This window comes from Babylonia areolata, chromosome 14, assembly GCF_041734735.1.
Source record: "Babylonia areolata isolate BAREFJ2019XMU chromosome 14, ASM4173473v1, whole genome shotgun sequence".
Lineage (NCBI taxonomy): Eukaryota > Metazoa > Mollusca > Gastropoda > Neogastropoda > Buccinidae > Babylonia > Babylonia areolata.
The window spans coordinates 15,460,211-15,531,210 of NC_134889.1; the positions used below are offsets into that span (position 1 = coordinate 15,460,211).

A 71,000-nucleotide genomic window follows, 5' to 3' on the forward strand; every position below is an offset into this window, starting at 1 on the left:
TATACTACTACTACTACTACTACTACTGATGATGATAACAGTAATGATAATTGTTATCATTGTTATTATTATTGTTATAGTCATCATTATCATTATATCATTATTGTTATTATTATTATTGTCGTAAACTGATCTTTCTCATCTTAAACATTACATTTTGAAATTATACTAAATAAATAAAAAAGCTTGTGTGTTTTACTCTCAGTGTACAGGGCTTTCACTATGTTTATTCGCCCAAGTGGTCTTTTTCGGAAAATACTAAAATCAATATGATGAGTGGACTTTACAGATCTATTGGCTGAGCCCTGAAGGTCATGGGCAAAAATCAATTGCGTACACATATTTATACATATTCAAAGCGCGTGCTCATATTCTTCGCGAACGCGAACGACGCCATTTTGTTTCAAGTTGTTGACCTGCCCGTTCAGTCCTATATTCAATCGACAATACATGATAACATGTGATGGAAAGTTGGAGAAGGAGACCGTTAAATATTTATTCAGAAAAAGATTTGTGAACGTCTCATCACTTACTGGGTTATGCCCCAAACTGCCATGAGAATATCAACAAAATCAGTTGGAATTCACAGTTTAAAATAATACCCTTGATGACACGTACAAATTTCCTGTATTGACTTTTCTCAAAATTAAGTCCTTTTCACTTCACACAACGTTTGGAAGTAATTGTACTTGGCTCTACATGTTATTAGTTTAACAAAATACTCAATTTTCATATGAACTTTAAAACTATAAAACTAGAATGAACATGTAACAGGGTGAAATTGTTCTCTTTGCCCCGCTGAGAGAGAGAAAGAGAGAGAGAGAGAGAGAGAGAGAGAGAGAGAGAGAGTGCACGTTCATGACCTGTGTTTGCTTTAGCATCATTACTTCACGTGCAAAATGATATTCATGTAGGGTGGATGTGCGGCATCTTGAGATGTTTTTACGAAGTGAGTTCTCCTACCCTTTCCTTGTAGAACCAATAATTTCGTCAGTTCTCAGTTAGCTTTCAACAGCAGTGTGTGTGCAGGCCTCTGTCAACCTGATAGGGTGAGTGAAATATATCATACTTTACAGTAAGCATTTCTAGCATTGAGAAATTGATACCAAAATGTAAATGCTATTTGTATTTCCTTATTAATATTATTCTATCAGTTTACTTTGAGTTTAGATGTTATGCATTTGAACGGATTTGCAATTATTTCGAATAACCGAGTTAATCTTAACTGAAATTTAACCTCAACTTACGTTTTGAAGTTTCTAGGATTTATATAAATATCTTTAAGAAATTAGACAATTTCGAATTGGGAAGCAATTGCTCATTTCAATTAATAGGATAGTTTAGTCTTATCACACGTTTGTAACAATTGTAGATTCATGTGAAATATTTGGTAAAGTGATGTTTGGAGTGAGTGAATGAACGTAGACATTATTGTACGCTTGCTTACGAGGACTTTTTGTCCACAGGGTAGTCATTTACTTATTTCCCTCCTTTCACGAGGACAGTCCCTTGCCCTTTAACCCCCCGCTCTCCTGTTCCCTTTACCCAAGTCCCGATACGTTCCCCGTCGCGTCCTCAATAAAGCCTTGAAGAAAACTGGTGCTGACGTGGTGAGAGAACCCTGCCCAACCAGCTACAAACATAAAAGAAATTGAATCGACCGTGTCGTACATTCCCGCGGGTGTAACTAAATTCGTACATCTATCTAGATCCAGAGAAAACGGCTAAATGTTGCAGTGTGATTGCGGCGATAACCACGTCTCCTTTACCGCGGACTTAAAAAGAATTCTTAATTGCCCTTAAAGAATTTTTGAATGCCCAACATACACCAGAATATGGTTTAAACAGCGTTCTCACTGCGAATACCGCAATCGATTTATCGCCCTTAAATATCAAATTTTTGAACGTCAGTTACGGAGCCACGATAGTGTATTGAGTAAGACCGTTTCTTCTCACCCGAACACGCAGGGTTCGAATCTGCCTTCAGGGCTTTTTTTTCTTTTCTTTTTTTTCTTTTCTTTTAACCCGAAGCTTTAAAATGAATACAGAACACATTTTAACGATTAGATGTTTTTTAAAATGTATCACAAGTGAGTCTTGAAGGCCTTCCCTCTCTTGCTCTACTTGAAATGCATGCTGATCCTCTCTCATAAACAACGTTTAATCGCTTTAGTTTGTTTGCTCTCTCTCTCTCTCTCTTTCTCTTTCTCCTTAACGTCTTAGAGTGATTGACAAAGAATGTGCAATTTATGATGTATTGTGTATAACTTGGCTTGTGTAAATTGACTGAGTGTGGTATACTCTGCATGTGTTATTTACGTCTATTGTGTATTGTGTAACTGAGTGTATATCAATGGACTTCTTCTTCTGCATTCGTGGGCTGCAACTCCCACGTTCACTCGTATGTACACGAGTGGGCATTTTCGTGTACGACCATTTTCGGGGATGTGCATGCTGGGTATTATTTCCATAACCCACCGAACACTGACATGGATTACAGGACCTTTAACGTGCGTATTGATCCTCTCCTTGCGTATACACACGAAGGGGGGTCAGGCACTAGCAGGTCTGCACATATGGACAAAATATGTCTATAATATGATTTATTTCTGTTTTTAAATTTCGTCCATTTGAACAATTTTCACCTTTCACTAGGGGAGATGTGTGAGCATAAGGTAGTTTATAGTAACAGTATTTTTCTTTTCTTTATGACTGGTTACCGAGATATGTCACAGTCCACTCATTTTGTTCATTCGCTTCTATATATATATATATATATATATATATATATATATATATATATATATATATATATATATACACACATATATAAGAGAAAAAGAAAATATCTAGTTTTGAATTGAGAAAATCGTCTTATTCTTCCATGTGGAACGAAGTTCGTTTTAACGTAATACGAGTCTTCTGTATTTTCTACAAATGATATACGATCGTTTGGCGATGATTTTTTTTTTTTTTTTGTTCTATTTGTTTTTCTTTTCCTCTCTTTCTTTTCTATCTTTTCTTTGTCTTTATTTGTTCTATCCCTATTCTGTTTTCGTTCTATCTTACTTTTTACCAATTCTTTCCTTCGCACCTTATTTTTCTTCTATATTTCGTTATTTTCTTTTTTCTTTCTTCCTTTCTTCACTTACTGTCTTTCTCCCAACCCATTCTTTACGTTATATCATTTTTCTTTTCACTGTGTGTCGTTTGTTTCCTTCCTTTCATTTTCTCCCTTGCTTTCTGTTCCTTCTGTGGAGTGGTGGCCTAGAGGTAACGCGTCCGCCTTGGAAGCGAGAGAATCTGAGCGCGCTGGTTCGAATCACGGCTCAGCAGCCGATATTTTCTCCCCCTCCACTAGACCTTGAGTGGTGGTCTGGATGCAAGTCATTCGGATGAGACGATAAACTGAGGTCCCGTGTGCAGCATGCACTTAGCGCACGTAAAAGAACCCACGGCAACAAAAGGGTTGTTTCTAGCAAAATTATATGGAAAAATCCAATTCGATAGAAAAAAAGAAAAAGAAAAAAAAAAGAGGCAACGCCTTCAAGACTCACCTGTGATACACTTTAAAAAAATCTAATCGTTAAAATGTGTTCTGTATTTATTATAAAGCTTCGCGTTTAAAAAAAAAGAAGAAAAAAAAGTCCTAACCAGATTCGAACCCCACGTGTTCGGGTGAGAAGAAACTGCCTTATCCATTACACTATCATGGCTCCTTAACTGACATTCTAAAATTTAACATTTGAACATACTTTTTTAAAGGGCGATAAATCAATTGCGGTATTCGCAGTGAGAACGCTGTTTAAATCATATTATTCTGGTGTATCTTGGGTATTCAAAAAATTATTTAAGGGCAATAACAAATTCTTTTCAATGGCTATCGCCATTGATGAATCACGGCTCAGCCGCCGATATTTTATCCTCCTCCACTAGCGGTGAGTGGTGGTCTGGACGCTAGTCATTCGGATGAGATGATAAACTGAGGTCCCGTGTGCAGCATGCACATAGCGCACGTAAAAGAACCCACGGCAACAAAAGGGTTGTTCCTGGCAAAATTCTGTAGAAGAATCCACTTCGATAGGAAAAACAAATAAAACTGCACACAAGAAAAAATACAAAAACATGGGTGGCGCTGTCAGTGTAGCGACGCGCTCTCCCTGGGGAGAGCAGCCCGAATTTTACACAGAAGTCTGTTGTGATAAAAAGAAATACAAATACAAATACAAATGTATCTGCATAATGAATGTCGAGCGGTAGTCCGTCAGTGGTAATGCTCGCATGCACCTGGCGCAACGAAACAAAAAGAACCCACGGCAGCAAAAGGGTTGTAAATGACAAAATTGTTCGGAAACATTCAGTTTGATAGTAAAACACTCTTGCCGTAATGACAAACACTCACCAAAAAACAACCAAAAACAAAAACAACAAAACAAAAAACGAAGAAGAAGAAAGAAGGAAGGAAAGAAAGAAAGAAAGAAAGAAAAAACAAAAACACCCAAAATAACAATGGTGAGGTTGCACTATGTCAACGTGCTCATCCCGCTGAGAGCATCCCGAATTTCACACAAAGCATCTCAATCTGTGGCGATACGCCCGTATAGTATGTATTGTGACAAAAATTAACACAGCACAATTACAACAACATAACGCAACATATCTGCAATTCCTTTTGAACGTCATTTAAAAAAAACAAAAACTTTTTTCTTTTTCTTTCTGTTTAAAGTGTTATTAGTGTGGCGCATATGGATGAATGAGTGCGCACATTTTAACGCCTCCTTGGAATTGAAACTAAAACTTGTTTTCGTAAACCCCTGACAATATTTCGTTCGCAGATCGTCCTTCAATTAGGCATACATTGTGTGTGTGTGTGTGTGTGGCAGGTGAACGATGGTGGTTTTCGCCATGCTGAAGGTCATGTCCTTGACCTTGCTGGTGACCTTAATCCGGGGTGAAGGCCAAGACGCTGGTGTTATTCCAGGTTCCCGAGGTGCCGCAATCGTCAACTCTGTCGTGAAAAGGATTCAGTCCAAGTAGGATTCCCCCCCTTCCTCACCCCCACCCCCTCCAATCCTCTGTCTCTCTCTCCCTTTGTGTCACTCTCTCTCAACGTTTCATAGACCGCAGAGAGAGAGAGAGAGAGAGAGAGAGAGAGAGTGTTATATTGTATTTCTCAGATTGTTCTTCCCATTCTACAAGTTAAGTTTTATGAATGATGTGGTGCTTGATATGTACAGGCATTTGCGGTATATATTAACTAGATTTAGAATCCACATTTATCAAACCAGAAACTACCTCTGGTTTCGCCCTTTGTACAGGGAATCAAATGAACACGGAGTTCATTTTGTTAAGATATGTTCTATGCGGAATGTTCTTCGCCATAAATGTATTCCAAAGAATGTTACGAATAATGTCAGTGCAAGAAAAAGTTAATCTGATAATAAATGATTTTATTCAATATTACGAACGTCCATTTGCATCAGCTGAAGATGGCGTTATACGGAATCTAGCATTGTTTTTACTGAAAGGTATGGTAACTTACGGAAATTTTGTTGTCGCCACTTTCTAATATAGAGCTATGGCCCGAAATGCGTTTTCATGGGAAAGGCATTGTCAACTTTCAACTTGAAAAGAGCTTTCTTTGCTTGGTACCGAAATAGTTTATGAACGATGGTCGTGTTTTATCGAACGTTAATATTTATGTCCGCCTTCACCTCGACAGTTGCATCTTCAGTAACGATCGTCTGTTCCTCCGACGAACCGCTTACGTCATGTCACGTGACGGCCACGACACCGACACCTACCGGGCTGGTTTTGATGGTGGCATCTGGCAGGTGAGGAGCTCGTGACATGAGTTAAACAGAAACAGAGGGGGTGGCTGGCAAGAGGGGTGGGGGAAGGAGGGGTGGGGGTGGGGGGGTGTGTTGGGGTAGGGTGCTGAGAGTCAGAGATCTAGATATTTTGTATTATGTGTGTGCCTCGTGTCTTATACTGACAAATGAAATTTCTTTTTTTTCTTATTTTGTGGGCTGTAACTCCCTACGTTCACTCGCATGCACCCGTGGTCTTCTACGTGCATGACCGTGTTTACACCCCCTATAGGCAGCCATACTCCGTTTTCGTGGGTATTATTCTATTTCTCCTGTCCACCACCCCTCAATGCAGGTGTCAGAAGCCATGTTTCTCAGCACCAAGAACTGCAGCCAGCCAGCCCTCGTGAAAGCCTGCAAAAACATCTCGTCCAGTCTGCAGATCCACTGGCCTTCCGTCACGTGGTCAGACCTGCGGAAACCTCTGTACTCGGGAATTGCGGCAGCGCTGTACACTCTGGTGACTCTGGGCACCTCGGACATGCCTGGGTACATCAGTTCTCAGGCCCCCATCTGGGCCCAGATGTACAACCGGTCGGCATCGGTGTATATAACCAAGGCCGCCCAGACTCCGGACTTTGGTGAGTGATGGTTGGAGGAGGGGGATAGGAAGACAGGATTGTTTTGAAATTTTATTTTGGGGAGCCGGTAGAGGGACGGCAGTCGGGAGGGGGCGGGGGTGATAGGAGGGCGTGGGGTATTGGGAAAGTGTCTGTCTGTCTGTCTGTCTGTCTGTCTGTCTGTCTGTCTGTCTCTCTCTCTCTCTCTCTCTCTCTCTCTCTCTCTCTCTCTCTCTCGTTTTCATCTGTTTCATCCAAACCAGTCCGGTTTTAGGAAGTACCATTCTTGCTATACTGCTCTAACCAGCCTAGTGGATAAATTCTAACTGCCTTGTGGATAAATGGCTCAGTAATATATACATAAAAATGAATTCACTGGCGTGCTTATTGTAGACTTCGCCAAAGCATTTGACATGATTCACCACAGGCTCCTGAGAAAGCTAAGAATTTATGGACTGTGTAACAGCACTTTAGATCTGATGTCGTCATTTGTATCTAACAAAAAAAAAAAAGTGGTATTAGTCAACGATTCCAAGTCTGCTCTTTTGCCTGTTAAGCATGGTGTAACTCAAGGCTCTGTCCTTGGACCCATTCTATTTTCAAAATACATTGATTTACCACTGTACCTAACAATTTGTCGTGAAATGATACAGCCCTACATGCCAGTCAATGTAATACAAAAGAAGTGCCTCTAGTATAACAAGAGAATATTGATAAGCTAGTTATGTGGTCAGAACTAAACCATATGTGGCTTCATCCACAGGAAACCAGTCATATGATGATCACCACTCGACAGAAGCGTCAAAGCATTTTCGATGAACTTGTCCCTCTTTATACAAACACTGTTGTTATCAAAGAAGTTGACAATAATAAAAAATTCTTGGAGTTGTGGTGGACAATAATCTATCATGGTCCAATCACATTTCTATGTTTTGTAAAATCATAACAAAAAAAGTGCAACATCTGAACAAAATAAAGCATTTCTTAAATGTTCATTCTAGAAAAAACGTTCTTTCATGCATATGTTGAGTCTCATATAAAGTATGCATCCACTCTATTGGATTCTGCAAGTGAAAACATTCTAAAGCCACTGTTTAGTCTTCACAGACGCAATAAAATCAGTTCACCCGAAATCGTCCACATTGTCGAAAGACGACCATATTTTATTGGATATTCTCCAATGGAAATGGAAATTAAAAGACAACAAAGCAGTTTTTATATTCAAAATCTTTCTGGTTGTGCCCCACCCTCAACTGTCAGTAGATTTCGAATAAACGAAAATCGCCACGTCCATAAGATTATGTTAACCAGTCCGAGAATTGAGCTGTTTAAATCTAGTCTGTCACACTCAGGCGGTTTATTGTGGAATGATATATCGACCATTCTCAATGTTCAAACTAGTCTTAATGTATCAAAAATAAGTACCAGTCAGAACTCATGAAAGAATTTGCGAATGCAATGTACCTTTCCCATTCTCACACTCTCTGTATCTGCCTGTCTCTGTGTCTGTTTCTCACTCTCTCTGTCCCTCTCTGTCTCTATCTGTCGGTCTGACTCTGTCTGTCTATCTTTCTGTCTGTCTGTCTGTCTCTCTTTATCTCTTCCTTCTTTCTTTTCTTTCTGTTCTAAGTATCATTTGTGCATGCACTTATGTTATCTTTTTTGTGACATAATAGAAATTCATGAATGCAATGTTATGCTTTCGTATTGAGTATGTATTGTACTTTCTCTTTTCATGAGGGCAGGATGAAAACAAGCCATTTATGCTTATTCCTTTTTCCCTCAATAAAAAAAAGATTCGTTCGTTCCTTCGTTTGTTCGTTCATTCGTTCGATTATCTGCGTTGCTGTTGTTGTTGTTGTTGTTATTTATATGTGCATGTGGGTTTTTTTTTTTTTTAATTAATCTAATTTCATTATCATCAGGGTAGCAGTAGTAGTAGTAGTATAAAAACTATACTGTTGTCACTATCATTTTTGGGTTGGCTGGCTGGATCTGTCTCACTTTACATCTGTTTCTCTCTGCCTCTCTGTTGTTGTTATTTCAATGTTCATTTCTTGGGGCAGGTAGGATGGTTGCTACATAGAGCTCGCGACCTTGCGTGGGTGTGAGCGTGCGTGAAAGAAGTCGCCTGTTGTGTGTGTGTGCGTGTGTGTGTGTGTGCAATTCAAATGATCGTGCAAAGTACTTGGGATGTGTTCACAAGTATGTCTTGTTTTGTTCTGACTGAAAGGTGTTATAACACTGAGCGGACAACAATTAGAACGAACACTTTGTCGTTGTGATTGTCATTCTGATTGTCATTGTCTCTTCCTCCAACCAGACTGCAAAGACAAACTGGACGTCGCTTTCATCCTGGACAGTTCTGGGAGCGTCAGTTACTTTGACTTCGGGCTGATGAAGCAGTTTGCTGCCTCCGTGGTGGACGTGATGAACGCGTCTGTGGACGCCGTCAGAGTGGCTGACGTCGTCTATTCCAGTGCTGTGTCGGTCCACTTTGACTTTGACGACTACAACAGCACGGATGACGTGAAGACTGCCTTCAACAACACGCCAAAAAGTGGGTTTTGTGTATGTGTGGGTGCAAGAGGAAGGGATTTACGGATTGGATGGGGTTGGAGAGCACACGCACGCGTTCCTGTGTGTGTGGGAGGAGGGTGGAAGGGGGTTTGATCGTGTATGTGTACGTGTGTGCATGTATGTGTATATATGTATGTATGATTGTGTATGAATGTGTATATGTGAGAAAACATATGTATAGAGGCGCCGAAAAGAAGCAGCTCTCGGTCGGTTCTAAGCTTTCCCAGGTAGACAGCATGTTATGCAAATGACTCCGTCTTTGACCGAGGATAGTCGCTATAGAAGTATCGTCATAAGTAAATCATTCAATATGAATATATGTGCGTGTGTGTGTGTGTGTGTGTGTGTTCTCAAACGGAACAGTCGGCGGGGGAACCAACACGGCCTTAGCTCTGAACAAGACCAGAGAGATCCTGTATGACGCTGGAAGAGGGGCCAGACAGAACGTGAAGAAAGTGGCCGTGCTGGTGACGGACGGTAGGTCCGACTCCTTCACCATGACCAGAGACACTGCCAAACTTCTCAAGGTTAGGTGATTGGTTGCTTCAATGCCAGTCATGTCTGTTCTTCCCGATTCTGCCTTGTCTTGATTCCTGTATCTTCAATTCGTCAGTTCTTCTCGATTCACCTTTTCACGATCACCTGTTCCTGGTTTGTCCTTTGACTCAGTGTGATGAATGAAGTATACGGATACTTCTACAGTATGATACAGTATTCTTTCTGATGCGCCTATTCCCGATTCGCAGGGGTGGAGTGGGGCAATTCTCTATTCTTTTCTGTTATATTCAGGATGAAGGCACGACAGTGTTTGCCATAGGGGTGGGAGGCTACTACCTGGCAGAACTGCAAGCCGTGGCCAGTGACCCCATCTGCTCGCACGTCTTCACCCTGGATGCCTTCGACAAGATCGACTCCATCATCACGGAGATCCAGAAGAGCACGTGTGAAGGTCAGTTGTTCAAAGGGGTGTCTGGAGCAAAGTTGTGAAAATCAGGGTCAGGTTCAAGGTCATGGTCAAGGTCTTGGGGGGTGGGGGAGGAGGGAGCGGGGTGGGGAGTGGGTGGAGTTCAGGGGACTGGGTGGCTAGTCAGGACAAACGAACTAACGAACTAACTAGAAACAGAACACGTGTTGGTTGAGAAATAAGTAGTAGGTAGAGTAGGGAAAGAAGAGGGGGAGAGGGAGAGGTTTGGGTAAAAGAAGGCAGAGAAAGGCAAGGGAGTGGGGGGGGGGAGAGAGAGAGAGAGAGAGAGAGAGAGAGAGAAAGGCGGAGGGAGAGGACAACGAGAGAGAGGGTGTGGGGAAGGAGGGGAGGGAGACAAGAGAGAGACAGACAGATACAGAGGGAGAGAGACAGAAATAGAGAGACAGACAGACAGAAGAGAACTTTTCTTTTCGGATTATGACAGAGATACAAATGTTCTCCTCCACTTCCTCCTCCTCCTCATTCTCCTCCTCCTCATTCTCCTCCCCATCTTCCTCTCCCACTGGTTCTTTTGTTATACTGTTTTCATTTAACATGCATCCTGCCTCCAACGAATACTGTAGTTGTGGTGCTTTTCAAATTAAACATTGCACAGATAGATGGGGAGATTGACGGATACACAGACACACAGACAGAGCAACGGACAGACATACAGACAGATGACAGGATGACTGATTCGAACTGACTGACAGTCGGACTGACTAATTGATTGATTTGTTGATTGGTTTCAGCCAATTTCAAGGTCGCTCAAGACGAGGGCGTTTCAGGCAACGTCACTGATGAAACTCCCCCTATTGATATTCCAGTCCCAGGAGACAACAAAACTATCGTAAGAGGGAGAGAGAGAGAGAGAGAGAGAGAGAGAGAGATGTGTGTGAGCTAGAGAGAGAGAGAGAGAGAGAATGAGTGATGTGTGAGAGCTATAGAGGGGGGCGGGTAGTGTGTGAGCTGGAGAGAGAGAGAGAGAGAGAGAGAGAGAGAGATGTAAACACAAAAAAAGTAAACAAGACAACGCACACGCACACGCACACGCACGCACACACACACACACACACACACACACACACACACACACACACACTCTCTCTCAACTTATCATGTCTTGTGAATCTCGATGCGATACGGGATAAACTAGAGGCTAAATGGAATTTCGATCAGGAAATCCGGTTTGACCCGGAGCATAAAGCACAATGTAAATGATGGGAGTCTCCCGTCGGATCGACGGATGAGTAGGCAGGCAGGCTTATTGGTCGGTGTGTGTCATATGGTAGAAGAGGAGCAGACATTATGCGGGTGAGCACGGGCAAGCATTTCTGTGTGTGTGATCGGAAGTAATTTTTAAATATTTTCTTATTTTACTTGGATTTCATGTATCTTAATGTTAATGTTCTAATTTTATTGGCGTGGCATATGTTATGTGCATGCATACGTTGTGTGTGTGTGTGTGTGTGTGTGTGTGTGTGTGTGTGTGTGTGTGTGTGTGTGTGTGTGTGTGTGCATTTTACTTATATATACGATTTATTCCCTTGATGTTTTTATTTATGTATTGTTGTACAATACCTTATAGTCTTAACGTATGTGTGCGTGCGTGCGTGCGTGCGCGCATGTCATTTCTAGTAACCCTTTTTTGTTGGATGTTTTCATTTAATATTGTTGTGCAATACCCTATTGTCTTAACATGAATATGTGTGTGTGTGGGGGGGGGGGGGAGGGGGGGGGTAGTATATCGTCAGCTATTGGGAATTCTTATTTGACTAGTTTTAATCTCTTATGTTGCGCATGATTTTATGCCAGTGTTTACAATGAGCCTGTGATTGCACAACTTAATTTCCATGTGGATTAATAAAGTGTTTTTTATTTTATTTAATTTTATTTTGGATGCGCAGCACTTCCCTCAGGTGTTGCAAGGGATAACGTCTCCAGAAGCTGAGCCCTGCTTCCTTCGCTCACACTTCTCCTTAATGGCCAGCATTCTCTTGTTTTTGAACGTCTTTATACCACTAGAGCCAGCGTCCTCCAACGACAGCGGTCAAGGGCATCAGTTTCCCAGGAAGCGATGTCTATGTCACAGGCTTTGAAGTTTGTCTTCAAGGTGTCCTTGAAACGCTTGCAGGGTCTTCCAAGTTCGCGGTGGCTTTCCTTCAGCTGTCCATACAGTAGCATCTTCAGGATCCTGCTGTCTGTCATGCGGACAACGTGTCCTGTCCAGCGTAGCTGGCACTGGATCAGCAGGCTTTCGATGCTGAGCAGGCCGCTCCTCTCTAGGATATGGAGGTTGGAGACCCTGTCTTGCCACTTTATGCCGATGATCTTTCGTAGGCATCTCTGTTGAAACTGCTGTTGAATGTGACGGCGATACATCGTCCATGTTTCACAGCAGTAGAACAAGGTGGTCAGCACAACAGCTGTAAGTTTTGATTTTGGTGTTGAGCCTGATGCCTTTGTTGTTCCACAGCCTGTTGAGTCTGCCAAAGGCGGAGCTGGCCTTGGCGATGTGCAGCGTCACTTCTGCATCAAGGGCTCCGTTGCTGCATAGAGTGCTGTCCAGGTAGCAAAACTTGTCGACTGACTTGATCTGTGTCATCGATCTTGATTGCAGGTGGGGGTAGGGGGACATGGGGGGGCGGGGGGGGGGGGGGGGGGAGGCACTGGCGTTCTGTGAGCTAGCTGGTTGGTACATGGACTCAGACTTGCTGAGGCTGATGGTGAGTCCAAAGCGCCTGCAGGAGGTTGAGAACCTGTCCATAATGTCCTCATGGGTGTGTGCAGCAAGCGCGCAGTCATCACCGAAGAGGAACTCTCAACAGTGCCTCAAACACCTTGGACTTGGCGTGGAGTCGCCGCAGATTGAAAAGTTTGCTATATCTGTGCGAAACTGAATGTAGATGCCCCGGTCACAGTCTTGGAAGGCGTCAATCATGGCAGAGAAGAGAATGGAGAACTGTGTGGGTGCCAGGACGCAGCCCTGCTTCACTCCTTTTACCACAGGGAAACGGATCCGACATGTCAGTATTTTCCTGTACTCTCGCCTGCATGCCATCGTGGAACGACGCAATCAGCTGGATTTAGGCTGTCTGGGCAGCCGAACTTTTGGAGGATCTTCCACAGACCACGGCGGTTCACCGTGTCGAAGGCCTTAGTCAGGTCTACAAAGACCATGTGGAGCTCCTCGTTCTGCTCACGGCACTTCTCTTGCATCTGGCGTACGGCAAACACCATGTCACATGTTCCCCTGCCTGAGCGGTAGCCGCACTGTACTTCACGGATGACTGTGTTGGAGACATGGTCAACCAGTCTGTTCAGTATGATGCAGGCGAAGATCTTGCCGGCGATGCAGAGAATAGATTCCACAGTGGTTATCGCAGGATGTTTTGTCCCCCTTCTGTTTGTAAATGTGGACAATTGAAGCATCCTTGATATCCTGGGGGAACCTCCCCTCTCTCCCAGATAGACTGGAACAGGGTGGTCATCTTGTCGTCTGCACCTCGCCTCCATACTTGTAGATGTCAGCCTGGATTCCATCCGCTCCTGGTGCTTTTCTTGACGTTGTCAGCTTCATGGCCTTCTGGGTCTCAGCCTTGGTGGGAGGGGCAGCTAGCGAGTCATTGACTGGTAGCTGTGGGAGGGCTGCAATTACCTCGTCAGATACGGATGAGTCCCTGTTGAGGAGGGTGTTGAAGTGCTCTGCCCAGCGGGCAAGGATGTCTTGTTTGTCAGGAGGGTGGTCTGGTTCAAGGCTCGGACAGGGGTTGATCCTGTGACTCTCGGCCCATACACAGCTTGGATACCATCATGGAAGGTCTTCATGTCGTGATCATCAGTAGCAGACTGAAGCTCTTCGAACTTTCTCTCCCACCAGGTGTTCATCATCTCACGCAGCCTCTTCTGTACGAGTTGCTTGGTTTGCAAGAACTGGTTCTTCTTCCTCTGGCAGTCTTTATCGGAAATGTGATCCTGATGCCGTATATGCAGTGTGTTCAGGAGCTCGGGGATTCCAGAATCGTTCTCGTCAAACCAGTCTTTGTGGCTCCTCTGTACAAAGCCGAGTGTGTCAGCTGCTGCTGTGTATACAGCATCTCTAAAGGTGCTCCATACCTCTTCTATATCAGTCGATGCAGGAATTTCTTAGAGCTGCTTGGATTTGCTGCTGCAGCACGTCCTTGGTGATAGGGAAGTGGTGGATGTTCAGCTTCCTAGGGGGTTTCTGCCTGGCTGGTTGGAGCCTGCGTGCAAGTCTGATCATCTTGCTGCATACCAGACGATGGTCCAACCAACAGACTGTTCCTCTCATGCAGCGTGTAATGGAAACATCACCTCTGTCCCTCTGCCGGACAGTCATAGTCCAGCATACGCCATTGCTTGGAGCGGGGGCGCATCCATGTGTTCTTGTACTTGTCCGCTTGTTGGAAGAGGGTGTTGGTGATGGTCAGTCCATGCTGCACGCAGAGCGAGAGCATAAGCAGGCCGTTCGAGTTGCACATGCTAGTGCCGTGCTGTCCTAGGACTTTTGGCCATGAGAAGTCCACGCCGATGCGGGCATTGAAATCCCCAAGGATAATCGGCCTGTCCTTTCTGTCTACCGCTGAAATGGTGCGGCTGAGCTCCTTGTAGAAAGCTTCTTTGATGTCATCAGGGTTGGTCATCGTCGGGGCATAGCAGCTGATGACTGTGGAGAAGCGATCCTCGGACAGCTTCAGACAGTCATCAGCCTATCGTTTATCCTATGTGGAAGACTGTCAAGCTGTGCAAGTTTGGTTCGTATGGCAAAGCCCATGCCTGAGGTTCTTGGGGTGCCATCTGGCTTCCCAATGCCGTAGAAGGTGTAGCCCCCTCAAACTTCCTCCAGCTGGGTTTCACCGGCAAACCTGGTTTCACTCAGGGCTGCTATGTCCACCTGGTAGCGATCAAGCATTCTAGCAATGAACGCTGTGTGCTTTTCTGGTCTGTCGTCTGTTTAAAAGGGTGCGAACATTCCAGGCACCCAGAGTCAGGGCATGACTCCTGTTTTTTTTTTCTTCTGTTGTTTTCGACCGCTAGTGTTGGATGTCCAAGTAGGTGCGGTTTCCTACAAGGTACAAGGCGAGGCAGGCTTTGTTTAGGGATCTCTTCCCCATGTGGGAGAGCAGTGCTGTCCCTAAAAATGGCTGCTCTGACACTGGGAGGATACGGGCGCCGCATCTGCCCCAGTCTACGGCGGACAACCATCACCCCACAGCCACCTGCGTGCAGAGTCGTGACTAGGAACTGCCAGCAGCGTCCTCTGCCTGTCCCCGTTACCACTTCTCCATCGCCGCAGGGCTTGGGAAATCTGGGTGTTGAAGGGCTAGCTCGTTGTTCCTATCAGAATGGACCCAGTTTTAATAAAGCATAATACTGTAATGATAAAACTTCCAAAAGGAATTAGTATTTCTATCATGTACTAATTTGAAAACCAGAACTACCAAATGCCTGTAAAAACTTGGACTTGATTTTTGAAAACATGCTTGAATGGAAGACTATATTTTTGATACAAGAAAAAATTCAGAGATAAGATTGAAATTGTTCCAGATAAAAATCAGTTATCAAATTCCTGTGACAGGTTCTTTTCTGACGGACATGGAAGCACTCCCAGGTAGCAAGTCTATTTTCTGCAACGATAAAAAGACACAATTTTGCATTATTTATGGGAGTGTAGTCATGTACAACTGACGTATTGGACATAATTTGAAAGAGGTCTAAAACAAGAAAGCAAAGGCCTTCAAGACTCACTTGTGATACACTTAAAAAAAATCTAATCGTTAAAGTATGTTCTGTATTTGTTATAAAGCTTCGAGTTAAAAAAGGCCTGAACGCAGATTCGAACCCAGAATGATCGGATGGGAAGAAATTGTCTTAGTCACTGCACAATTGCGGATCCAAGAATGACGTTCAAAAAATATTTAAGCGTGGTTTTTAAAGGGCGATAAATCGATTGTGTTATTCGAAGTGATAACGATGTTTAAATCACATCATTTTGGTGTATCTCGGGCATTTAAGATTTCTTTAAAGTCCGCGGTAAATGAGACATCGCCATCGCCGCAACCATACTACAACATTTAGCCGTTTTCTCTGGATCTAGACAGATGTACAAGTTTAGTTACACTCGCCGGGAAAGTACGACACGGTCGATTCAATTTGTCATTTGTTCCCATTCTAGTTAATTGAGTATGAACTTTAAAGATTAATATCCAGTAAACTCGTTGATGATGTAGTCTGTGTCACTGTATGTGTTCTGTCCAGAATTTGTATTTCTTTCCACTTAATTGCGAACAAGAAAAATGAGGTTGCGCCATCTTCTCACTGAGCATCGCCAACGCTACTGCAACCGAGATGCGGTTATATGGCTTTTTCGGAACCCCGGAAATGGCCTCAACGAAATAAACCGTTAATGATACGGGAAACACGGCTTAATTCGGGAGACTTGCAATCCGTTATCGGTATGACTGAAGATTTTTGTTCCTACTATCTTAAGCCAACTTTGGTAATGACGGACAAAGTATTTCCAGAAAAAATGGCAACACACACACACACACACACACACGGACACACAGACACACAGACAATCCCCCCACACACACACACGTGGGCCACAGAAATCACTACCGGAAAAGACAACACAACACAGCACGACATGGCACAGTTCAACACAGCACATTACAGCACAGTACAGCACGGCGCAGCAAAGCACAGCACAGCATGACACAGCACAGCAGAGCACAACACAGCACAACACAACACAACCACTCAACTCACGCTTCACTCGCTCACCTTTCAATGTCCAGGTGGCCGAAGTGTCCTGCGGAATTCTGCACGTCTACGTGTCCACCACGGACCCTAAGCCCGGCCCTCAGGTGTTTGACGGACTCTACACTGCAACCCCGGGGCATCCCGCAGTCCTGCGGATCGTGGAAACCCTGCCCCAGGAAACCTCTGTCTACGTCACGGTGGTAGGAACCCGCCTGCCGGCCTCAGCAGAAGCCCTGAGCAACTGCACTGACTACAGCTGGACTGTGGGCCCCGGAGTCAAGACAGGTGTGAATCAGAATCAGATTTATCTGTCAATTAAACCTGAACAGGGTTTTAAGACTCACGAACGCAGTCACACATACCATACAGAAAAAAGTAAGTTAATTAACAAAAAATAGAATACAGAACAAATTGAATTAGTTCTCCTTGCCATGACGCTTTTGGCAGCAGTTATAGACACATTTTTCAAACATTCCTGCAAGTTTGTTCGGGTATCAGCTGACTAGGTTTAATCGTATTTTGAAATGTGTTTTTGCTGAATGTTGTGTATAAATTCTTTAATTTTCTTTGTATACCCCGCAGTCATTTATGAAATGATATTCATCCTCAATTGTTTGACATTGTAGGCATAGTCATTTCGTTTTGTATGTCAAATATATACCCTTTTCCATTACAAGATTATGACAGGATATTATTAATTTGCACAGCGACCATTTTATATTATATAAATGTATTCTTCAAGTAAATAAGGTTCGATTCTGTATTCATCAATACAAAATAGTAATTTTCATTTGTTTTCAGAATTCTCTTCCAATATAAAGCACGGTCGTATTCTAGTTAATTCATGACATAACGAAGACTGAATATTGGATGTGGGCTGATTACTCCAAACGTGTACTAAACCAAGATGTTGTAATATAATTCTAACAGCAGGTGCTATATACGGCTTTGCATGTACCCGTGTTATTTGAAACCAAAAGTTTATCATTTGACTGATCACTTAAAAAGTTACTTACTTCACCGAGTATTACTAAATTTTTGGCTTTTTCTGGACACGCAGTGTTTGTTTGGTGGGGAACTATATCTTTATCTATACGTTAGGACATGTGAAACGAGACGATCAAATAATTCTGAGATTATACGTATGCTTGTGTTTTCATTCTTGAACTTAGACTTTTAGATCCTTATTCCCTTGTTTTACTAGGTGTTCTGAAACCTTTTCAGAAATGCATAATGAAGGAATAGTATTCCTAGATATTTATACTGTTCAGTTGCTTCTATGACTGTCGTTCCGTATTAAAAAAAAAAGAAAAAAAAAGAAAAAAAAGAAAGAAACTTAGATCGTGGTCTGATTTCGACTACTTTTGTCTTGTCCCTGTTGGTTTGAATACCCAGTTTTTCACAACTGGTTTAGTTTTAGCTAAAGATTAAGTCAACATTTTGAAAGTAGTATTAAGTCATCAGTATATAAAGACAAGAGATGCCACTGTTTTCAAACTGTTGGTAAATCGGTATACGGGAAACGGTTGACAATATCACTTTATGAATATATTGAAAAATGTGGGGCTCAGTGCATTTCCCTGCAATACTCATATTCGAATATATACTGAAGTGGCGAATCCATTTTCATTACGAGTACAGACTTTTGTGTTTGTATATCCTTTTTTTTTCAAATTGAAACACCTACATCGTATATTTACTTTTGTAGTCTTGTGAACATATCTGCATGCGATATGTTATCAAAAGCTTTTTTCAAATCTACAAAAAATGCATATAATCTATTCTTTCGTCTTAACTGAATAAACTTCTTTTTTTTTACACAAAAATGGTCCGTAGATCTGAAATCTTATCTAAAACCTGCTTATTCTTTTGCAAATATATTCTAAATTATTATTCAATCTGCTGATGATGATCAGACAAAGCAGACTACTTAAAGAGCAATTGATAGTAATTCCTCTGAAGTTATTTCATTTGATTTATCGCCCTCTTTTTTTCTTTTTTTTACATGGGATTGATATACCCTTTTTCCATAAATCTGGATAACACCCAGTTTCCAGAACATATTTAAACATGGCTTTGATTGTGGGAAGTAAGTCTTTTTTTCTTTTTTCTTTTTTTGTTTTCTTTTTTTGTTTTTTGTTGTTTTTTTTGTTTTTTTGTTTGATTGGAGACTACTTGATGTACGCTGTAGTACTCTCATAATAAGTATATTCATCTCGGCGTCAACCAGACACTGGGTCAGGAAGTTTGGGTAACATTTTCAAAGACTGCGGGTCTTCCTGTTCAAGTCTTCCCATCTCAGCCCACAGCACACTCGACTGTGTGTGGTGATTTATCTATTGAAATTACAGATTGGTTCATCGATGAAAAAAATGATCGATCAAAAAATAACGATCGATCAAAATAAATGAACAGTTGATAAAAAAACAACAAAAAACGATTGGTTGGTCGTCAGAATTGATGAGTCATTGGTCAATCAAAATTAACGATTGTTCTATTTGAAAAAAAATATATCGATTGAGCGATCAAAATTAACAAGGGATCGATCAATTAAAGTAAATGGTTGGTTCATCGATTTTTATTAACGAGTGATTGTTCAGTAATGGTTGATCAGTGGACTGACTGACTGATGACTTGATTGACCGATCGATCTGACAGGTGTCCAGGTGAGTTGTGTAGAGAACGGAGTGACAAGGGACTGCACTGAGGACGATGTAAGGGATGCCGGATTCTGCTCTCAGAGTGAGTTCCCTTGGATATTTCCTGTTCTCAGCTTCTGTCACTCATTCACCACCACCCTCTCCCCCCCCACCCCTCCCGCCTCCGCCCCCGCCCCCACCCCCACATCCACATGCATACATACATACATATATAGACACACGTACACTCACACATTGACACACACACTATCTCTGTCCTTTGCATCCTTCTGTCTGTCTGTCTGCGCTTCTCTCTCTCTCTCTCATTCTATTTCTAACCGACTCTCCTTTTTCAGATTCAGCTCCATATCGTCTTGTATTCATCATCATCTTCTTTTTCTCCTCCTCCTCCTCCTCATTATTATTATTATTATTATTATTATTATTGTTATTGTCATCATTATCATCAGTAGTAGTATTGTTATTGTTATTATTATCATCATTATTATACCAGGCTTTGATTGGACCTTACCACTGGACAACCCCTGCACTGAGGACAACATCAACAATGGGAAACTGCGACACAGCTACCCGTATGACCCCACCAAGTTCCTGATGGTGTGTATCTGTACACGGTGTCTGTCCATCACTCTGTTAGACTCCAGACCCGTGTATTTACCGAAATGCAACCAAACCAAACCAGACCGAACCAAACCAAATCAGATCTCTCTCTCTCTCTCTCTCTCTGTATGTATGTATGTATGTATGTATGTATATATATATATATATATATATATATATATATATATATATATATATATATATATATATTTCTGACACTCTCTAATCTCTTTCTCCTTTGGTTCCTAGGCTTGTAAATTTCAATTTCAGTTCAGCCAGTATATCAGTATGAAACAGAAATATCTGGACTGGAAAACAGAGTGGTAACAGAAAATGTGCATTCCTTTATTTGTAAGGAAACGTTTTCTGAATGTAGAAAACCGAACTCCAAATGGTCATGTTTATGTTGAACTTGGGAGATACCCGACTTATCTAAAATTCATACACTGAGTGCATCAAATATTGGCACAAACTGACAAGAATGAATGAAAACAGATTCTCGTTCAAAGGTTATATGATGTTGTATTTATATGATAATGGAAGACGTGGACAACGAGTGTTAGTGTTTAAGTTCTTATGGCTTTGTATTTGTTTGGGATCATCAGGGACATGAAGATATATCAAGGTTTTGTAAAGTTTTTCCGACAACGAATTATTGATTGCAGGTGGCAAGACTGGCATGACCACATGTAAACTAGTGATAGATTTGCACAGTTCAGACTTTCTAAAACATCACATGTAGCTGAACCATACAATCAGGTGGAATTGAACAGATGTATAAAATATGCACTGACAAAATTAAGATCTGTATCTCTAATAGTACTACTCATAGTTTCAGAAACTGTATGTTACATGAATATTTGCATACATGTCGTTTATACAATATGGGCTAGGAAGATATGATTTTTTGTTATGTTGCCCTGCTTTGAGTGACGAAAGACAAAAAGTAATTCAACCAAAGAGATGGCTTGGAGGTAACGCGTCCGCCTAGGAAGCGAGAGAATCTGAGCGCGCTGGTTCAAATCACGGCTCAGCCTCCGATATCCCCCCCCCCTCCACTAGACCTTGAGTGGTGGTCTGGACGCTAGTCATTCGGATGAGACGATAAACCGAGGTCCCGTGTGCAGCATGCATTTAGCGCATGTAAAAGAACCCACGGCAACAAAAGTGTTGTTCCTGGCAAAATAGAAAAATCCACTTGGATAGGAAGAACAAATAAAACTGCACATTGGGAAAAAAATACAAAAAAATATGGGTCGCGCTGTAGTGTAGCGACGCGCTCTCCCTGGGGAGCGCAGCCCGAATTTCACTGAGAAATCTGTTGAGATAAAAAATACGAATACGAATATTGAGATCCGCCTAATTTCAATTTCAGTTTTGTTCATATCGTCAAGACATGAGTGTACTCTGTATTATCATAACCAAATATCACGTACTGTTTCGTCACGAATGTTGCTGAATATTTGTGTTACCTACTTTTAGCTGATTTGTTATTGATTGATTGTGTCGTGTTTTATTTTCTCTTTATCTTTTTTCAGTGCAACCACCCTCAGTAAGGGGCTTTGGCATTTCATCTGAATTTTTAAAAAATCCTATCATTATCTCCCCTCCTCCTCCCCCCTCTCTCTTTCACCCCACCCTAAACACCCCCTCCTACACCCTTCCCCCCACCCTCCACCCCCATGTTCTGAATTATGTTTTATGTCTGATACTCATTTAAAATATATTGATTCGATAGAGTCGATATGATTTTCTGTGCCTTAAAAAAAAAAAAAAAAAAAAAAAAAAAAATTTTTATTTTTATCTTTTTCTTTTTTAAATTACAGTGTGACAACCAGGGCCGATACTACATCACGCTCTGCCCAGGGGGAGTCATCTTCAACACCCAGACGGGAGACTGCGGTTTTACCTCCCCTGTCCATCAAGCTAGCAACACGGGCAACCCAGGGAACGGACAGAACGCCAGCGATTACGCTCCCTTGGACCCATGCAAGACCACTTTCAACATCAGCAGTGTCTGTACCCCACAAGCTCTGGCCAACCACCAGTACTACCACACCTACCCATCCGATCCCACAAAGTAATTAGTTTGTATGAGGAGGGTGGGTCTCTTTGGCTGTGGGGGTGAGGGTGAGCGTGTGGGTGTGGGTGTAATGGTTGGGGGGGGCAGGGGGGGGGGGTGAGGGCTGGGCGGAGGGAGTGCGGTATGGTGTGGGAACTGATGGTGGATTGTGGTGTGCGGTGTGTATGTTTGTATAAGGGAAGGAGTGTGTGTGTGTTCTGAGGGGGGGGGGGGGGGGTCAGGGGAATAGTTTTGATGGGCTTGTTGAGATTCGTTCATGCACGCACGCACGCACACACACACACACACACACAAACATCAAAAGAAAACAATGCTTAAAAAGAGTCGTGTTTGAACCTTTACTTTTTTTTTTAATGCCAGGTTCATCCAGTGTGACGCCTGGGGCAAAGCCTATCTAATGCCCTGCGGTCAGAGCACCGTCTGGTCCCAGACCGACTGTACCTGCGGCCACACTTCCGCCCCAGGCCCCAATCTCACGCCCGCCCCCGCCCCCACCAAAGCTTCCTCCCAGACAGGCACCTGCACCCACGGCCATCTGTATGCCAACCCAGCCAACGCCAACTCTTTCTTCCAATGCGTTCATGGGAATCTCGTGCAAATGCCATGCTACACTGGTCTCGTTTTCAATGTGACCACACAAAAGTGCGTCTGGCCTTGAAGAAAAGATGAGGATGATGATGGTGGAGGAGGAGGAGGAAGAGGAGGAGGAGGAGAACAAGAACAAGAACAAAAACAAGAGAAACAACAACAACAACAAGAGAAACAATAACAAGTGGCCATCGTTAACCCTTTCACCGCTAATCTCGCATTTATGCAGAGGCATGGTAGAGGACCCATGTCACTGAAATGTGACCATTCGTTGGTCTGTTATCCATGAACCTACTGCTCTTAATGCTCGGTGGTAGGATAGGCCATATTTTCTATACATCGCAGGGGGTATCCCCAGCTATATTTAGCCACTGTCTTTTCTGTGTTTATACCACAAGGGAATTTTGTACTCTAACTTGACTGGCGGTGAAAGGATTAAGTTTTGTGTCCAAGACCATGCAGCATACTATTAGACTGATGTTATTCTGCCAGTTAAAGACGCCAGCTTTTTTATATAGATATATACATAATCTTTTGTAAAGATTGTTCAAAAGTCATGAAAAAAACCCCGATGTTATACTCCCATATCAGTTTGTGTACTTATGGGCAGCATAATTGATTTTTTTTTAGTCTAATTTGATTTGATTTGTTGACAAAAGCTGTGCTGCTATTCGGCGAAAATGATCAAAAACAAAGGAATATGTCTTGTCTGCAGATGTCTCACTATTCCATTGAAAAGTTATCCATGCTACATATAGGACCACTATAGGAACGGTTTGTTGTTGTTGTTGTTTTTTAAATGTATCCATTGAATACAATCAATCGCTTTGCCGTATATCCCTGGAAGAAAAAAAAGTGCTTTGCCGTGTATCCTTGTTAGAGCGTCAAACGCTTTGCTCGTAACAGTTGAAGACAGTGAAGGATTTTGCTGTGTATCCAAGTAAGACGGTCAAGCGCTTTGCCCTGCATCTCTGGAAAGATCCGAGCTTTTTGCTAAGAACCCATGGAAACAGTGAAACATGGAAAAAAGTGTTTTGTCGTGTAGCCTTGGAAACGGGAACATTATTTCATCTTTTACATCAAGGTTGCAAATTGATATTCTGCATCTCTCTCTCCCCCCCCTCTCTCTCTCTCTCCCTCTCTCTCGTTGTTTATCTATCTGTATGTACATGTTGTATGCTTTAGGCCCTTTGCTTAATAATAAAACCGTGTGAGTAGTTGTATTCATTAAGTGGTATTTGCGTTTTTTTACAGCCATGTAAAACATTCAACAACTTATCATTCCTAATGAAACACACACACACTCTCTCCCTGTATCTCTCTCTCTCTCTCTTTCTCCCGCCCTCTCTCCCTCCCCCCTCCCCCTCTCTCTCCCTCCCTCTCTCTCCTCTTTCTCTCTCTCCCCCCTTCTCCCTCTCTTTCTCTCTCTCCCTCTCTCCCCCCTCTCTTTCGTTCTCCCCCCCTCTCTCTCCCCCCTCTCCCACCATCTCTCTCACCCGTCTCCCTCTCTCTCCCCCCCTCTCTCTCCCCCGCCTCTCTCTCAGTGATCTGTTCCTGTCTTTTCTTTCTCTGCTGGATTTCACTTTCCAGCCTGTTTCTGCATCTGTTCCACCAAGGAAAATCACCTTCACTGCACGTCTTATGTCTAGATTAATTCAACAAACGAAATATAATATACTTCCTTTTAAAGTGTACAGTTTAAATGTATCGGCTGTGGTGATGCTTGGGAACTTGTATCCTTCTTGGCAGTTCATTCAGTGAATCCTATATACGTGTGTCATTTATGCTCCCCCCCCCCCTCCCCCCTCACGTTCATTGCTTATATTCAAATGGATGCTACGCTGCAAATGTAATTTTCTGTGCTACTTAGTAAATAAAAAACAAAACAAAAACATACTGCATGTTTTTTTTTAATGTGGACGGCTCTCTCCCTCTCTCTTGCTTGGTTTTGGATTTTTTTTTCTTCTCCTTTTGAAAGAAAGAGGAAGAAAGGTATTCAATATTTCTTTAATAAATTGAACAGAGGTTGGGGTACTGCTTTAACTTAAAGTGGGGGGGGGGGGGCGGGGGGGGACACGGCAGAACAAAAGAGACCAAAATGATGATTTTTCATGATTTGGGTTTTTGATGGATTTCGAATCTTGAACATCTCTTCCATCATATGCATAAGTTTTTCCACTGAAAAGATGCCTTTAACAATGAAAAAATTGCCAATAAAGATTGCTTGCTAAATCACGAAAGTGTTTATTAATATTTTTTTGTTCAATTTCGACGCAAGTCGTCAAATTTCTGGCCTTGACAACATACCTTGGACTTGCTCAACGATGGGTAGACCTACAACCATGAGACTTTGCATGATTGTTTCATGACATGTTATTGAAGTTTTGTCACGAGTGTATATGAAAATATTCTCTGGGTTTTAATTCATAGCAGTTCCAATCTCTTTACTCATTGTAAATTTTGAGGATTTTGCAATACCCAAAATTTCAAAAATTCATAAAAAAGTACAGTAATTGAAGAACCAACACACTCTCACGTGAAAATGAAGTTACTGTCATTGTGTATCAAGTCCACATAACAAAAAGTATCTGCATGCACCACATGGACCACAAACCCGATTTCTCTGATACATTGTTTGGTGGCCATTTTGATTTGTTTCCATAGCAACGGGTATTCACAGAAATCTAAGAACACTTTTTTGTGATCCACAAGTGATGATACACCTAGTAGACCAAAAAAGAGAGATATAGTCAGAGAGAAAAAAAAAGTCGTTATTTGACTGTAGCGTCTGGCTTTAAAGAAAACAACAATATGAGAAAAAAAAGAGAAAAAAAAAACTTGAAATATACCTCTCTCTCTCTCTCTCTCTCTCTCTCTCTGTGGACATGGAGCTCACAGGAGTCAGACTTGTAAAAGTGATCCTCCACAATTTGATTTCACAAGTCTACAGCGTGGCAATGAGCATGACTTTTGGCAGACACACATGTTTGTGAGAAACTGCATGGATCGGTGTTTTTGGTACAGGAAAAAAACAAACAAAAAAAACAACAAAAAGTAAATGGTCAGGGTAGAATGGGGGTTTGTTACTTGTAGTTATTTTCAAACTGCAACAGAAAATGTGTCCTGTCATGTTGTCACAGCTTACCCCTTTTGCTTGGGTCAGCGTGACCTTTCGTGCTATGGGCACGTGCATTGTATGGGAAGCAGGGAGGGTGCGAACTACGGACACCATGTGTAGATGTCAGAACTTGTGGCAACTGAAGCAGAAAAAAAACAATCTCAGCCCTGTGGATTTTCTTGCAAGAAGCACGTGCAAAAGTGACGACAGGGTTCGTTGTTCTCATGCGAAGAAACACAGGCGCTTGAAATAATGTCACAAGATTTCTCCCGTCCCCATACCAGTATCATGCAGCCGACTGGAGATTTGTGCAAATCAGATATGAAATGCATTTTTTCACGAACTGTATTAAAAACACGATTGAAGAAAAGTTGACAGTTCTTGACAATAACGTATTACGTATTTTCAGTGATGTTACACACACACACACACACACATACACACACACACACACACACACACACACACACACACACATACACACACACTTATGTAAGCACACTCACAACAGCCCATACCCCCACCCCCACCCCACCCCACCCCCTCAACATACACACATACACAAATATATATATATATATATATATATATATATATATATATATATGCACACCCAACAACAGTGCTGAAGATGAAGACAACAAGACTGATGACAGGACATGTGTTGCTGATGCCCTGAGCAACTGTACTGACTTCAGCTGGACTCTGTGTGCACAGGATTGTGGTGGTGTGGGGAGGAGGGTGGCAGGGTGAGGGGTGTATTGTGTGTGTGTGTGTGTGTGTGTGTGTGTGCGTTGTGGGGTGCGCGCGCACGCACACACACACACACACAAGTTTGTGACATTTTGTCATTTCGTTTGAATTTTCCAATCATGATGAATGATGATAAGTGGAAGGAGGGCGATTGACGATGCTGCTAAAATGGTTTGATCAGGGACTACTGTACTTGATAAACGCTGTAGTCCTCTCAAAATAGGTATGTCTATCCCCACGTCAACCAGACCCAAGAGATACAGACACCTGCAGTGTTGGCTAGGAAGTTTGTGCAACACTCTCAAAGACTGATCCATGATGTGGACGGACCAAGTCTTCCCATCTGAGCCCATAGCACACTCAACTCTTTGGTTGTAATTGATTTTTCGATTAAAATTACTGATTGTTTGATCAATGAAATTTGATAATTGATTGATCTATCAAAATCAATGAGTGGTCGATCGATAAAAAAAGACGATTGTTTGATCATAAAAATTAACGAGTGTTCAGTCAATTCAAAATCAGTGATTGATCAATCAGAATTAATGATCGTTCGAAGTTAATGATTGGTTCATCAATGGTTATAAACTAGGGATATTTCAGTTGAGAGTATTTATTGATGAATCGACTGATTGATTGATGACTCGATTGGTTGACCGATCGAGCTGACAGGTGTCCAGGTGAGGTGTGTAGAGAACCGCGTAACAAGGGACTGCACTGAGGGTGATGTCAGCGATGCCGGATTCTGCTCTCACAGTGAGTTCCCTTGGATACTTACCGCTATCTGTCTCTCGCTCCCCCACCTCTGCCCCCTGCCACCCCCCTCCTCCCGCCCCCCTGCAACTCCTTCCCCCTCTCTATATACATACATACACATACATACATACATACAAACGCGTGCACTGACACATTCACACTCACTATCTCTTTTTCCTTTGCCTCCTTCTGTCTGTCTGACTCCTTCTTCAACTTCAGTTCCACAGTGTCTTTATACTACTACTACTACTACAACTACTACTACTACTGATGATAACAGTAATGATAATTGTTATCATTGTTATTATTATTGTTATAATCATCATTATCATTATATCATTATTGTTATTATTATTATTGTTATAAACTGATCTTTCTCATCTTAAACATTACATTTTGAAATTATACTCAATAAATAAAAAAGCTTGTGTGTTTTACTCTCAGTGTACAGGGCTTTCACTATGTTTGTTCGCCCAAGTGGTCTTTTTCGGAAAATACTAAAATCAATATAACGAGTGGACTTTACAGATCTATTGGCTGAGCCCTGAAGGTCATGGGCAAAAATCAATTGCGTACACATATTTATACATATTCAAAGCACGTGCTCATATTCTTCGCGAACGCGAACGACGCCATTTTGTTTCAAGTTGTTGACCTGCCCGTTCAGTCCTATATTCAATCGACAATACATGATAACATGTGATGGAAAGTTGGAGAAGGAGACCGTTAAATATTTATTCCGAGAAAGATTTGTGAACGTCTCATCACTTACTGGGTTATGCCCCAAACTGCCATGAGAATATCAACAAAATCAGTTGGAATTCACAGTTTAAAATAATACCCTTGATGAAACGTACAAATTTCCTGTATTGACTTTTCTCAAAATTAAGTCCTTTTCACTTCACACAACGTTTGGAAGTACTTGTACTTGGCTCTACATGTTATTAGTTTAACAAAATACTCAATTTTCATATGAACTTTAAAACTAGAATGAACATGTAACAGGGTGAAATTGTTCTCTTTGCCCCGCTGAGAGAGAGAAAGAGAGAGAGAGAGAGAGAGAGAGAGAGAGAGAGAGAGAGAGAGTGCACGTTCATGACCTGTGTTTGCTTTAGCATCATTACTTCACGTGCAAAATGATATTCATGTAGGGTGGATGTGCGGCATCTTGAGATGTTTTTACGAAGTGAGTTCTCCTACCCTTTCCTTGTAGAACCAATAATTTCGTCAGTTCTCAGTTAGCTTTCAACAGCAGTGTGTGTGCAGGCCTCTGTCAACCTGATAGGGTGAGTGAAATATATCATACTTTACAGTAAGCATTTCTAGCATTGAGAAATTGATACCAAAATGTAAATGCTATTTGTATTTCCTTATTAATATTATTCTATCAGTTTACTTTGAGTTTAGATGTTATGCATTTGAACGGATTTGCAATTATTTCGAATAACCGAGTTAATCTTAACTGAAATGTAACCTCAACTTACGTTTTGAAGTTTCTAGGATTTATATAAATATCTTTAAGAAATGAGACAATTTCGAATTGGGAAGCAATTGCTCATTTCAATCAATGGGATAGTTTAGTCTTATCACACGTTTGTAACAATTGTAGATTCATGTGAAATATTTGGTAAAGTGATGTTTGGAGTGAGTGAATGAACGTAGACATTATTGTACGCTTGCTTACGAGGACTTTTTGTCCACAGGGTAGTCATTTACTTATTTATTTCCCTCCTTTCACGAGGACAGTCCCTTGCCCTTTAACCCCCCGCTCTCCTGTTCCCTTTACCCAAGTCCCGATACGTTCCCCGTCGCGTCCTCAATAAAGCCTTGAAGAAAACTGGTGCTGACGTGGTGAAAGAACCCTGCCCAACCAGCTACAAACATAAGAGAAATTGAATCGACCGTGTCGTACATTCCCGCGGGTGTAACTAAATTCGTACATCTATCTAGATCCAGAGAAAACGGCTAAATGTTGCAGTGTGATTGCGGCGATAACCACGCCTCCTTTACCGCGGACTTAAAAAGAATTCTTAATTGCCCTTGAAGAATTTTTGAATGCCCAACATACACCAGAATGATTTACACAGCGTTCTCACTGCGAATACCGCAATCGATTTATCGCCCTTAAAAAGCATGTTTAAATATCAAATTTTTGAACGTCAGTTACGGAGCCACGATAGTGTATTAAGACCGTTTCTCACCCGAACACGCAGGGTTCGAATCTGCCTTCAGGGCTTTTTTTTTCTTTTTTTCTTTCTTTTCTTTTAACCCGAAGCTTTAAAATGAATACAGAACACATTTTAACGATTAGATGTTTTTTTTAAAGTGTATCACAAGTGAGTCTTGAAGGCCTTCCCTCTCTTGCTCTACTTGAAATACATGCTGATCCTCTCTCATAAACAACGTTTAATCGCTTTAGTTTGTTTGCTCTCTCTCTCTCTCTCTCTCTCTCTCTCTCTCTCTCTCTCTCTTTAACGTCTTAGAGTGATTGACAAAGAATGTGCAATTTATGATGTATTGTGTATAACTTGACTTGTGTAAATTGACTGAGTGTGGTATACTATGCATGTTATCTACGTCTGTTGTGTATTGTGTAACTGAGTGTATATCAATGGACTTCTTCTTCTCCATTCGTGGGCTGCAACTCCCACGTTCACTCGTATGTACACGAGTGGGCATTTTCGTGTACGACCATTTTTACCCAGCCACATAGGCAGCCATACTCCGTTTTCGGGGATGTGCATGCTGGGTATTTTATTTCCATAACCCACCGAACACTGACATGGATTACAGGACCTTTAACGTGTGTATTGATCTTCTGCTTGCGTATACACACGAAGGGGGGTCAGGCACTAGCAGGTCTGCACATATGGACAAAATGTCTATAATATGATTTATTTCTCAGTTTTTATATTTCGTCCATTTGAACAATTTTCACCTTTCACTAGGGGAATAAACGAATAAATGAATAAAATAAGTGTGAGCGTAAGGTAGTTTATAGTAACAGTATTTTTCTTTTCTTTATGACAGGTTACCGAGATATGTCACAGTCCACTCATTTTGTTCATTCGGTTATATATATATATGACACATATAAGAGAAAAAGAAAATATCTAGTTTTGAATTGAGAAAATCGTGTTATTCTTCCATGTGGAACGAAGTTCGTTTTAACGTAATACGAGTCTTCTGTATTTTCTACAAATGATATACGATCGTTTGGCGATTTTATTTTTGTTCTCTCTCTATTTGTTTTTCTTTTCCTCTTTCTTTTCTATCTTTTCTTTGTCTTTATTTGTTCTATCCCTATTCTGTTTTCGTTCTATCTTTTTACCAATTCTTTCCTTCGCACCTTATTTTTCTTCTATATTTCGTTGTCTTTTTTCTTCCTTTCTTCACTTAGTCTTTCTCCCAACCCCTTCTTTACATTATATCTTTTTTTTTTCACTATGTGTCGTTTGTTTCCTTTCATTTTCTCCCTTGCTTTCTTCTTTTCCTTCTGTGGAGTGATAGCCTAGAGGTAACGCGTCCGCCTAGGAAGCGAGAGAATCTGAGCGCGCTGGTTCGAATCACGGCTCAGCCGCCGATATTTTATCCTCCTCCACTAGCGGTGAGTGGTGGTCTGGACGCTAGTCATTCGGATGAGATGATAAACTGAGGTCCCGTGTGCAGCATGCACATAGCGCACGTAAAAGAACCCACGGCAACAAAAGGGTTGTTCCTGGCAAAATTCTGTAGAAGAATCCACTTCGATAGGAAAAACAAATAAAACTGCACACAAGAAAAAATACAAAAACATGGGTGGCGCTGTCAGTGTAGCGACGCGCTCTCCCTGGGGAGAGCAGCCCGAATTTTACACAGAGAAGTCTGTTGTGATAAAAAGAAATACAAATACAAATACAAATGTATCTGCATAATGAATGTCGAGCGGTAGTCCGTCAGTGGTAATGCTCGCATGCACCTGGCGCAACGAAACAAAAAGAACCCACGGCAGCAAAAGGGTTGTAAATGACAAAATTGTTCGGAAACATTCAGTTTGATAGTAAAACAAACACTCTTGCCGTAATGACAAACACTCACCGAAAAACAACCAAAAACAAAAACAACAAAACAAAAAACGAAGAAGGAAAGAAAGAAAGTAAAAAAGAGAAAACAAAAACACCCAAAATAACAATGGTGAGGTTGCACTATGTCAACGTGCTCATCCTGCTGAGAGCATCCCGAATTTCACACAAAGCATCTCAATCTGTGGCGATACGCCCGTATAGCATGTATTGTGACAAAAATTAACGCAGCACAATACAACACAACATAACGCAATACATCTGCAATTCCTTTTGAACGTCATTAAAAAAAACCCAAAACTTGTTTCTTTTTCTTTCTGTTTAAAGTGTGGCGCATATGGATGAATGAGTGCGCACATTTTAACGCCTCCTTGGAATTGAAACAAAAACTTGTTTCCGTAAACCCCTGACAATATTTCGTTCGCAGATCGTCCTTCAGTTCGGTATACATTGTGTGTGTGTGTGTGTGGCAGGTGAACGATGGTGGTTTTCGCCATGCTGAAGGTCATGTCCTTGACCTTGCTGGTGACCTTGATCCGGGGTGATGGCCAAGACGCTGGTGTTATTCCAGGTTCCCGAGGTGCCGCAATCGTCAACTCTGTCGTGAAAAGGATTCAGTCCAAGTAGGATTCCCCCCCTTCCTCACCTCCACCCCCTCCAATCCTCTGTCTCTCTCTCTCCCTTTGTGTCACTCTCTCTCAACGTTTCATAGACCGCAGAGAGAGAGAGAGAGAGAGAGAGAGAGAGAGAGAGAGAGTGTTGTATTTCTCAGATTGTTCTTCCCATTCTACAAGTTAAGTTTTATGAATGATGTGGTGCTTGATATGTACAGGCATTTGCGGTATATATTAACTAGATTTAGAATCCACATTTATCAAACCAGAAACTACCTCTGGTTTCGCCCTTTGTACAGGGAATCAAATGAACACGGAGTTCATTTTGTTAAGATATGTTCTATGCGGAATGTTCTTCGCCATAAATGTATTCCAAAGAATGTTACGAATAATGTCATCTGATAATAAATGATTTTATTCAATATTACGAACGTCCATTTGCATCAGCTGAAGATGGCGTTATACGTAATCTCGCATTGTTTTTACTGAAAGGTACGGTAACTTACGGAAATTTTGTTGTGGCCACTTTCTAATATAGAGCTATGGCCCGAAATGCGTTTTCATGGGAAAGGCATTGTCAACTTTCAGCTTGAAAAGAGCTTTCTTTGCTTGGTACCGAAATAGTTTATGAACGATGGTCGTGTTTTATCGAACGTTAATATTTATGTCCGCCTTCACCTCGACAGTTGCATCTTCAGTAACGATCGTCTGTTCCTCCGACGAACCGCTTACGTCATGTCACGCGACGGCCACGACACCGACACCTACCGGGCTGGTTTTGATGGTGGCATCTGGCAGGTGAGGAGCTCGTGACATGAGTTAAACAGAAACAGAGGGGGTGGCTGGCAAGAGGGGTGGGGGAAGGAGGGGTGGGGGTGGGGTGGGGGGGTAGGGGTGTTGGGGTAGGGTGCTGAGAGTCAGAGATCTAGATATTTTGTATTATGTGTGTGCCTCGTGTCTTATACTGACAAATGAAATTTCTTTTTTTTCTTATTTTGTGGGCTGTAACTCCCTACGTTCACTCGCATGCACCCGTGGTCTTCTACGTGCATGACCGTGTTTACACCCCCTATAGGCAGCCATACTCCGTTTTCGTGGGTATTATTCTATTTCTCCTGTCCACCACCCCTCAATGCAGGTGTCGGAAGCCATGTTTCTCAGCACCAAGAACTGCAGCCAGCCAGCCCTCGTGAAAGCCTGCAAAAACATCTCGTCCAGTCTGCAGATCCACTGGCCTTCCGTCACGTGGTCAGACCTGCGGAAACCTCTGTACTCGGGAATTGCGGCAGCGCTGTACACTCTGGTGACTCTGGGCACCTCGGACATGCCTGGGTACATCAGTTCTCAGGCCCCCATCTGGGCCCAGATGTACAACCGGTCGGCATCGGTGTATATAACCAAGGCCGCCCAGACTCCGGACTTTGGTGAGTGATGGTTGGAGGAGGGGGATAGGAAGACAGGATTGTTTTGAAATTTTATTTTGGGGAGCCGGTAGAGGGACGGCAGTCGGGAGGGGGCGGGGGTGATAGGAGGGCGTGGGGTATTGGGAAAGTGGCTGTCTGTCTGTCTGTCTGTCTGTCTCTCTCTCTCGTTTTCATCTGTTTCATCCAAACCAGTCCGGTTTTAGGAAGTACCATTCTTGCTATACTGCTCTAACCAGCCTAGTGGATAAATTCTAACTGCCTTGTGGATAAATGGCTCAGTAATATATACATAAAAATGAATTCACTGGCGTGCTTATTGTAGACTTCGCCAAAGCATTTGACATGATTCACCACAGGCTCCTGAGAAAGCTAAGAATTTATGGACTGTGTAACAGCACTTTAGATCTGATGTCGTCATTTGTATCTAACAAAAAAAAAAGTGGTATTAGTCAACGATTCCAAGTCTGCTCTTTTGCCTGTTAAGCATGGTGTAACTCAAGGCTCTGTCCTTGGACCCATTCTATTTTCAAAATACATTAATGATTTACCACTGTACCTAACAATTTGTCGTGAAATGATACAGCCCTACATGCCAGTCAATGTAATACAAAAGAAGTGCCTCTAGTATAACAAGAGAATATTGATAAGCTAGTTATGTGGTCAGAACTAAACCATATGTGGCTTCATCCACAGGAAACCAGTCATATGATGATCACCACTCGACAGAAGCGTCAAAGCATTTTCGATGAACTTGTCCCTCTTTATACAAACACTGTTGTTATCAAAGAAGTTGACAATAATAAAAAATTCTTGGAGTTGTGGTGGACAATAATCTATCATGGTCCAATCACATTTCTATGTTTTGTAAAATCATAACAAAAAAAGTGCAACATCTGAACAAAATAAAGCATTTCTTAAATGTTCATTCTAGAAAAAACGTTCTTTCATGCATATGTTGAGTCTCATATAAAGTATGCATCCACTCTATTGGATTCTGCAAGTGAAAACATTCTAAAGCCACTGTTTAGTCTTCACAGACGCAATAAAATCAGTTCACCCGAAATCGTCCACATTGTCGAAAGACGACCATATTTTATTGGATATTCTCCAATGGAAATGGAAATTAAAAGACAACAAAGCAGTTTTTATATTCAAAATCTTTCTGGTTGTGCCCCACCCTCAACTGTCAGTAGATTTCGAATAAACGAAAATCGCCACGTCCATAAGATTATGTTAACCAGTCCGAGAATTGAGCTGTTTAAATCTAGTCTGTCACAATCAGGCGGTTTATTGTGGAATGATATATCGACCATTCTCAATGTTCAAACTAGTCTTAATGTATCAAAAATAAGTACCAGTCAGAACTCATGAAAGAATTTGCGAATGCAATGTACCTTTCCCATTCTCACACTCTCTGTATCTGCCTGTCTCTGTGTCTGTTTCTCACTCTCTCTCACTCTGTCCCTCTCTGTCTCTATCTGTCGGTCTGACTCTGTCTGTCTGTCTGTCTGTCTATCTTTCTGTCTGTCTGTCTGTCTCTCTTTATCTCTTCCTTCTTTCTTTTCTTTCTGTTCTAAGTATCATTTGTGCATGCACTTATGTTATCTTTTTTGTGACATAATAGAAATTCATGAATGCAATGTTATGCTTTCGTATTGAGTATGTATTGTACTTTCTCTTTTCATGAGGGCAGGATGAAAACAAGCCATTTATGCTTATTCCTTTTTCCCTCAATAAAAAAAAGATTCGTTCGTTCCTTCGTTTGTTCGTTCATTCGTTCGATTATCTGCGTTGCTGTTGTTGTTGTTGTTGTTATTTATATGTGCATGTGGGTTTTTTTTTTTTTTTAATCTAATTTCATTATCATCAGGGTAGCAGTAGTAGTAGTAGTATAAAAACTATACTGTTGTCACTATCATTTTTGGGTTGGCTGGCTGGATCTGTCTCACTTTTACATCTGTTTCTCTCTGCCTCTCTGTTGTTGTTATTTCAATGTTCATTCCTTTGGGTAGGTAGGATGGTTGCTACATAGAGCTCGCGACCTTGCGTGGGTGTGAGCGTGCGTGAAAGAAGTCGCCTGTTGTGTGTGTGTGCGTGTGTGTGTGTGTGTGCAATTCAAATGATCGTGCAAAGTACTTGGGATGTGTTCACAAGTATGTCTTGTTTTGTTCTTTCTGACTGAAAGGTGTTATAACACTGAGCGGACAACAATTAGAACGAACACTTTGTCGTTGTGATTGTCATTCTGATTGTCATTGTCTCTTCCTCCAACCAGACTGCAAAGACAAACTGGACGTCGCTTTCATCCTGGACAGTTCTGGGAGCGTCAGTTACTTTGACTTCGGGCTGATGAAGCAGTTTGCTGCCTCCGTGGTGGACGTGATGAACGCGTCTGTGGACGCCGTCAGAGTGGCTGACGTCGTCTATTCCAGTGCTGTGTCGGTCCACTTTGACTTTGACGACTACAACAGCACGGATGACGTGAAGACTGCCTTCAACAACACGCCAAAAAGTGGGTTTTGTGTATGTGTGGGTGCAAGAGGAAGGGATTTACGGATTGGATGGGGTTGGAGAGCACACGCACGCGTTCCTGTGTGTGTGGGAGGAGGGTGGAAGGGGGTTTGATCGTGTATGTGTACGTGTGTGCATGTACGTGTATATATGTATGTATGATTGTGTATGAATGTGTATATGTGAGAAAACATATGTACAGAGGCGCCGAGAAGAAGCAGGTCTCGGTCGGTTCTAGGCTTTCCCAGGTAGACAGCATGTTATGCAAATGACTCCGTCTTTGACCGAGGATAGTCGCTATAGAAGTATCGTCATAAGTAAATCATTCAATATGAATATATGTGCGTGTGTGTGTGTGTGTGTGTGTGTGTGTGTGTGTGTGTGTGTGTGTGTGTGTGTGTTCTCAAACGGAACAGTCGGCGGGGGAACTAACACGGCCTTAGCTCTGAACAAGACCAGAGAGATCCTGTATGACGCTGGAAGAGGGGCCAGACAGAACGTGAAGAAAGTGGCCGTGCTGGTGACGGACGGTAGGTCCGACTCCTTCACCATGACCAGAGACACTGCCAAACTTCTCAAGGTTAGGTGATTGGTTGCTTCAATGCCAGTCATGTCTGTTCTTCCCGATTCTGCCTTGTCTTGATTCCTGTATCTTCAATTCGTCAGTTCTTCTCGATTCACCTTTTCACGATCACCTGTTCCTGGTTTGTCCTTTGACTCAGTGTGATGAATGAAGTAAGTATACGGATACTTCTACAGTATGATACAGTATTCTTTCTGATGCGCCTATTCCCGATTCGCAGGGGTGGAGTGGGGCAATTCTCTATTCTTTTCTGTTATATTCAGGATGAAGGCACGACAGTCTTTGCCATAGGGGTGGGAGGCTACTACCTGGCAGAACTGCAAGCCGTGGCCAGTGACCCCATCTGCTCGCACGTCTTCACCCTGGATGCCTTCGACAAGATCGACTCCATCATCACGGAGATCCAGAAGAGCACGTGTGAAGGTCAGTTGTTCAAAGGGGTGTCTGGAGCAAAGTTGTGAAAATCAGGGTCAGGTTCAAGGTCATGGTCAAGGTCTTGGGGGGTGGGGGAGGAGGAAGGAGCGGGGTGGGGAGTGGGTGGAGTTCAGGGGATTGGGTGGCTAGTCAGGACAAACGAACTAACGAACTAACTAGAAACAGAACACGTGTTGGTTGAGAAATAAGTAGTAGGTAGAGTAGGGAAAGAAGAGGGGGAGAGGGAGAGGTTTGGGTAAAAGAAGGCAGAGAAAGGCAAGGGGAGAGAGAGAGAGAGAAAGGCGGAGGGAGAGGACAACGAGAGAGAGGGTGTGGGGAAGGAGGGGAGGGAGACAAGAGAGAGACAGACAGATACAGAGGGAGAGAGACAGAAATAGAGACAGACAGACAGAAGAGAACTTTTCTTTTCGGATTATGACAGAGATACAAATGTTCTCCTCCACTTCCTCCTCCTCCTCATTCTCCTCCTCCTCATTCTCCTCCCCATCTTCCTCTCCCACTGGTTCTTTTGTTATACTGTTTTCATTTAACATGCATCCTGCCTCCAACGAATACTGTAGTTGTGGTGCTTTTCAAATTAAACATTGCACAGATAGATGGGGAGATTGACGGATACACAGACACACAGACAGAGCAACGGACAGACATACAGACGGATGACAGGATGACTGATTCGAACTGACTGACAGTCGGACTAATTGATTGATTTGTTGATTGGTTTCAGCCAATTTCAAGGTCGCTCAAGACGAGGGCGTTTCAGGCAACGTCACTGATGAAACTCCCCCTATTGATATTCCAGTCCCAGGAGACAACAAAACTATCGTAAGAGGGAGAGAGAGAGAGAGAGAGAGAGAGAGAGAGATGTGTGTGAGCGAGAGAGAGAGAGAGAGAGAGAGAGAGAATGAGTGATGTGTGAGAGCTATAGAGGGGGGCGGGTAGTGTGTGAGCTAGAGAGAGAGAGAGAGAGAGAGAGAGAGAGAGAGATGTAAACACAAAAAAAGTAAACAAGACAACACACACGCACACGCACACGCACACACACACACACACACACACACACACTCTCTCAACTTATCATGTCTTGTGAATCTCGATGCGATACGGGATAAACTAGAGGCTAAATGGAATTTCGATCAGGAAATCCGGTTTGACCCGGAGCATAAAGCACAATGTAAATGATGGGAGTCTCCCGTCGGATCGACGGATGAGTAGGCAGGCAGGCTTATTGGTCGGTGTGTGTCATATGGTAGAAGAGGAGCAGACATTATGCGGGTGAGCACGGGCAAGCATTTCTGTGTGTGTGATCGGAAGTAATTTTTAAATATTTTCTTATTTTACTTGGATTTCATGTATCTTAATGTTAATGTTCTAATTTTATTGGCGTGGCATATGTTATGTGCATGCATACGTTGTATGTGTGTGAATGAGTGTGTGTGTGTGTGTGTGTGTGTGTGTGTGTGTGTGTGTGTGTGTGTGTGCATTTTACTTATATATACGATTTATTCCCTTGATGTTTTTATTTATGTATTGTTGTACAATACCTTATAGTCTTAACGTATGTGTGCGTGCGTGCGTGCGTGCGCGCATGTCATTTCTAGTAACCCTTTTTTGTTGGATGTTTTCATTTAATATTGTTGTGCAATACCCTATTGTCTTAACATGAATATGTGTGTGTGTGTGGGGGGGAGAGGGGGGGGTAGTATATCGTCAGCTATTGGGAATTCTTATTTGACTAGTTTTAATCTCTTATGTTGCGCATGATTTTATGCCAGTGTTTACAATGAGCCTGTGATTGCACAACTTAATTTCCATGTGGATTAATAAAGTGTTTTTTATTTTATTTAATTTTATTTTGGATGCGCAGCACTTCCCTCAGGTGTTGCAAGGGATAACGTCTCCAGAAGCTGAGCCCTGCTTCCTTCGCTCACACTTCTCCTTAATGGCCAGCATTCTCTTGTTTTTGAACGTCTTTATACCACTAGAGCCAGCGTCCTCCAACGACAGCGGTCAAGGGCATCAGTTTCCCAGGAAGCGATGTCTATGTCACAGGCTTTGAAGTTTGTCTTCAAGGTGTCCTTGAAACGCTTGCAGGGTCTTCCAAGTTCGCGGTGGCTTTCCTTCAGCTGTCCATACAGTAGCATCTTCAGGATCCTGCTGTCTGTCATGCGGACAACGTGTCCTGTCCAGCGTAGCTGGCACTGGATCAGCAGGCTTTCGATGCTGAGCAGGCCGCTCCTCTCTAGGATATGGAGGTTGGAGACCCTGTCTTGCCACTTTATGCCGATGATCTTTCGTAGGCATCTCTGTTGAAACTGCTGTTGAATGTGACGGCGATACATCGTCCATGTTTCACAGCAGTAGAACAAGGTGGTCAGCACAACAGCTGTAAGTTTTGATTTTGGTGTTGAGCCTGATGCCTTTGTTGTTCCACAGCCTGTTGAGTCTGCCAAAGGCGGAGCTGGCCTTGGCGATGTGCAGCGTCACTTCTGCATCAAGGGCTCCGTTGCTGCATAGAGTGCTGTCCAGGTAGCAAAACTTGTCGACTGACTTGATCTGTGTCATCGATCTTGATTGCAGGTGGGGGTAGGGGGACATGGGGGGGGGCGGGGGGGGGGGGGGGGCTGGGGGGGGGGGAGGCACTGGCGTTCTGTGAGCTAGCTGGTTGGTACATGGACTCAGACTTGCTGAGGCTGATGGTGAGTCCAAAGCGCCTGCAGGAGGTTGAGAACCTGTCCATAATGTCCTCATGGGTGTGTGCAGCAAGCGCGCAGTCATCACCGAAGAGGAACTCTCAACAGTGCCTCAAACACCTTGGACTTGGCGTGGAGTTGCCGCAGATTGAAAAGTTTGCTATATCTGTGCGAAACTGAATGTAGATGCCCCGGTCACAGTCTTGGAAGGCGTCAATCATGGCAGAGAAGAGAATGGAGAACTGTGTGGGTGCCAGGACGCAGCCCTGCTTCACTCCTTTTACCACAGGGAAACGGATCCGACATGTCAGTATTTTCCTGTACTCTCGCCTGCATGCCATCGTGGAACGACGCAATCAGCTGGATTTAGGCTGTCTGGGCAGCCGAACTTTTGGAGGATCTTCCACAGACCACGGCGGTTCACCGTGTCGAAGGCCTTAGTCAGGTCTACAAAGACCATGTGGAGCTCCTCGTTCTGCTCACGGCACTTCTCTTGCATCTGGCGTACGGCAAACACCATGTCACATGTTCCCCTGCCTGAGCGGTAGCCGCACTGTACTTCAGGGATGACTGTGTTGGAGACATGGTCAACCAGTCTGTTCAGTATGATGCAGGCGAAGATCTTGCCGGCGATGCAGAGAATAGATTCCACAGTGGTTATCGCAGGATGTTTTGTCCCCCTTCTGTTTGTAAATGTGGACAATTGAAGCATCCTTGATATCCTGGGGGACCTCCCCTCTCTCCCAGATAGACTGGAACAGGGTGGTCATCTTGTCGTCTGCACCTCGCCTCCATACTTGTAGATGTCAGCCTGGATTCCATCCGCTCCTGGTGCTTTTCTTGACGTTGTCAGCTTCATGGCCTTCTGGGTCTCAGCCTTGGTGGGAGGGGCAGCTAGCGAGTCATTGACTGGTAGCTGTGGGAGGGCTGCAATTACCTCGTCAGATACGGATGAGTCCCTGTTGAGGAGGGTGTTGAAGTGCTCTGCCCAGCGGGCAAGGATGTCTTGTTTGTCAGGAGGGTGGTCTGGTTCAAGGCTCGGACAGGGGTTGATCCTGTGACTCTCGGCCCATACACAGCTTGGATACCATCATGGAAGGTCTTCATGTCGTGATCATCAGTAGCAGACTGAAGCTCTTCGAACTTTCTCTCCCACCAGGTGTTCATCATCTCACGCAGCCTCTTCTGTACGAGTTGCTTGGTTTGCAAGAACTGGTTCTTCTTCTTCTGGCAGTCTTTATCGGAAATGTGATCCTGATGCCGTATATGCAGTGTGTTCAGGAGCTCGGGGATTCCAGAATCGTTCTCGTCAAACCAGTCTTTGTGGCTCCTCTGTACAAAGCCGAGTGTGTCAGCTGCTGCTGTGTATACAGCATCTCTAAAGGTGCTCCATACCTCTTCTATATCAGTCGATGCAGGAATTTCTTAGAGCTGCTTGGATTTGCTGCTGCAGCACGTCCTTGGTGATAGGGAAGCGGTGGATGTTCAGCTTCCTAGGGGGTTTCTGCCTGGCTGGTTGGAGCCTGCGTGCAAGTCTGATCATCTTGCTGCGTACCAGACGATGGTCCAACCAACAGACTGTTCCTCTCATGCAGCGTGTAATGGAAACATCACCTCTGTCCCTCTGCCGGACAGTCATAGTCCAGCATACGCCATTGCTTGGAGCGGGGGCGCATCCATGTGTTCTTGTACTTGTCCGCTTGTTGGAAGAGGGTGTTGGTGATGGTCAGTCCATGCTGCACGCAGAGCGAGAGCATAAGCAGGCCGTTCGAGTTGCACATGCTAGTGCCGTGCTGTCCTAGGACTTTTGGCCATGAGAAGTCCACGCCGATGCGGGCATTGAAATCCCCAAGGATAATCGGCCTGTCCTTTCTGTCTACCGCTGAAATGGTGCGGCTGAGCTCCTTGTAGAAAGCTTCTTTGATGTCATCAGGGTTGGTCATCGTCGGGGCATAGCAGCTGATGACTGTGGAGAAGCGATCCTCGGACAGCTTCAGACAGTCATCAGCCTATCGTTTATCCTATGTGGAAGACTGTCAAGCTGTGCAAGTTTGGTTCGTATGGCAAAGCCCATGCCTGAGGTTCTTGGGGTGCCATCTGGCTTCCCAATGCCGTAGAAGGTGTAGCCCCCTCAAACTTCCTCCAGCTGGGTTTCACCGGCAAACCTGGTTTCACTCAGGGCTGCTATGTCCACCTGGTAGCGATCAAGCATTCTAGCAATGAACGCTGTGTGCTTTTCTGGTCTGTCGTCTGTTTAAAAGGGTGCGAACATTCCAGGCACCCAGAGTCAGGGCATGACTCCTGTTTTTTTTTCTTCTGTTTTCGACCGCTAGTGTTGGATGTCCAAGTAGGTGCGGTTTCCTACAAGGTACAAGGCGAGGCAGGCTTTGTTTAGGGATCTCTTCCCCATGTGGGAGAGCAGTGCTGTCCCTAAAAATGGCTGCTCTGACACTGGGAGGATACGGGCGCCGCATCTGCCCCAGTCTACGGCGGACAACCATCACCCCACAGCCACCTGCGTGCAGAGTCGTGACTAGGAACTGCCAGCAGCGTCCTCTGCCTGTCCCCGTTACCACTTCTCCATCGCCGCAGGGCTTGGGAAATCTGGGTGTTGAAGGGCTAGCTCGTTGTTCCTATCAGAATGGACCCAGTTTTAATAAAGCATAATACTGTAATGATAAAACTTCCAAAAGGAATTAGTATTTCTATCATGTACTAATTTGAAAACCAGAACTACCAAATGCCTGTAAAAACTTGGACTTGATTTTTGAAAACATGCTTGAATGGAAGACTATATTTTTGATACAAGAAAAAATTCAGAGATAAGATTGAAATTGTTCCAGATAAAAATCAGTTATCAAATTCCTGTGACAGGTTCTTTTCTGACGGACATGGAAGCACTCCCAGGTAGCAAGTCTATTTTCTGCAACGATAAAAAGACACAATTTTGCATTATTTATGGGAATGTAGTCATGTACAACTGACGTATTGGACATAATTTGAAAGAGGTCTAAAACAAGAAAGCAAAGGCCTTCAAGACTCACTTGTGATACACTTAAAAAAAATCTAATCGTTAAAGTATGTTCTGTATTTGTTATAAAGCTTCGAGTTAAAAAAGGCCTGAACGCAGATTCGAACCCAGAATGATCGGATGGGAAGAAATTGTCTTAGTCACTGCACAATTGCGGATCCAAGAATGACGTTCAAAAAATATTTAAGCGTGGTTTTTAAAGGGCGATAAATCGATTGTGTTATTCGAAGTGATAACGATGTTTAAATCACATCATTTTGGTGTATCTCGGGCATTTAAGATTTCTTTAAAGTCCGCGGTAAATGAGACATCGCCATCGCCGCAACCATACTACAACATTTAGCCGTTTTCTCTGGATCTAGACAGATGTACAAGTTTAGTTACACTCGCCGGGAAAGTACGACACGGTCGATTCAATTTGTCATTTGTTCCCATTCTAGTTAATTGAGTATGAACTTTAAAGATTAATATCCAGTAAACTCGTTGATGATGTAGTCTGTGTCACTGTATGTGTTCTGTCCAGAATTTGTATTTCTTTCCACTTAATTGCGAACAAGAAAAATGAGGTTGCGCCATCTCACTGAGCATCGCCAACGCTACTGCAACCGAGATGCGGTTATATGGCTTTTTCGGAACCCCGGAAATGGCCTCAACGAAATAAACCGTTAATGATACGGGAAACACGGCTTAATTCGGGAGACTTGCAATCCGTTATCGGTATGACTGAAGATTTTTGTTCCTACTATCTTAAGCCAACTTTGGTAATGACGGACAAAGTATTTCCAGAAAAAATGGCAACACACACACACACACACACACACACACACACACACACACACACACGGACACACAGACACACAGACAATCCCCCCCCACACACACACACACGTGGGCCACAGAAATCACTACCGGAAAAGACAACACAACACAGCACAACATGGCACAGTTCAACACAGCACATTACAGCACAGTACAGCATGGCGCAGCAAAGCACAGCACAGCATGACACAGCACAGCAGAGCACAACACAGCACAACACAACACAACCACTCAACTCACGCTTCTCTCACTCACCTTTCAATGTCCAGGTGGCCGAAGTGTCCTGTGGAATTCTGCACGTCTACGTGTCCACCACGGACCCTAAGCCCGGCCCTCAGGTGTTTGACGGACTCTACACTGCAACCCCGGGGCATCCCGCAGTCCTGCGGATCGTGGAAACCCTGCCCCAGGAAACCTCTGTCTACGTCACAGTGGTAGGAACCCGCCTGCCGGCCTCAGCAGAAGCCCTGAGCAACTGCACTGACTACAGCTGGACTGTGGGCCCCGGAGTCAAGACAGGTGTGAATCAGAATCAGATTTATCTGTCAATTAAACCTGAACAGGGTTTTAAGACTCACGAACGCAGTCACACATACCATACAGAAAAAAGTAAGTTAATTAACAAAAAATAGAATACAGAACAAATTGAATTAGTTCTCCTTGCCATGACGCTTTTGGCAGCAGTTATAGACACATTTTTCAAACATTCCTGCAAGTTTGTTCGGGTATCAGCTGACTAGGTTTAATCGTATTTTGAAATGTGTTTTTGCTGAATGTTGTGTATAAATTCTTTAATTTCTTTGTATACCCCGCAGTCATCTATGAAATGATATTCATCCTCAATTGTTTGACATTGTAGGCATAGTCATTTCTTTTTGTATGTCAAATATATACCCTTTTCCATTACAAGATTATGACAGGATATTATTAATTTGCACAGCGACCATTTTATATTATATAAATGTATTCTTCAAGTAAATAAGGTTCGATTCTGTATTCATCAATACAAAATAGTAATTTTCATTTGTTTTCAGAATTCTCTTCCAATATAAAGCACGGTCGTATTCTAGTTAATTCATGACATAACGAAGACTGAATATTGGATGTGGGCTGATTACTCCAAACGTGTACTAAACCAAGATGTTGTAATATAATTCTAACAAGGTTAATCCATGTTCGCTGCTTTGTCTCCCGTGTTAGCATATCATTCAACGCAGGTGCTATATACGGCTTTGCATGTACCCGTGTTATTTGAAACCAAAAGTTTATCATTTGACTGATCACTTAAAAAGTTACTTACTTCACCGAGTATTACTAAATTTTTGGCTTTTTCTGGACACGCAGTGTTTGTTTGGTGGGGAACTACATCTTTATCTATACGTTAGGACATGTGAAACGAGACGATCAAATAATTCTGAGATTATACGTATGCTTGTTTTCATTCTTGAACTTAGACTTTTAGATCCTTATTCCCTTGTTTTACTAGGTGTTCTGAAACCTTTTCAGAAATGCATAATGAAGGAATAGTATTCCTAGATATTTATACTGTTCAGTTGCTTCTATGACTGTCGTTCCGTATTAAAAAAAAAAAGAAAAAAAAAGAAAAAAAAGAAAGAAACTTAGATCGTGGTCTGATTTCGACTACTTTTGTCTTGTCCCTATTGGTTTGAATACCCAGTTTTTCACAACTGGTTTAGTTTTAGCTAAAGATTAAGTCAACATTTTGAAAGTAGTATTAAGTCATCAGTATATAAAGACAAGAGATGCCACTGTTTTCAAACTGTTGGTAAATCGGTATACGGGAAACGGTTGACAATATCACTTTATGAATATATTGAAAAATGTGGGGCTCAGTGCATTTCCCTGCAATACTCATATTCGAATATATACTGAAGTGGCGAATCCATTTTCATTACGAGTACAGACTTTTGTGTTTGTATATCCTTTTTTTTTCAAATTGAAACACCTACATCGTATATTTACTTTTGTAGTCTTGTGAACATATCTGCATGCGAAATGTTATCAAAAGCTTTTTTCAAATCTACAAAAAATGCATATAATCTATTCTATCATCTTAACTGAATAATCAATTTTTTTTTTTTACACAAAAATGGTCCGTAGATCTGAAATCTTATCTAAAACCTGCTTATTCTTTTGCAAGTATATTGTTTGTTCTAAATAATTATTCAATCTGCTGATGATGATCAGACAAAGCAGACTACTTAAAGAGCAATTGATAGTAATTCCTCTGAAGTTATTTCATTTGATTTATCGCCCTCTTTAAAAAATTTTTTTTTTTTTTTACATGGGATTGATATACCCTTTTTCCATAAATCTGGATAACACCCAGTTTCCAGAACATATTTAAACATGGCTTTGATTGTGGGAAGTAAGTCTTTTTTTCTTTTTTCTTTTTTTTTTCTTTTTTTTGTTTTTTGTTGTTTTTTTGTTTGTTTTTGTTTGATTGGAGACTACTTGATGTACGCTGTAGTACTCTCATAATAAGTATATTCATCTCGGCGTCAACCAGACACTGGAGACGCAGACACCTACAGTGTTGGTCAGGAAGTTTGGGTAACATTTTCAAAGACTGCGGGTCTTCCTGTTCAAGTCTTCCCATCTCAGCCCACAGCACACTCGACTGTGTGTGGTGATTTATCTATTGAAATTACAGATTGGTTCATCGATGAAAAAAATGATCGATCAAAAAATAACGATCGATCAAAATAAATGAACAGTTGATAAAAAAACAACAAAAAACGATTGGTTGGTCGTCAGAATTGATGAGTCATTGGTCAATCAAAATTAACGATTGTTCTATTTGAAAAAAATATATCGATTGAGCGATCAAAATTAACAAGGGATCGATCAATTAAAGTAAATGGTTGGTTCATCGATTTTTATTAACGAGTGATTGTTCAGTAATGGTTGATCAGTGGACTGACTGATGACTTGATTGACCGATCTGACAGGTGTCCAGGTGAGTTGTGTAGAGAACGGAGTGACAAGGGACTGCACTGAGGACGATGTAAGGGATGCCGGATTCTGCTCTCAGAGTGAGTTCCCTTGGATATTTCCTGTTCTCAGCTTCTGTCACTCATTCACCACCACCCTCTCCCCCCCCCTCCACCCCTCCCGCCTCCGCCCCCGCCCCCACCCCCACATCCACATGCATACATACATACATATATAGACACACGTACACTCACACATTGACACACACTATCTCTGTCCTTTGCATCCTTCTGTCTGTCTGTCTGCGCTTTGCAATACCACCCATGCCGCACTATAACAAACCCAGCCAGCCAATGCCCATGTTTCCCCCCTTTTGGCCTTTCCCTCCCTTCCCCGCTATGCCCTTCAACCCCTGGCTTCTCTACCCTTCAGTCTCTCCTTAACTGTACTGAGGGACCCACTGTAGAAAATCCAACTTCGTTTTCCCATCTTCTTTTTTTCCCTGGCCTTCTGTGGATGACCGTTGTGACATACTAGTGTCAACTTCTGCCCCGATTCAGTTTTGTGTCCCCCACCCTCCTGTTCTTGACTTGGATTGTTCTTGTTTTATTGGAGGGTGTTTTTTTGTTGTTGTTTTTTTTGGTGTGTGTGTGTGTGTGTTTTCTTTTTTGCAATTTCGTGTGTTTATGTTTTTCATCCAGTGACTTTTTTTTTTTTTTTTTTTTTTACTTCTTCGTAAGCATTTCGTGTGAACCTTGCGATTCATTTTTTTTTTCTTTTTCTTAGCACTTGCATATAAACAAATTGTGTGTGGGTGGGTGTGTGTATGTGTGTGTGTGCATTGATTTTTTTTAATTTTTTTTATTCTGTGTTTGCTTTTTTTAAATTTTCTTTTCATTAATTTTACCCTGAATTGTCCTGAAGTGTTTTGTGAAACTATTGTCTGCTTCACCTATTTTAAGAAGTTTAATTGTTAATTGAAGTGTAGACCTACATTATTCATGTCAAAAATGCAAACTTATGATCTCACTGTGGGTCATTTGAATGTCTACCATCTTGAGAACAAAGCGACTGATGTGAATGTCTTCCTTGACCAGACTAGAATTTGTCACATTTTCGGAATAACAGAGTCTAGACTGTCCCCAGCTGTAGACGATGATGTAATTGCGATTCCAAACTATTCATTGTTCAGAAGAGATGCCACTCATTCCGGACACACCGGAATAGCTGTGTATGTCCACGACACTATGAAAGCTTTTACTAATAGACGATTTGATTTAGAGTCCGTAAATGTAGAAAGCATCTGGTTGGAGGTGAAAGTAGCAAAATGCCCAGTTATACTAGGATTCATTTATAGAAACCCATCCAGCAATTTCGGGTGGTATGATGATTTTGTCATCATGATGGACAAAGTACAGGATTTTGCTCGCGGCAGGGACATTATCATTCTTGGTGACTTTAATATAGATTTTCAAAAACCTCATCCGGCATGGGATTCCACCATATCTCTATTTAATTTACACCAAGTAATACAGTCAGCAACGCGAGTTACGTCATCCAGCTCAACTCTGATTGACCACATCTATGTTAATAATCCAGACAGAGTCGTAAGTGCTCAGGTACACCAGACCAGTATCAGTGACCACTTCGCTATACAGTGTACAGTTGCCTGTAAGATACCAACAGCTAGAACTAGAACCCACTCCACCATCACGTATCGATCGTATAAGCACTTTAACGAAGTTGATTTTCTCCATGACCTTAGCGAATGCTCATTTAAGGAAATTTATGAATCTAACGATCCAGATGAAGCGGTCGCGGCATTTCATAGAATCTTTTTATCTGTTTATGACAAGCATGCCCCAGTTAGAAGAAAACGGGTAGGAAATTCATCAACACCTCCTTGGTTTACTGTCATCATATCAATAGCGATTAAAATTAGAGATAAACTTAAGAAAGAAAAGAACTATTCCGCGTTTAAGCAACAAAGAAAACACGTGAAGTTCTTAGTCCGTCAGGCCAAAAAGACATATTTTAACAGGATAACGACGTCAGAATCAGACAATACTTCATCCATATGGAAAGCTCTCAATGCACTGACCAATAAGTCCTTTCCTGGAAAATCATTGAAATATCATTGTTTCACAGCAACAGACTTTAACAACCACTTCCTATCCATCGCGGAAAGTTTGACTAATCGTCTGAAACAAAACTCAGATCAGTATGAATGTCCAGTCAGTCTAAAATCATTTTGTTCAGACAGGCTCAGCCAACAAGATACATGTCACATTCCACAACTAACCGTTTATGAGGTCGGTAAATACATATCCAACCTTGGACAAAAAAACACACATGGCTGTGACGGACTCAGCAATAAAATTCTGCTTCTATCACTGCCATATACAGTGCATCATCTGACATATATTTATAACCTCAGTATTTCAAAAAGTATTTTTCCAACTATGTTCAAAACTGCCAAAATCATACCACTACCTAAAGTAAAAAATCCCTCTGACCTGAACGATTACCGACCAATATCAATACTATCATCGCTTTCTAAACCACTTGAAAAACACGTACACAAGCACCTTTTGCAATATCTTGACCGGCACAACTTGCTTCATCAAAATCAGTCAGGGTTTCGCCCAAAACACTCCTGTCAGACAGCCCTCACCAGTCTCTTAGATAAACTGCTCACAGCTATAAATGACAAAAAAATCAACGGAATTGTATTTCTAGATTTGAAGAAAGCATTTGATCTCGTTAACCATCGAATACTTCTTGAAAAGCTACGGGTTTATCAGCTTGATACAAATTCTGTTCATTTTTTTGAGTCATACTTAAAAGAAAGAAAGCAGAGTGTATTAGTAAACGGGACCTTTTCGAATGTGGGAATAACTAAAATGGGCATTCCCCAAGGCTCTGTGCTTGGCCCCTTATTGTTCAACCTTTATATCAATGATCTTCCATTATGTATCTCATCTGCAATATCATGCGACATGTTTGCAGATGACTCTTCTCTTCATACATATGGAGTAAATTCAGAGCACATTAATGATAGATTACAAACCAGCCTAACCGAAGTATCCAACTGGTGTACAGAAAATAATATGCTCCTTAACCCAGAAAAAACAAAGAGTATGATTGTAGCCACTCGCCAAAAGCACCAGCGTGGCTTAAATCCGCTCACTTTGTCAATCGATGGCCAAGTTATTGAACAAGTTACAGAACATCGACACCTTGGTGTCGTTATTGACAACCAGCTAAAATGGGAGGCACATATCAGTTCTTTATCAAGGTCAGTTGCAAAAAATGTTTACCTGTTATCCCGTTTAAAACATGTCGTCAGTCCAGAGGCTTCCTATTTCTTTTTCCATTCTCACATCATGTCTAGAATTAATTACGTTTCAAACGTTTGGGACAACTGCAGCGACGTGCACATGAAAAAACTAGATTCTGTACACAGACGTGCTGTAAAACACCTCAATGGTGTTTTACGAAACACACGAAATCATCAATATCAACTGCCAGCACCTCTTCCCTTGACAAAGCACCTAATATTGAATAAGTGCGTACTTATGCATAAAATTATATTCGGTAAATGCCCTACTTATCTACACCAAACCATTGTCTGCTATGAAGCTCGCAACCCTAACTCCCGAAATGCGACTCTTACTCTACCCAAGCCAAGAATAGACCTTTATAAATCGAGTTTGGCATATTCCGGCACGCACTGCTGGAACAATCTCCCCAAACACCTCAAAGAGCCATTTTCCACCACAACATTCAAAGAGAAACTTGGACAGTATATGCGTGCCGAAAGCCAGACCGAAAATCTGGTATAATATTGTCACTGACAATCCTTACAAACTATGTCGAAATGCGTCAATCAGTTGATAACGTATCACGCCATATAATATTATTTCAGAGTTTTTCTCTTTACAGTGGACACAAACAAACGAAATCAAATTCTAGTCTGGTCACGTCTACGATTTTGTATACTTACATGTATTACAAATTGTGAACCACCCTCACCCAACTTTTTTTTTTTTTTTTTTTTTTTCTATACTGACATATCTTTACATCTCTGTCTGTCTGTGTCTCTCTCTCCCCTCTGTCTCTCCCTCTCTCTGTCTTTCACATAATGTGTCTATCTGTCCATATCCCTATTACCCGTCGCCTTATTTGCTGCCTTTTATGTCTCTTACATCTGTGTTTAAAATTTTATCGTTACTTTTCTGTGTTAATTTCACTTGAATCATTCATGTGTAGCATTCATGCTAGGGTTTTGTTGTTGTTTTTCCCTTGGTGTGTGTTAGTGTGTGTGTGTGTGTGTGTGTGTGTGTGTGTGTGTGTGTGTGTGTGTGTGTGTGTTAGTGTGTGTGTGTGTGTTAGTGTGTGTGTGTGTGTGTGTGTGCGTGTGTGCGTGTGTGTGTTACTCGCTTCCGTTCCGTACAGATGTGAGCGATGTTGTGTCTCTCAGTTTGACACTGTGTTATACTCGTACATTATACATGTATTAAGTATTCAGTATCACTACATTTATATGAGTACATGTTTGTGTGTCTCTTAGAACAACGGCAGATGTGTAAGTCGGCCAAAGTGCTAATATCTTCACCGTTGGAAAATAAAGATTCATTCATTCATTCATTCATTCATTCATTCATTCTCTCTCTCTCTCTCATTCTATTTCTAACCGACTCTCTCCTTTTTCAGATTCAGCTCCATATCGTCTTGTATTCATCATCATCTTCTTTTTCTCCTCCTCCTCCTCCTCCTCCTCATTATTATTATTATTATTATTGTCATCATTATCATCAGTAGTAGTATTGTTATTGTTATTATTATCATCATTATTATACCAGGCTTTGATTGGACCTTACCACTGGACAACCCCTGCACTGAGGACAACATCAACAATGGGAAACTGCGACACAGCTACCCGTATGACCCCACCAAGTTCCTGATGGTGTGTATCTGTACACGGTGTCTGTCCATCACTCTGTTAGACTCCAGACCCGTGTATTTACCGAAATGCAACCAAACCAAACCAGACCGAACCAAACCAAATCAGATCTCTCTCTCTCTCTCTCTCTCTCTCTCTCTCTGTATGTATGTATATATATATATATATATATATATATATATATATATATATATATATATATATATTTCTGACACTCTCTAATCTCTTTCTCCTTTGGTTCCTAGGCTTGTAAATTTCAATTTCAGTTCAGCCAGTATATCAGTATGAAACAGAAATATCTGGACTGGAAAACAGAGTGGAAACAGAAAATGTGCATTCCTTTATTTGTAAGGAAACGTTTTCTGAATGTAGAAAACCGAACTCCAAATAGTCATGTTTATGTTGAACTTGGGAGATACCCGACTTATCTAAATTCATACACTGAGTGCATCAAATATTGGCACAAACTGACACGAATGAATGAAAACAGATTCTCGTTCAAAGCTTATATGATGATGTATTGTTTATATGATAATGGAAGACGTGGACAACGAGTGTTGTCAGTGTTTAAGTTCTTATGGCTTTGTATTTGTTTGGGATCATCAGGGACATGAAGATATATCAAGGTTTTGTAAAGTTTTTCCGACAACGCATTATTGATTGCAGGTGGCAAGACTGGCATGACCACATGTAAACTAGTGATAGATTTGCACAGTTCGGACTTTCTAAAACATCACATGTAGCTGAACCATACAGTCAGGTGGAATTGAACAGATGTATAAAATATGCACTGACAAAATTAAGATCTGTATCTCTAATAGTGCTACTCATAGTTTCAGAAACTGTATGTTACATGAATATTTGCATACATGTCGTTTATACAATATGACTTAGGAAGATATGATTTTTTGTTATGTTGCCCTGCTTTGAGTGACGAAAGACAAAAATTAATTCAACCAAAGAGATGGCTTGGAGGTAACGCGTCCGCCTAGGAAGCGAGAGAATCTGAGCGCGCTCGTTCAAATCACGGCTCAGCCTCCGATATCCCCCCCCCCCCTCCACTAGACCTTGAGTGGTGGTCTGGACGCTAGTCATTCGGATGAGACGATAAACCGAGGTCCCGTGTGCAGCATGCATTTAGCGCATGTAAAAGAACCCACGGCAACAAAAGTGTTGTTCCTGGCAAAATAGAAAAATCCACTTGGATAGGAAGAACAAATAAAACTGCACGTTGGGAAAAAAATACAAAAAAATATGGGTCGCGCTGTAGTGTAGCGACGCGCTCTCCCTGGGGAGCGCAGCCCGAATTTCACTGAGAAATCTGTTGAGATAAAAAATACGAATACGAATATTGAGATCCGCCTAATTTCAATTTCAGTTTTGTTCATATCGTCAAGACATGAGTGTACTCTGTATTATCATAACCAAATATCACGTACTGTTTCGTCACGAATGTTGCTGAATATTTGTGTTACCTACTTTTAGCTGATTTGTTATTGATTGATTGTGTCGTGTTTTTATTTTCTCTTTATCTTTTTTCAGTGCAACCACCCTCAGTAAGGGGCTTTGGCATTCATCTGAATTTTAAAAAAATCCTATCATTATCTACCCTCCTCCCCCTCTCTCTTTCCTTGTTTCACCCCACCCTAAACACCCCCTCCTACACCCATCCCCCCACCCTCCACCCCCATGTTCTGAATTATGTTTTATGTCTGATACTCATTTAAAATATTTTGATTCGATAGAGTCGATACGATTTTCTGTGCCTTTTAAAAAATATTTTATTTATTTTTATTTTTATCTTTTTTTCTTTTTCTTTTTTAAATTACAGTGTGACAACCAGGGCCGATACTACATCACGCTCTGCCCAGGGGGAGTCATCTTCAACACCCAGACGGGAGACTGCGGTTTTACCTCCCCTGTCCATCAAGCTAGCAACACGGGCAACCCAGGGAACGGACAGAACGCCAGCGATTACGCTCCCTTGGACCCATGCAAGACCACTTTCAACATCAGCAGTGTCTGTACCCCACAAGCTCTGGCCAACCACCAGTACTACCACACCTACCCATCCGATCCCACAAAGTAATTAGTTTGTATGAGGAGGGTGGGTCTCTTTGGCTGTGGGGGTGAGGGTGTGGGTGTAATGGTTGGGGGGGGGGGGGGGGAGGGCGGGTTGGGGGGGGGGGGTGAGGGCTGGGCGGAGGGAGTGCGGTATGGTGTGGGAACTGATGGATTGTGGTGTGCGGGGTGTATGTTTGTGTAAGGGAAGGAGTGTGTGTGGGTGTTCTCGTGGGGGTCAGGGGAATATTTTTGATGGGCTTGTTGAGATTCGTTCATGCACGCACGCACGCACGCACACACACACACACACACACACAAACATCAAAAGAAAACAATGCTTAAAAAGAGTCGTGTTTGAACCTTTACTTTCTTTTTTTTTAAATGCCAGGTTCATCCAGTGTGACGCCTGGGGCAAAGCCTATCTAATGCCCTGCGGTCAGAGCACCGTCTGGTCCCAGACCGACTGCACCTGCGGCCACACTTCCGCCCCAGGCCCCAACCTCACGCCCGCCCCCGCCCCCACCAAAGCTTCCTCCCAGACAGGCACCTGCACCCACGGCCATCTGTATGCCAACCCAGCCAACGCCAACTCTTTCTTCCAATGCGTTCATGGGAATCTCGTGCAAATGCCATGCTACACTGGTCTCGTTTTCAATGTGACCACACAAAAGTGCGTCTGGCCTTGAAGAAAAGATGAGGATGATGAAGATGGTGGAGGAGGAGGAGGAAGAGGAGGAGGAGGAGGAGGAGGAGAAGAACAAGAACAACAACAACAACAACAACAAGAGAAACAACAAGAGAAACAACAACAACAAGAGAAACAAGAGAAACAATAACAAGTGGCCATCGTTAACCCTTTCACCGCTAATCTCGCATTTACGCACAGGCGTGGTAGAGGACCCATGTCACTGAAATGTGACCATTCGTTGGTCTGTTATCCATGAACCTACTGCTCTTAATGCTCGGTGGTAGGATAGGCCATATTTTCTATACATCGCAGGGGGAATCCCCAGCTGTATTTAGCCACTGTCTTTTCTGTGTTTATACCACAAGGGAATTTTGTACTCTAAATTGACTGGCGGTGAAAGGATTAAGTTTTGTGTCCAAGACCATGCAGCATACTATTAGACTGATGTTATTCTGCCAGTTAAAGACGCCAGCTTTTTTATATAGATATATACATAATCTTTTGTAAAGATTGTTCAAAAAGTCATGAAAAAAACCCCGATGTTATACTCCCATATCAGTTTGTGTACTTATGGGCAGCATAATTGATTTTTTTTTTGTCTAATTTGATTTGATTTGTTGACAAAAGCTGTGCTCCTATTCGGCGAAAATGATCAAAAACAATAAAGGAATGTCTTTTGTCTGCAGATGTCTCACTATTTCATTGAAAAGTTATCCATGCTACATATAGGACCACTATAGGAACGGTTTGTTGTTGTTGTTGTTGTTTAAATGTATCCATTGAATACAATCAATCGCTTTGCCGTATATCCCTGGAAGAAAAAAAAGTGCTTTGCCGTGTATCCTTGTTAGAGCGTCAAACGCTTTGCTCGTAACAGTTGAAGACAGTGAAGGATTTTGCTGTGTATCCAAGTAAGACAGTCAAGTGCTTTGCCCTGCATCTCTGTAAAGATCCGAGCTTTTTCCTAAGAACCCATGGAAACAGTGAAACATGGAAATAAGTGTTTTGTCGTGTAGCCTTGGAAACAGGAAAATTAATTCATCTTTTACATCAAGGTTGCAAATTAATATTCTGCATCTCTCTCTCTCTCTCCCTCTCTCTCTCCCTCTCTCTCGTTGTTTACCTATCTGTATGTACATGTTGTATGCTTTAGGCCCTTTGCTTAATAATAAAACCGTGTGAGTAGTTGTATTCATTAAGTGGTATTTGCGTTTTTTTACGGCCATGTAAAACATTCAACAACTGTTATCATTCCTAATGAAACACACACACACTCTCTCTCCCTGTATCTCTCTCTCTCTCTCTCTCTCTCTCTCTCTCCCTCTCTCTCTCCTCTTTCTCTCTCTCCCCCCTTCCCCCTCTCTCTTTCTCTCTCTCCCTCTCTCTTTCGTTCTCCCCCCTCTCTCTCCCCCCCCTCTCCCACCATCTCTCCCCCGTCTCCCTCTCTCTCCCCCCCCTCTCTCAGTGATCTGTTCCTGTCTTTTCTTTCTCTGCTGGATTTCATTTTCCAGTCTGTTTCTGCATCTGTTCCACCAAGGAAAATCACCTTCACTGCACGTCTTATGTCTAGATTAATTCAACAAACGAAATATAATATACTTCCTTTTAAAGTGTACAATTTAAATGTATCGGCTGTGGTGATGCTTGGGAACTTGTATCCTTCTTGGCAGTTCATTCAGTGAATCCTATATACGTGTCATTTATGCTCCCTCCCCCCCCCCCCCCCCGCCCACCCACCCCCCCCTCCCACCTCGCGTTCATTGCTTATATTCAAATGGATGCTACGCTGCAAATGTAATTTACTGTGCTACTTGGTAAATAAAAAACAAAACAAAAACAAACTGCATGTTTTTTTTAATGTGGAGGGCTCTTTCTCTCTCTTGCTTGGTTTTGGATTTTCTTGTTTTTTTTTTCTTCTCCTTTTGAAAGAAAGAGGAAGGTATTCAATATTTCTTTAATAAATTGAATAGAGGTTGGGGTACTGCTTTAACTTAAAGTGGGGGGGACACGGCAGAACAAAAGAGACCAAAATGATGATTTTTCATGATTTGGGTTTTTGATGGATTTTGATTCTTGAACATCTCTTCCATCATATGCATAAGTTTTTCCACTGAAAAGATGTCTTTAACAATGAAAAAATTGCCAATAAAGATTGCTTGCTGAATCGCGAAAGTGTTGATTAATAATTTTTTGTTCAATTTCGACACAAGTCGTCAAATTTCTGGCCTTGACAACATACCTTGGACTTGCTCAACGATGAGTAGACGTACAACCATGAGACTTTGCATGATTGTTTTATGACATGTTATTGAAGTTTTGTCACGAGTATGTATGAAAATATTCTCTGGGTTTTAATTCATAGCAGTTCCAATCTTTTTACTCGTTGTAAATTTTGAGGATTTCGCAATACCCAAAATTTCAAAAATTCATAAAAAGTACAATAATTGAAGAATCAACACAATCTCACGTGAAAATGAAGATACTGTTGTTGTGTATCAAGTCCACATAACAAAACGTTTCTGCATGCACCACATGGACCACAAACCCGATTTCTCTGACACATTGTTTGGCGGCCATTTTGATTTGTTTCCATAGAAACGGGTATTCACAGAAATCTAAGAACGCTTTTTTGTGATCCACAAGTGATGATACACCTAGTAGACCAAAAAAGAGGGAGAGAAAAAAAAGTCGTTATTTGACTGTAGTGTCTGACTTTAAAGAAAACGACAAAATGAGAAAAAACAAATAAACTTGAAATATACCACCCTCTCTCCCTCTCTCTGTGTGGACATGGAGCTTACAGGATTCTGACTTGTAAAAGTGATCCTCCACAATTCGATTTCACAAGTCTACAGCCTGGCAATGAGCAATGACTTTTGGCAGACACACATGTTCGTGAGAAACTGCATCAATCGGTGTTTTTGGTACACGTTATTTAAAATTAAAGAATGGGGGTTTGTTATTTGTAGTTATTTTCAAACTGCAACAGAAAATGTGTCCTGTCATGTTGTCACAGCTTACCCCTTTTGCTTGGGTCAGCGTGACCTTTCGTGCTATGGGCACGTGCATTGTGTGGGAAACAGGGAGGGTGCGTGCTACGGACACCATGTGTAGATGTCAGAACTTGTGGCAACTGCAGCAGAAAAAAAAACAATCTCAGCCCTGTGGATTTTCTTGCAAGAAGCACGTGCAAAAGTGACGACAGGGTTCGTTGTTCTCATGCGAAGAAACATAGGCGCTTGAAATAATGTTACAAGATTTCTCCCGTCCCCAAACCAGTATCATGCAGCCGACTGGAGATTTGTGCAAATCAGATATGAAATGCATTTATGCACGAACTGTATTAAAAACAAGTTGACAGTTCTTGACAATAACGTATTACGTATTTTCAGTGATCACACACACACACACACTACCCTGCCCCCTTCCTACCTCCCCCCATCCCCCATGCACTCATTTCTAGGTTACATATCGCAGCTTCCACGGCACACACACACACACACACACACACATTTATGTAAGCACACTCACAAACAGCCCATACCCCCACCCCCACCCCACCCCACCCCCTCAACATACACACACACACACACACACACACACACACACACACATATATATATATATATATATATATATATATATATATATATATATATATATATATATATATACATACATGCACAACCAACAACAGTGCTGAAGACGAAGACAACAAGACTGATGACAGGACATGTGTTGCTGATGACAGTCACCGACATGACCAGGACCCAGCACATTCTGTCCACGGCCTGACAGCAGACGATGACTCTGAGGGGCAGACACACACACTCTGCACGACAAAGACACTGGCTCTGTCTTCTTCTTCTTCTTTGCGTTTGACAGCTACGCAGTCAGGGTCGAAGTCCGAGGGATGCCACAAACTCGGACGTCCGGTGAAGATCGGCTGTCATTCCCCAGAGCTTGGTGTTGAGGTCAGCACCCCCAGGCCAGGACTGCTGCCGCATCTTCTCATACAGGGGGCAGTCTTGGAGAATATGGGATGGGGTCTGGTCAGCCTGGCCGCAATCACATAGGGATGTGGCTCTGTCAATCCTGATGTCACAGACAATCTGAAGTCAGCATGCAAGGTGAGTGACACACAAGGGGACACTTCAGCACACAGTCAGACAGACACACGCCACAGCAGGCACACAGCAGAAACACAGGAAAGGCATGTGGAAAACGTACAGAGAAAGGACAGAATCAGGAGGAGGCTGTATTGCTCCTGCGACGGTGCCAGTGAAGCAGGGTCGGCCTTTGGCAATATCCACCTTTCTTCCCCTGTACTTTTCCGTTTATAAGGCGAAAAAAAACCGCACACCCAACTTGTATATATATATATATATATATATATACTCTTCATTTCTTCCCCTCCTCTTTTTTTTTTTTTTTTTTGTGCTGACCAATCATCTGTACCATTTCGGTGGCATTACTCCCACGCTGCTCATTTAGATCCCCCCATACACGGCCACACCCGGGTTCGTCCGTCACACTTCCAGCGTCGACAGTCCGCAGGGAACCACCGATGTTAGGTCGCCAGGGGGCCACACACCAGAGGAGACCCTGCACTGCTGCTGATTCGCTTCGGTGGCCCCTCCACTCTTTGACCGGCCTTCTTTACATCTCTTGACAGCGGAAGAAATATATTACAATGTCATTTAAAATAATTTACGATTTTTCCGTCCAGGGAAAGCAACTGAATGGAAAGAACAGAGGGGAAGAAATGTAAATATTGCCCGGCCTTCCAGGCATGCTGCTTCACTGAAAGAGGCCTGAAAACCAGAGCAAGCACAACATGGCCCGCAGGTCCACCAGCCAAAGCATCATTGCAGACTCTCTCAGGAGAGTGTCATCAGGAGACCGCTCCAGACGGAGCGAGGGCTCCCGACCTGATGAACAGCAAACAGGCAACACTGATGCTCCTGACGACAGTAAACAGGACATCAGCCTGGACACAGAGGTTGGAATCAGGTCCAGAGAAAGTAAATTGTCCATCGACAACCCCTCGCCATCACACTCTGTTCTGGGCTGTTCTGGCCATTCCAGTCCAGTTGGTCCCTTGCTGCTTCAGCTCTGCCTCGGTATCTCGCCTCCAGCTGTTGAGAGGCCGGCCTCTCTTCCTCTTTCCCTGCGGGTTCCAGGTCAGCGCTTGGCGTGTGATGCTGGACACTGGCTTCCTAAGGGTGTGTCTGATCCAGCCCCACTTCCTCCGTAGTATCTGCTTGGCCACTGGTTCCTGTCCCGCTCACTCCCACAGATCTTCGTTTCGGATCTTTTCCTGCCATCGGATCTTGTAGATGCGCCTCAGACAGGTGTTGAAGAATGTCTGAATCTTCTGCTGCATCGTCTGTGTTGTCTGCCATGTCTCGCATCCATAAAGCAGAATTGACTTCACATTGGAGTTGAAGATGCGGAGTTTGGTTTTCATACTGATTGCTCCAGATGCCCAGATGTTCTTGAGCATGATGAAAGCTGTTCTTGCCTTGCTGATTCTGACTGTGGTGTCTCGGTCTGTGCCTCCCTGTCGGTCAACCACGCTTCCCAAGTAGACGAAAGACTCCACCTCCCTGATGGGCTCTCCATCGACTGGTGTGTTGGCAGTGGTGTTGATCTTCATTAGCTCGGTCTTCTTCTTGTTGATCTTGAGCCCTGTCCTGGCTGACGTGGTCTCCAGGCGAGTGGTCTTGTCCTGCATCTGGCTGTGTTTGTGTGACAGGTGCGCCAGGTCGTCAGCGAAGTCGAGATCGTCCAGCTGTGTCCAGAGTGTCCACTGTATACCGTTGTTCCTGCCTGTTGTAGTGGTCTTCATGATCCAGTCGATGACCATGAGGAAGAGGAATGGTGACAGCAGGCACCCCTGACGAACTCCAGTCTTCACCTCGAAACTTTCGGACAGCTGGCCTGCGTGGGCAATCCTGCAGCTCATGTCCTGATAGGTGCACCGGATGAGCCCGAATTTCACACAGAGAAATATGTTGTGATAAAAAAAAGAAATACAAATACAAATACAAAATAATGTCAATAAATCAGGGATAGAATTACTTCATTACATTGTAAATAGTCTTATAGTAAATGGTCTTCTTTAAAAGATGGAAAGCGATGGTTTCGCTGATTTTCTTCCGTTACATGATTTTATCTGTTTGACAGAAACGTTTGTGGCAAATGACTTCAGTTCACCATTATTCATTGAAAAAAAGGTGACTGCTGGAGCTTTCAAAACGAAGTTAAACATGGTGAAAGGTGGTATAAAATCAGAGGTACCTTAAGATGAAGATAAAATCACGACTTGGACTCTTTGTCAGGTGAAGAGGTGTTTGGCACGCCGCAGTATGAGGTGAGTTCAACTCAATGGGTGGAACTATCAGCAGCTACTTGCATAATTTGTCTTGATATTTTTCATTCCATTAACAGAAGAAAGAAAATAGTAACGTAATAGGTCAACATTCATACTGTAGTATTTCATGAATTTTTGTTGGTGCTACGATTTCGTAACAGGACCGTAACGTTTTTTGTGTGGTTTTTTGTTTCTAGTTCTTTCTCTCGTGTTTAGATATATCTACAATGAGCTTACACAACTGAATTGTTTGTCGTCAAATAAGGATAGTTTCGATTATGTATGGGAACAGACAGGTGTGTGCCGTGTTTTTGGTCTCGGAAGGGCATACTTATGAAATCCACACTGAGTTCCGATCCATACCTGTCTCCATTCCCCTTTTGTGTATTGTGGCCAAAGGCCGATGTGTAAAAACAACAACAAACAAACAGTTCTGATCGATCTCTCTCTCTCTCTCGCTCTCTCTGTCACCGTTTTTCTGTCTGCCTGTCTGTGTTTTTCTGTCTCTGTTATTGTATTTGTCTTTGTCTGTCTGTTTCTCTTTCTCTGCCTCTCTATCTGTTTTTTTTTTAATCTCTTTCTCTCTCTCTCTCCTCTATCTCTGTCTCTCTCTTCTTCTCTCTGTCTCTGCCCTTGTCTGTCTGTCTCTCTCCTTCCACCTTTCTTTTCTCCTTCTTTCCTTCATATACCACCCCCCCTCCCACCTCAACCCCATCTCCCACCTGCCCCCCCCCCCACCCCCCCAGACCCCACCCTCACCCCACCCCACCCACACACACACCAATGCCTCCCTCCTCCTCATGTTTCACTTTCTAAGAAAGAAAGTCACAGATGAGGATGAATGCACAAAAAGAGTGAGGAGATGATGGATGGTGGGGGGTGGGGGTTTATGGGGAGGTCGGGGGGAGGGGGGGGGAGGGACAGGGGAAGTAGAGGGGAGGAGGTAGGCAGGAAGGCTGGTGGAGAAGGGGGCGGGGGCGGGGGCGGGTGATTGTGGGTTGACGTGAGGAGAACTTGTTGTCGAAAATCCATTATTAACCCAGCCCCTTGCCAGAAAAAACAACAACACACAAAACATACCAAAATGTTTGAACGATCCTGCTCAGCCACTGTTATAACTCTTGTTTTCACAGACACTCCTTTGTGGTAGACGATGTAAAAAAAAAAAAAAATTCTCTTACAAAGAAGTGTGTGTGTGTGTGTGTGTGTGTGTGTGTGTGTGTGTGTGCGCGCGTGCGTGTGCGTTCGTGCGTGTATGCGTGTGTGTGCTTGTGAGTTCGTGTGTGTATGTGTGTGTGTGTGTGCGTTTGTGTGTGTGTGTGTGTGTGTGTGTGTGTGTTTGTGTGTGTTGTGTGTTCGTTTGTGTATGTGTGTGTGTGTGTGTGTGTGTGCGCGCGCGTGTTTGTGTGTGTGCACCCACACCTATAAATTATGCATGAATTCGCGGTGTTTTTTTGACTCACTTGTGTAAACAAAGTGAGTCTATGTTTTAACCTGGTGTTCGGTTGTCTGTGTGTGTGTGTGTGTGTGTGTGTGTGTGTGTGTGTGTGTGTGTGTGTGTGTCTGTGTTTGTCTGTGTGTGTGTGTGTGTGTGTGTGTCCGTGGTAAACTTTAACATTGCCATTTTCTCTGCAAATACTTTGTCAGTTGACACCAAATTAGGCATAAAAATAGGAAAAATTCAGTTCTTTCCAGTCATCTTGTTTAAAACAATATTGCACCTCTGGGATGGGCACAAAAAAATAAAAAATGAAGCCTAATTATATGCAAACTGCATTTACTGTTATAGTTATATTTTTTGTATTCTCAAAACTTGGCACTTTGATCTGATATTCTGACCCAACAACAAGAGCAGTCATTATTTTCATTTTATGTTCGAACAGGAACTTCTTTTGCTAAGCATGGAAGTTTTATTTATTTTGCAAACAAGTTTTGTTGCAGATAGTAAAAAAGGGAAATTAATCTGTACTTAATGCGGGGGACTTAATTTGCTTTAAACTGATCTTTCTCATCTTAAACATTACATTTTGAAATTATACTCAGTACATAAAAAGCTTGTGTGTTTTACTCTCAGTGTACAGGGCTTTATCTGTAATAAGATCCTGCAGACGGGAGAGTGGCCAACCACCTGGACACAATCATTGGTCATCACAATCCCCAAGAAGGGCAATCTACAACAGTGCAAAAACTACCGCACTATCAGCCTAATCAGCCACCCCAGCAAGGTCATGCTAAAGGTCCTTCTCAACCGACTGAAGCCGCAAGCAGAAATGATCATCGCCGAAGAGCAGGCCGGCTTCAGAGCAGGGAGAAGCACAACAGAACAAATCTTCAACCTGCGCTTGCTGTGCGAGAAATATCTCCAGCACCAAAGAGACCTCTACCACGTCTTCATTGACTTCAAGAAGGCGTTCGACAGGGTATGGCACGCTGCCTTATGGGCCACCATGCACAAATTCAACATCAGTGAAGACATCATCCAAGCCATACAGAACCTATACGAAAGAGCAACCAGTGCAGTCCTCTTCAATGGTAGCACGGGTAACTGGTTTAGAACCACGGTCGGAGTCAGACAGGGCTGTCTACTCTCTCCCACTCTCTTCAACCTCTTTCTTGAAAGGATCATGACTGACGCCCTGGAAGATCATGTGGGAACTGTCAGCATTGGAGGCAGAGTCATCACCAACCTGCGCTTTGCCGATGACATTGATGGCCTGGCAGGAGAAGAGAAAGAACTCGAAGAACTCGTGCACAAACTTGACAAGACATCATCAGCCTACGGCATGGAGATCAGTGCCGAGAAGACCAAGGTTATGACCAACAACAGCCAAGGCGTAACGTCCAACTTGCACGTAAACGGTGAAAAACTGGAAGAAGTCTCCTCCTTCAAATATTTGGGTGCCATTGTGTCAGACGAGGGTTCGAAACCAGAGGTCCTGTCCAGAATCGCGCAGACTACTGCCGCACTGAGTCGATTGAAGACTGTATGGAAGGACAAAAAGATCTCCCTCTCGTCCAAAATCAGACTAATGCGCTCCCTCATCTTCTCAATATTTCTATACGCTTGCGAATCCTGGACCCTCACTGCAGAACTCCAGAGAAGAATCCAGGCCCTGGAAATGAGATGCTTCCGCAAGATCCTGAACATTACATACAAAGACCACATCACAAATGAGGAAGTGAAAAGAAGAGTTCAAAACGCCATTGGCCCATTCAAAGACCTGCTAACCACAGTGAAGGAACGCAAGCTCCGCTGGTATGGACACGTCACACGATCAGACGGCCTAGCCAAGATCATCCTGCAGGGTACCGTACAAGGAAGGAGGAAGAGAGGCAGACAGAGAAAGCGGTGGGAGGACAACATCAAAGAGTGGACGGGCCTGCCATTTGCCACAACTCAAAGGGCCGCTGAGGACCGAGGCAGGTGGCGCGAGCTGACCAGGCAGTCATCCATGGTGCCCCAACGACCCACCCACGGGTCATGGGATAGATGAGATGAGATGAGATGAGTACAGGGCTTTCACTATGTTCATTCGCCCAAGTGGTCTTTTTTGGAAAATACTAAAATCAATACGACGAGTGGACTTTATAGATCTGTTGGCTGAGCCCTGGAGGTCATGGGCAAAAATTAATGATTGGGTACACATATTTATACACATTCAAAGCACGTGCTCATAAGCTTATTCACTCTTGCGAACGCGAACGACGCCATTTTGTTTCAAGCTGTTGACCTGCCCGTTCAATCCTATATTCAATTGACATTACACGATAACATGTGATAGAAAGTTGGAGAAGGAGACCGTTAAATATTTATTCAGAGAAAGATTTGTGAACGCCTCATCACTTACTGGATTATGCCCCAAACTGCCATAAAAATATCCACAGAATCAGTCGGAATTCACAGTCAAAAATTGTACACCATGCGAGTTAATACCCTTGAATTGATGAAACAAAAAAATTTCCAGTCTTGACTTTTCTCAAAATGAAGACCTTTTCACTTCATACGACGTTTAGAAGTACTTGTACTTCGCTCTACATGTTCTGAGTTTAACAAAATACTCAATTTTCATATCAACTTTAAAACTATAAAACTGGAATGAACATAAAAGAGAAATTGAATCTACCGTGTCAACTGGTGTAACTAAACTTGTACATCTATCTAGATCCAGAGAAAACGGCTAAATGTTGCAGTGTGATTGCGGTGAAAGCCACGTACCGCGGACTTAAAATAATTTTCTTTTATTGTTGTTAAAGTTTTTTTGAATGCCCAAGATACACCAGAATGATATGATTTGAACAGCGTTCTCACTGCGAATACCGCAATCGATTTATCGCCCTTTAAAAAAAACATGTTTAAATATTATATTTCTGAACGTCAGTTTAGGAGCCTCGATAGTTCAATGGATAAGACAGTTTCTTCTCATCCGGGCACCTGGGCTTCGCTTCTGCTATTAGGACTTTTTTTTCTTCTTTTTTCTTGTTCTTTTAACCCGAAGTTTTATAATAACAAATACAGAACCTTTTTTAACGAATAGATTTTTTTGGCTCAGGTGTTTAAACAATGTGAGCCTATATCTTTAATTTGCATTTTTTCCAAATCGTGAAGCATCGTGGGATAGCGTCGCGTCGTTTGATCCAGGATCAAGAAGGTGGGTGGATGTATCAGTGTTTGTTAAGCTTAAGTACGAAGTTAGTGAAAGAAAACGTTAAAAGATGTCTTTTATTGTGTACAAGTTTTGTCAAATGTTTATCTTTATTCCGGTGACTGTTGTATTACTGCTAGACAGATATGCATGATGTTAAGAGTAAATGAAAACAGAAGAAATCTGATGTGTGGGTCGTTTTCTCAACCGGTTTGGCAACCAACCTTCTCTGATCGAAAGCCGTGACATTTAATAATAATAATAATTATTTTTATTATAATGATAGTAATACTAATAACATTTTTGTTTCCTCATAAGTTGTGTCACACCGCTAAAGTAATACACACAAAAATCAGTTTGATGATTGTGGCTATTGAACTCAAGTTGTATGAGATAATATGTCAGTCCATCCTGTAGGTGGCGGCAGCCCCCATGGCCGATGCCGGGAAACCTATGAACGCCTAAAAAATTGACTAATTTTGAAGTGCATTTTCTCAAATTTGATTTCATTTTGTGAAAAACTATCCAACTGAAATAATTATTTATCATCCATATTTTTTATTTTTATTGTGTTTGCTTTATGCAATGCGTGAACGAGTTCGCGAATGGAAGAAAAAGAAGTGTACTGTAACGCGAAATAACGATCCTTGTTCAATGGCGGCCGGCGTCTTTCTGAGCGCGACACAGTTAAGCTTAGTTTCAACCACATTGTGGAAAAAATCGCATCCGTTGTTTTCCATTCATCGGTTACTGTTCGAAAAACTGGGAGCCGTGAAAGGCGAAAGTTCAAGAACTTTCGTGTGTTTTTTTCCAAGCCTAGGGCGAAGTAGGGTAGTTAGATCTGAGCGCAAAGTTACGGGAATTTTTCGGCTATCTTTCAACGCCTCGCGCAGTTCGAAAAAGAAATCTGGCCCTACGTGATACTGTATGAGCGGTAACGAGCATTTTCTGCTGATTTCAATGGTATCCGAAACTAAGATTTTTGATCCATGAGCAATTTGCTCAAGCGATTCAAAAGCAGGTACCCCTCTTCGTCAGTTGCGTCGGCCCAATCAACATTCGACACAGGAGAGCGGCACTTCATCTAACACAAAAATGGCATTGTTTCTCCAGAAAATCTTAAGTTTCATCGGTAAGTTTTATATTATTTTTTTAAAACGAATGTCTTTAGCACTTTCATGCACAATATTGAGCTGATATTCTTTGAATCAGGATTTTGATCGATGTCAGTAACTGAGCAGCTTGGATCTATTTCATCAGTGTTTTCGTAACGTGACACCGTGTTTCAGTCGGAACACGATTTATTTTTTTCTGAGTAAAACACAAAAACTATTGATACAGAATGAAAAATGGACATGTTAAAACGGAGCCCATGAATTCCAATTACTAATATTTGATTGATTTTTGCTTTAGTAAGCAAAATGTTACCTGGGTCTAAAACCGGAAGTGCTCGGGACAGCATTAGCGTCGTCTGCTATAGACTCGGTGAGTGTTAAATAAGTGAGTAAAAAATTGTAATGTGGTTTCTTTTTCCATAAAATGAGCATTTCATTCAACATCACACAAAAGTCTGATATTCTAGTTGCATTCTGCTTCGATAGCTGTGAAACATTATATTAATATATACAGATAGATACTAGCCTATGCTCTCACATTACAAAAAGAACAAGAACACCAATTCATACTAACCCCCTGCTCCCCCTCCCCCCACCTCCCCCTCTCTCCTCTGCAAACTTCACTTTAATAATTTGCTGAGAGTTGTATAATCATTCTCGTCACTTGCCTCTGAGAATCTCCCACCAATGGTAAGGAGAGGGGAGGGGGTTATCAATGGTTGTGGCAAACTTGGCACTGAGCCAAATCACTGACCACTTGCTCCGGCTTTGAATCCCTGACTGCTGACAGTGATATATAACCCACCACCTCCTCCCTCCAGTCATCCCCTTCCCCATTTCTTTCCTGTCAGTGGAGTAGGTGTGTGTGTGAGTGAGGGAGTGAGGGAGAGAGCAAGTTTGCATTTGCACAAGTATGCTTGTGAGTATGTTTATGTATGTCTGAGTATGAAAAAAGTGTAATGCGAAGAGATTTTTGATTAATTTGAACAGTACAGTCAACATCCTGTTTCTTAAAAAAATTAACACCAATTTTTGACAAACTAAAATTAGTAAAAAGAAAATCAGTACAATAATAGCCTAAGCTGCACATCAGGTTCAGTCAAACTATATAACACTATCTGGGATCCAGAAATTAAGAGTATAATGTGTGTGTGTGTGTGTGTGTGTGTTCATGTAACCCATGATATGCTGTGCATCTCGACTGCATTTAACAGGAAACAAAGGGATAATTCATGAAATGATAAAATGCAAAATACCATGCACATATTGTGAATGAAATATTCACTTTGATATATATATATATATATATATATATATATATATATATCTAAGACATACATTCTATATATATCTAAGACATGCATTCTCACATACACACTCAAATAAAGGTGAGTACACAAAATATCTATCAAAGAATAAGATACTAAGTATGATGTGCATATTAACAATAGAATATTAATATTTAGTAATCATATATACCTAAGACATTTAGTAATACATTCATCTCAATCATGGAATGTTGTACCCTGAAGTGGAAATATTTGAGTAAATAATCACATGAAACAAAGACACATACGTTGAACAGTACATGCAGATGGCAAAGCTCTTGTCAGCAACTGGAAAGGACAGACCCCAAAACTTAAGCCTCAGTTGTCAAAGCATAAGTTGTAGCTGCAATTTGAGTTATTATGTGAAAGGTAAATGCAGCCAAATAGTTCGGTGCAGTGAATTTTGTGTTGCTGTTGAATGAATACTTACCTGTTAGTATGCCATTTTATAATTCTGTTATCACAGTGTTTTCCTCCCACTCAGAACACACCGAAACTGACAAAATCCTAAACATATATTATACTGAGAGCTCTGTTTTTGGTTGTATGTTTTAAATTGAATATAACATTTGTTTTTTCTTATGAGCTGATATGTGTATCTAACATGTTGCAGAAAGGGCTGCTCATGGCAGGGCATGCAAGACCTATTCAATGATCCAAAAAGGTCAGTATGAACAGCTCAGGTAGCGAGCAGCATGTTATTGCTGATGCCAGGAAACCTGTCAGTGCCAAAAAAGATATTTTTTGGTGTGCATTTTCTCTCTTGTGAATCGGATGCCATTTTGTGAAGAAATAAAGATGCATCATCCACCTTTTATTTCTTATTTATTGTGGTTCTTCTACAATGAAATGCAGGACTGGGTTCATGGATGGAAGAAAAAGCTAGAGAGCTGAAAGAAAACAGATTCATATATCTGTCATTTTTGCTAGCAACTTAAGTAATATTTGCTCCCTCCTGGGAACCTTTGTCATGGAATGCCCCATCAACCTACCCATTCTTTATAATGCTCTCAAGTTGCATTTGTTTAAAAATTTGCAGTAATTTTGCAGAAGCTGATCAGCCAAGACCACTGGTAACTTATTGTGGCCGTAACTTCAATATTTTTTCAAAAACAAAAATTTTGAAGAAGTCTCATCCACAACCTGCACCCTTATTTATGAGAAAATCGGGTATCATTCCTTTTCTGCCAACTTTAGATGGAAGGTTTTAGGTTGATTTTAATTTATTTTGAAAGCTGACATTTCACTTAATACACACACAAAATTTCCTGGTCCTACTTGTGACAGTTACTGAAATATTCATCTTTGCAGCATGCTACCCCAATAAACAGTCTTTTTTTCTGCTGGTCAAATTGAAGATTTTTCAAAGTTTGAGACTCTGATACTTAAAATTCAGTTAATTCTCCTGCCTGAAAAAAATTCAGTGCACTTTTTGTGATATATTCTGCAAGATATTTTATTATGAAATGCAACTGTCTATTCTTTTCAGTGCTGTAGACCTTCAAAGTTGCTATTCTCTGCAGATTGACATGTCTTGATTTTCTATTTCCCCCTACTTTGACAGGCATATTTTCCAATTTCTTTGCTGCTGAAGTGTTATTTTTTTTCTTGTGCAATATGCCATTATCATATGGTTTTTAGAAGTATATGATTATGAGTTTTCATTACAGTACCCTCATGGACAGTACAGTATAACTGTGAAAATGTGAAAATATTAAGTACTAACAGCATGTACACATTGTCACATCTTTAAAATGGAATATCTTCAGAACCAATCAAGATATTCACTTACTCTTTTTTTTGTTTTTTTTTTATATTGTCATGTTGTTTGCCAAAAATCACATTTCAGTCATTGTAATGAATATTTAAATTTTCACTGCCGCCACCTACATCCTGTAAAAAACAACAACCCAAAAACAACTAAAATAATATTCGATATACATACATACATGTATGTGTGTGTGTGTGTCCATTCTCTGTGAATATGATGCCACACTGAGTAACTGAACTGGACTTACAATCATTAGATTATTTTATGTTATGATTAAAATTTTACTTAGAAATCAGTCATTCTCAATATCATTGTTTTATTTCATGCACATTATAAACAGAAAAACAACAACATATAATAATGGAAATTATCATAATGGATACTTTTATAGCACAGTATCCAGAAATCTGGTGTAGGTGCTGTACAAAAACACTTTTGTTTACATAACACATTAGATCAATGTTACATACAGTGATACACACAACAAAATATCACACACACACACACACACACACACACACACACACACACACACACACACACACACACAATGCATACATACATTTTTACATACGTGTGGACCTAACACTAACAGCTAGTGAGCTTCCCACAACACATAGTTTTGTCAGCCAGTTTGGCAACCTTCTCTGAGCTATATATATATATATATATATATATATATATATATATATATATATATATATATTTGTCCAAACTCTGTGAATGTGATGCCTCCTTGAGGAACTGGACTGGACTTAAAATGATGAATTTATATTATAATGTTATGATTAAAATTTTAACACTTTAGTTTTATTTGCATAACACATTAGATCAGTGTTACATACACACAGCAAAATGTGATTCAGTCACACACACACAAACACAAGCACACACACACAAGCACACACACACACACACACACACACACACACACACACACACACACACACACACACGCCGTCACACAAACACACACACAAAATGGATACATACATTTCAACATAACATGTGTACCTAACAGCTACCCACAACACATAGGCACGCACAAATATACATAAACAGACATGCGTGATGATACCTCTTCCCTATCATTTATATATATATATATATATAGAGAGAGAGAGAGAGAGAGAGAGAGAGTTTTACATTACACTTACAGTTTCAGTTTCATGTATATACTAAAATGTAAATTGTTACTGTTTGTGATTGACAGGATATATGACAGGATACATGACAGACTTGCCCTTTCACTGTGAAAGGTAAGATCTTTTCTCTTTAGATGGCTGGCACAGTACACAACAAATGACTACAGTTTCTGATGTTTAGTGTTTAGTTGAAACATGGCTATGAATAGTATGATCAGTTGATGTCTCAGCATGTGCCTGGCTCTCTCTCCACTTGTCTGTCATTCAGCTCTTGCATAATAATGTGAAATATAATTTTTTATAGAGATAGATACATGTCTCACTCCCACAACAATGCTGCATGCCTTGTGTCAGTTATGACTACGATTGTCGAATGCTGTTGCTGCTTATTTATATATGTTTATGTGTACCTAGTTCATACCAATTACAACTTTCCACATAGAACATATATTTAGTCAAACAA

At 42.1% G+C, this 71,000-nt stretch overlaps 2 protein-coding genes across 2 annotated transcripts; both read left to right on the top strand.

Moving 5' to 3' along the window:
• Positions 1-4,883: 4,883 nt before the first annotated feature.
• On the top strand, positions 4,884-22,761 carry LOC143289863 (uncharacterized). Its single transcript, XM_076599058.1, has 12 exons — positions 4,884-5,033; positions 5,723-5,834; positions 6,166-6,451; positions 8,754-8,990; positions 9,374-9,537; positions 9,800-9,959; positions 10,727-10,824; positions 16,796-17,045; positions 19,419-19,502; positions 19,914-20,017; positions 21,847-22,100; positions 22,464-22,761. Exons 1-12 carry the CDS (start codon positions 4,891-4,893, stop codon positions 22,759-22,761), a joined length of 2,190 nt encoding a protein of 729 aa, XP_076455173.1. The 5' UTR covers positions 4,884-4,890.
• A 9,093-nt stretch (positions 22,762-31,854) lies between these two features.
• Positions 31,855-54,180, top strand: LOC143289620 (uncharacterized). The gene is made up of 12 exons (XM_076598663.1): positions 31,855-32,002; positions 32,680-32,791; positions 33,132-33,417; positions 35,693-35,929; positions 36,345-36,508; positions 36,775-36,934; positions 37,671-37,768; positions 43,756-44,005; positions 46,459-46,542; positions 51,307-51,410; positions 53,239-53,492; positions 53,860-54,180. Exons 1-12 carry the CDS (start codon positions 31,860-31,862, stop codon positions 54,155-54,157), a joined length of 2,190 nt encoding a protein of 729 aa, XP_076454778.1. The 5' UTR covers positions 31,855-31,859; the 3' UTR covers positions 54,158-54,180.
• The last annotated feature ends 16,820 nt before the right edge of the window (positions 54,181-71,000 follow it).

What these genes read in the sequence shown, in the direction of transcription:
- LOC143289863 (XM_076599058.1), top strand. Translation starts at nt 4,891, where the DNA reads ATGGTGGTTTTCGCCATGCTGAAGGTCATGTCCTTGACCTTGCTGGTG. An exon ending in TTGATGGTGGCATCTGGCAG is followed by an intron (nt 5,835 to 6,165) that starts GTGAGGAGCTCG and finishes CCCTCAATGCAG; the next exon opens with GTGTCAGAAGCCATGTTTCT. An exon ending in CGCCCAGACTCCGGACTTTG is followed by an intron (nt 6,452 to 8,753) that starts GTGAGTGATGGT and finishes TCCTCCAACCAG; the next exon opens with ACTGCAAAGACAAACTGGAC.
- LOC143289620 (XM_076598663.1), top strand. Translation starts at nt 31,860, where the DNA reads ATGGTGGTTTTCGCCATGCTGAAGGTCATGTCCTTGACCTTGCTGGTG. An exon ending in TTGATGGTGGCATCTGGCAG is followed by an intron (nt 32,792 to 33,131) that starts GTGAGGAGCTCG and finishes CCCTCAATGCAG; the next exon opens with GTGTCGGAAGCCATGTTTCT. An exon ending in GGGCCCCGGAGTCAAGACAG is followed by an intron (nt 44,006 to 46,458) that starts GTGTGAATCAGA and finishes CCGATCTGACAG; the next exon opens with GTGTCCAGGTGAGTTGTGTA.